At 38.0% G+C, this 72,089-nt stretch overlaps 1 long non-coding RNA gene across 2 annotated transcripts; it reads left to right on the forward strand.

The window, feature by feature from the left end:
• The first annotated feature begins 7,058 nt into the window (after positions 1-7,058).
• LOC103105697 (uncharacterized) lies at positions 7,059-36,590 on the forward strand. 2 transcript variants are annotated; one of them, XR_458490.3, is made up of 3 exons: positions 7,059-7,145; positions 7,580-7,706; positions 36,031-36,590. It is a non-coding gene; the product is annotated as an uncharacterized LOC103105697 (long non-coding RNA). The 2 variants fall into 2 exon arrangements; XR_001626972.2 differs by lacking the exon at positions 36,031-36,590 and adding an exon at positions 15,776-16,170.
• The last annotated feature ends 35,499 nt before the right edge of the window (positions 36,591-72,089 follow it).

Below are 72,089 nucleotides of genomic sequence, written 5' to 3' on the forward strand. Positions count from 1 at the left end.
TTGAAAAAAAATCCCATCTCTGTCAAGTATTAGCCATGTAGCCTTGAATAAGCAAGTCACTTGACTTTTCTGAGATTGTTTCCTATATGTAAAATGAAGATAACTCCTGTCAAATCTACTGAGGGTTGTTGTGAGAAATAAGTGAAATTCTGTATAAAGTGCTTTGAAATCTTTAAGTGTTACATAAATATCAGCTATTATTTCAATGTGATTCAGAAAATAGGTGCTAATAGGTAAATATAGCATGTATAACGCCCAAGGGCACTCCAAAATCACAGAGCAGACCAACCAATGAACAGTTAATTGCTTCAGGTTCAATGTTCTCTGTGGACTCATATCACATAAAATTAGTTCACAAGCCCCAATCAGTATGTTCGCCTTTGATAGTCAGCCAGAAGACATAATTAGTTTTAAGCAAAGGCTACTAATGAAATGGCAAAGTAAGAAAATAACAACAAAACATTTTTCCCACCAGCTTAGGGCACGCCCTCCCCTAAGGTCACAAAGTATCAGTAGGCAGAGTAAATGCACATAAGAGACACACACCAAGACATATGTGGAGAGGCAATCTACACCTTTGGTGATGCAACACTTCTAATGTCTTCTAAAGATGTCATCTCTTCTAATATAATTTTGTGGCTCCCAGTCTCATAGTATCTACTGGAAGATCCTACTCTCAGCAACCCATCATTACTCCTCATCTTCCCCCCTTCTATTGCTGGATGGTCCTGCTAATCTTTTCAAGATAGTACTCCAGGGAATTCTCCATTACCTCTAGCTTTAGGCTCAGCTGAAATACTTGGCTATCTTCTCCTCAGGGAAGAAGGAGTTCTACTGTATGTTCTTAGCTTAAAATCAATACGCTTTTCAAGAAAATGCAAGAAAACCCTTGCCCTAGGACTAGAAGAAAACTTCCTCTGTCTAGTTTCTTCATAGCCTTTGATCACTGAGCCTTTCATCCCTCTAGCTGAAGATTTCCAGCTTTAGGTGCCAGGTTCTTTAGGAAAAAAGAACAATGCCATCAGAGCTAAGTAGGGCCTAAAGCTTACTTTGTCTTTTCTTTGGATTCCTCTTCCTAGTCTAGGGCTTAGGTACCTCAGTCCAAGACCTCCTTTTGACTTACGTAGATTTTTCTATATACTTTTGTAGCTTACAAATAGCACCAAGGCTTCAGCATTCCCCAGGACTTCAAATTCTAAGTTTTGTTTTTTTTTTCTGATCTTCCCTGTAAGTGAGCATGAGGAGGAGTTATTTGAGAGATAATGCTAAGGGGGCAGGGAGGAAGGTCATTATCTATACCACCAGTTCATGTGTATTCTTTAACCCTTCATAGTGCAGATGCTACCAATCTAAGCCTAAAAAGGGCTCTGCCTCACATACTTATACATGTATACATGTTATCTTTTTGAAATTGGTATAAGTCTGTGGACACACAGCTTATAGTCTTCTCCCTTCATATCCCACAAAAATTTGACATAAGTTCCTGACTTCTTCCACCTTCCTTTTTACTTCTCCTAGCATCTTCTACAGTAGAAGCAGGGGCTGGAACTGGTTGAACAGTTTATCCTCCATTAGCAGGAAATTTTGCCCATGTCAGTGCTTTAGTCGATCTGGCAATTTTTTCACTCCATCTAGCAAGGATTTCATCTATTTTAGGGGCTATTAACTTCATTACAATAATTATTAACATGAAACCATCAGCAATATCCCAATATCAAATGCCACTATTTGCTTGATCAGTAATAATTACAGCAGTTCTCTAGTTTATTTGCTAGATATAATTTCAATAGGCATAGGGGCCTGCCTTGCTCAGTCATTCCACCATTCCCTGCTATATTTCCTAGATGCAACCTATAGAGTTAACAATTAGCTTCAGAGGATAGCTGTGTCTTATGCACTTTGGGAGGAGCAGAGATCAGAGTATCTTGGGAGTTAGAGCTGGAAAGGTCTAACTTTCTCATTTTACAGATAGAGAATAGAACATCCCCCCCCCCCCCCCAAATCAAAGACAGGGGAAAGGTCATATTTGTACAAAAATGTTTATAGCAATTCTTTTTATAGTGGCAAAGAACTGGAAACTAAGGAGATGTCACTCAATTGGAGAATGGTTGAACAAGTTGTGGTTTGTGGTTGTGATGGAATACTATTGCTCCATAAGAAGTGATGAACGAGTTCAGAAAAACCCGGAAAGATTTATATTAACTGACATGAAGTGAAGTGAGCAGAACCAGGAGAACAGTACATACAAGTAACAGAAGTATTATATGATGATCAACTGTGAATGACTAAACTGTTATCAGCATTGCAAGTTTCTAAAATAATCCCAAGGGACTCATGATCAAAAATGCTATCCATGGCCAAAGAAGGAACTGTTGGAGTCTGATTACAGACCAAAGCATTCCATGTTTTCAATTTATTTCCTTTATGAATTTTTTCTTGTATGTGCAATATATGTCTACTCTCATGGCATGAGAAATATGAAACTATGTATGGCATGACATCATTGGTATAGCCCATATCAGACTATTTACCACTTTGAGGAGGATAGGGGAAGAGAATTTGAATCTCACAATATCAGGTAACAACTGTTAAAAATTGTTTCAACATGTAATTGTTTTAAACCCCTACCTTCCGTCTTGGAATCAATACTGTGTATTGGTTCCAAGGCAGAAGAGTGGTAAGAACTAGGCAATGGGGGTTAAGTGACTTGCCCAGGGTCACACAGATGGGAAGTATCTGAGGTCAGATTTGAACTGTAAACCTTAAAATTTCTTAGACTTATAAATGTTGGAAATTTCACCATTGGGAAATTTCATACTTGGAAAATTTCTTACTGATAGTCTATTGGAATGTGAACCCCATTGACATGGGAGGTTCCTCCTCCTCCCTCCTTAAGATTACTTTAGGACAGAAACCTTTTGCTGAACAATGGAAAGGGCTTTGACCTATGCTTAAGCACAGAACAGGAATTTCTTTGAGTCATGATTGATTTTAGAATTGATACAATAGAGATACTTGGAATGACAGAATCAGGTCTTGGAAAATACAATTTCCACTCCACTCAGTCCTAACAGGATTTAGGAAGGGCTGCAGCATAGATCAAAATTTAATTATTTGAGAATATGACCTCCAACAGACATGTGCAAAGCCACAGACCTCTGGGCGGTCCTGGGTTAAGGTAGAGCCACCATTGGCACAGGGAAGACATGGACAGTGATTGGTAGATGTGAGAACTGAGGGGAGGGAACTTGGATGGTTTCCTTAAAGATAGAGGGGTCTGAGGACTGAGGGGGGTGGGAGAGTTTTGGCTCTGAGTGGTTGGAGAGGTGCTCTGAGAAGCTTGCTCTGAAGGAAGCTGAAGGTGGGGGCCTCTGAGACTTTTTCTCCATTTTGGTCACGTGAGTAATAGGGACTGATCTCTTTTCTTTGCCCCAGCTATCTAAGGGCTTGGGCCCTTTGGCCCAGCCTAAACAGAAGGGGTATTTAAGCCCTATTCCCTTCTCTCCCCTTTCTCTCTCCCTCTCTCTCTCTATTTCTAATTCCTTTCTTACTCCTGTCTGTAATTAAACTCTATAAAAGGTTGACGGCTGACTTAAGTTTTCATTTAGGAATTACATAGCTGAATTCCTTGGCGATCTTAAATTAATATATATCAGTCTTTTAAAAGTGATTTCCTTGTCACAGAACCTAGGACCTCCCATCTCTAGGCCTGGCTCTCCATCCACTGAGCTACCCAGCTGCTTCCTACATGTAAATTTTTTAAAAGTATAAAAAACTTTCCCAGAGAGGGGAAACAATTTGCTTAAAATCCCTAAACTACTAAGAAGAACTGGTTTCAAAACCACATTTTCTAATCCAGATTATGTGCCCCTTCTCAGGAGTACAGATAAAAGCATAATGGAAGGGAACAAGCATTTATTATGCACCTGCTGTGTTGAACACAGCTAAGCACTGTGAAATGCTAAGCAAAATGTGTTCCGGGATCTGACCTTGGCACTAGGGGGTATGACCCTCACCTTTACCAAAGGGCAGCAGAGCTCAAGTCACTGTCACAATCATTTGAAAATATCTATCTCTTCCCCTGGGTTCAAAACTTGCCTCTGATGCTAAAACCTATTGACCTTGGGTGCCATTTAGTAGCCCTTGGCCTCAGTTTCCAAAATTATAAAACACAGGAGAGTGGTCAGATAGCCTCTGAAATTCTTTCTAGCTCCAGCTCTATAATCTTAAAATTCCTCTCCTCTCTCCCTAAAACAACCCCACTCTACCAATGTTTGAATTTTCTGCAGAGATTTCTGTAGAGGGGTTGCTAAACCAGGCCTGCCTGTCATGGATAGACAGATTCCTTCCCCTTCGCAGACCTTCTCTGAGTAGGGGGAGGGGAAAAGAAAGGGAGAGGCCAGTCCTGCATAGTTCACATTCTTGAAATGTTCATCTGTGCCAGAACAGCTGGCATTTCTCATAGCGACTGCTCTTATTGTATGGGGGTGGGTGAGAAGCTGGCAAGGCCAGGGTGGGAGTAAGCCTACAGAAGCCAGAATCTGCCCTCGTCATGAAAAAGTCAGATCAAACTTTAGAGAAGAAGATAAACTGTGGGCATATTGGGGCATTTTTTTAAAAATCCTTTATAAATAAAAAATCTAATCTGAGACAGAAGCAACAGGTGCTGCTCTGGGTTGGCCTGAGGAAAGGTTTTGTGAGGAATCACATGTTTTTTATTTATTTTCCACTCAGATGAAAATAAAGGTGAAGCATGTATAAAGTCCTGCATAAATAACAGTAATTACTAGCATTTTCCCCTGAATTTTAAGATCTTTGACAACAGGGACCTATTTCCAAAGGTGCTTCACATCTTTCCATTTAAGTAGCAGTATACTGCACACAGCGATCACCCCTGAAAAGCTCACTGACTCAAATTGAATTATAGGGTACTAGCCAAGTTCTTAGGCTGGCTTCTACTCATTGGAGTAGGATAGGGAAGGAAATAGGAAGGAAGTACTATATGCCTTATTTGCTTTTCCAGACTAAATTATATTGTATAGATATATATTACCCAAGAATAGTAGGGGGGGGGGGACACAGAAAGACAGAGAGAAAGATAAAGAGAGAGATAAAAAGAGATATACAGAGAGAGAGAGAGACTCTAGTCACAGTAAGCACCTTGGCCAAAGTGGTTAAAGTGGAAGCCAAGGAAGGGAGAAGTCTCAAAGAGCAACATGCAGCTCAGAAAGTATTTGTGGAAGGAGAAAATGGAATGAGATAGACCTTGGTAACAAGATTTTTATAGGCTGACTGTTAGTCTCATGTCTCTTTCTGCTTTCCACATCTGGAGCTGCTACACAAATGTGGAAATCATGGCATCTGAGACAGAAACCACTTTGCTTCTGTTGGTTGCTGTGGTTGTTGCTGTCGGGGATGCTGATGTTGATGATAAGCAGCAGCCTCCCTGAGGTACCAGCCAGCCTCTGGTTCTATAAGCTTTCTTCCCTTCCTACATAGTGCCCAGGTTCACATACTTTCTCTCCCCACATCCAATGGGAAATCTGCTCTCAAGAGCATTGCATTTGCCCAGAGACATCAGTGACTAAGAGCTATGAGTAAGACCCAGAGGTCATAGAACATCAGAGTTGGAAAAGAAACTAGAGAAGTCCGACTCTATCATTATATAGAGGGAAAATTAAGGCAACATGAAGAGGAACACCAGATTTGGAGTCAGAAGACCTCTGTTCTAAACCAGCCTTCTGCATGGTATCTGTATGCCTTGGCAGGGAAAGGGGAAGACACAAGCACATACAATGTGCCAAGCACTTTACAAATATCTCATTTCCCCCCATACACACATACACACACACCCACAACCATCCTAAATTGCTACAGGTGCTCTTCTTATTACCATTGTACAACTGAGGAAACTGAAGGAGATAGAAGTTAAGGTACTGACTCAGGATCACATAGCTAGGAAGTGTCTGATGTTGGATTTGAACTCAGGGCTTCCTGGTTTCAGTCCCAGGACTCTATCCATTGTGCCACCTAGCTGTCTGGACATTGGATAAGCCTTAGCTAACTTTTCTGTGGTCTTTTTGTCCCACATCTATACAATCAAAGGTATTGGACTAGATGACTTCTAAGGTCTCTCACATACCACCTAGCTGCTCCAAAATCAGGAGTAAAGATTATTGACTCCTCCTCCTCCTCCTCCCTTTCTTTAATAGTCCTTACTTTCTATCTTATAATTGATAGCAACTAGAAGTGCTGTAAAGGCTAGCAAATGGAGTAAAGTGACTTGCCCAGGATCACACAATGAGTAAGCATCTGGGGTCACATTTGAACTCAGGACCTCCTATTTCCAGCCCTGGCTCTCTATCCACTAGGCTACCTGGCCTTCACCTAGCATTTTTTCCTTCAAGATTTCCTACAAATGTCTTGGATCAATGCATTGATTAGAATGACAAAGTCTGTCACGGTTGATTATCATTGCTTTCAATGTACATAATGATCTCCTAGTCCTTCTCACTCAACTTTGCCTCAGTTCATATAGGTCTTGCCATGTCAGAATATTTTTAAATATATAAAATAAAATTCACAAGATCATATAGAAAGTTAATTATGTTGAAATACATTTATCAAAATATTTTTACAAATAAGTTTACGGAGGCAGTTAGGAAACACAGTGGACAGACTGCCTGGCCTGGAGTTGGGAGGACCTGGGTTCAAATGTGACTTCAGACATTTCCTAGGTGTGTGACCCTGGACAAGTCACTTAACCCCAATTGCCTAGCCCTTGCCATTTTAAAAATAAAACAAAAATAATGATAATAAAACAAATAAATTCAAAGTCCCCAGGTTAAGAACTTCTACTATAAATGGTTCTCCAGTGGTAGAATTTCAGGCCCAGGGATATGCTGTGTCTGTAATCTTACAGGACTCCACCTTCTTTCTTCTTGAGGCAAGATAAGGGCTGCTTCATCAAGGCTATGAGTTGGCTGTGGCTGCAGTCGCCTGACAGCTGGTGTCATAAAGTATCATTGTGCATGGGCAACAAGTGCATCCATGTGTTTCTCTTGGGAAGATGAAGCTGTTTTTTCTTGTTACTCCCTTGCCTAGGATTTACAAAGATCTTATTTTTCCTAAACTGAAGCTGCCCTGTAAGTATTTAATCCTCAGAATTCCTTGCCCCCAGTACAAAGGAATCATCTAGTCAAATCTCACTTTCACAGCTGGTTGTTTCTAGATGTGAAACCCATAACCTGCTTTCTAGAAAGCCAGACTTCAGGGTCAGCCAGGAGAGAGGGTGGTGACCCTGCTTTCTAGAACTCAAGGAAACTGCTACTGCTCTTGGCATATTTAAAGCACAGGGCCTTACGAAGAAGAAAACGGAAAAGAGGAAGAAAAAAGAAGTAAGGACAGGCAGGGAAAGGAGAGAGAACCAAGCAGAAAAAGAAAGAGAAACATAAAGAAAAAATGAAGGAGGAGAGAAAATCAGCAAAAGAAAAAGAAAGGGGAAAGAGAAATGGAATAAGATATAAATATTGGGAAGCAGAGAGTAGAAGGATGTTAAAGAATTTTTTTTTTGTCCTAGGGTAAGTACTACAAACCACACCCAGGCGTGTGGCTGAAAGCATACTCAGTTTTGGAAGGCAGACCCCAGTATTCTGGCTTAAGGCAACTATTGGAAAGGCTGTTCCATTTAAGAGGCAAGGAAACAGGTAAGGATAGAGGAGAGGTCCACCCCAGCCTATTATCTGCCCTTTTAAAAAAACAATTAGTTCTTACTAACTACATTGTTGGGGGTTTTTTGTTTGTTTTGTTTTTTTAAACCCTTACCTTCTGTCTTAGAATAAATACTGTGTATTGGTTCCAAGGTAGAAGAGTGGTAAGAGCTAGGCAATGCCCTTAGTGACTTGTTCAGGGTCACACAGCTGGGAAGAGTCTGAGGTCAAATTTGAACCCAGGACTTCCCATCTCTGGGCCTGTCTCTCAATCTACTGAACCATCTAACTACCCCCCTACTAACTAGATTTTAAGCTGTGTTGTTTGCTCCTATGTATTAAACATCTGAGTTTTTATAATCACTCTCTAAATTCAGCAACATGAGGCAAAGTCCTGATCAACCCAACTTAGTTGCAGCTCTGGAGGAAAGATGTTAATGAAATGTAAAATTGGTAGGAAACTTACAGATTGTCTAGTCCAATCCCATTATTTTACAGATGAGGAAATTTGAATGTGAAAAAAGAATGACTTGCCCAAATGTATATCCATTCTGGGGAGCAAAGGGCAGCTAGGTGGTACTGTGGATTGAGTGCCAGACTTCAAGTAATAAAAACTCAGCTTCTGAGTTCAAATCTGGCCTCAGATACTTACTAGCTATGTGACCCTAGGCAAGCCACTCAACCCTATTTTCCTCAGTTTCCTCATCAGTAAAATGAACTGGAGAAGAAAATGACCAACCACACTAGTATCTCTGCCAAGAAAATCCCAAATGGAGTCACAAAGAATCAGACCTGACTGAAATTACTGAACAACAATTATCAGTCAAGATTTTAAACTTGGGTTCTCTAACTCTCAAACGCAGGCTAGTCTGCAGATGTGTGAAAATGCTCTTCAGTGTCCTGTGGGCAGGATAGTTTGCTCACCTTGGACTGGGATGATGGGTAGAAAAAACTAGAAGCAGTATGGTATCATTGAAAGAGTTGGAGGTAGGAAATCTTTAGCTACTACTTCATCACCACTTTTCCATTTAAATTTGGAAAATTCATTTCCCCCTTTCTGGATTGATATTGTTATTTATAAAATTAAGGGATAGAACTTGATCTTTAAGAATCTTTCTTTCTAGTTCTGAGATTCGGTGAGTCTGTAACTGATTTTAATTTGGAAAAGGAAACCCCAGGGCTGAGGCTGGGCCTGGACTCTGCTTTGGAGACAGACAGCACTTTCTATGCAGAGGGCAGTGGCCTCACCAGGAGTTGGCCCTCAAAGAGAAGTATGTTGGGCCCCTGCCAGGTAGACAGACAGCATGAATGAAACACCTGTTGGGGCTTTGTGAGAGTTGGGAAGCCATTTGATTACAGAAAGGTACAGACTGACCTTAAAGCTAATTGAATTCCCCGGTGTTGGGTAACACATACTGAGCTCTCTGGATAGGCATGGGGGTGGGGCAGCTTTTCATCCTCTGGATGAGTGGAGAAAGACAAAGATGATAAGCAATAGATGCATTTCCCCTTGAATTTCTGCAAAAATATAACCATCAAGGGTATCCGAATTCAGCCCTTCTCCTTTTATTAGATTATTTATACAGGAAGCCAGAATTTATTGGGGAAATTAAAGTGAGGTATCTTAAAAACAATCTTATAAAAAAAAAAAGGAGAAACAAACTGAACTTGGCTAGTTGGGTGAGCAAAAGCTCTGGACAGATCTCTGCTAAGAGAGGAGGCCCTATTGTTCTCCACTTGATCTTCCCTAGCACCAGCAGGCCTTCCCATCTCCAAACTGCCAAGCAAAGTATGACCTGGTTGGGAAGGTATGAGTTAAGAATGAGACCTACTCTATGCTAATGCTGCATAGCTGAGGTTAGTTGAAAGGCTCAAAGGCAGCTAGGTGGCATGGAATAGAGTGCCAAGTCTGGAAATGGGTTCAAATCTGATCTTAGAATAGGTATTAAGAAAAGAAAGAGAGAGAGAGTGAAAGGGGGAGGGGGGAGAGAAGGAAAGACAGAAAGAAAATAAGAGAAAGAAAGAAAGAAAGAAAGAAAGAAAGAAAGAAAGAAAGAAAGAAAGAAAGAAAGAAAGAAAGAAAGAAAGAAAGAAAGAAAGAAAGAAAGAAAGAAAGAAAGAAAGAAAGAAAGAAAGAAAGAAAGAAAGAAAGAAAGAAAGAAAGAAAGAAAGAAGAAAAATAAGGAAGTGGAGAGAGACAGAAAATAGTTTATAGTTTTAAAAAAAGACCTCTGGTTCTGAGGTCAGAAGATGAGTTTGAAGCTATTACTTAGTCATTGTGAAGTTCTTATCACCTGTGTGATATGTCAAGTCATGTTGCTTCTCTGTATTTCTAATTCTTCATTCATAAGGTAAGGAGATTGGATTAAGTGATCTCTGAATTCTATTATTTCTCTAGGGTAATGGGATATTTTCCTGTTGGCTAAGGGGGGTGGGGGTGGAAACAAGAAATGGAAGATGCTCTGTTCTACTTTTCCAAGAGAGAAGTTTTACCTCAACACTTGACTCAGTATTATAGTCTGGGGAAAGTGTCTCCTACCTAGCAGGCAGCCTTACAGCTGACTATAGCAGACTGACCTTGAAAAACTAGTTTTGAAATATTGGCTGGCTTGAAATACTGACTCCAAAAATCATCCCCAGATTACCAGGTTACTTCAGATGGTAGACAGGAGAGTCTGAACCAGCACTAATTGTTGTCAAAGAAGATTAATTACAAAGACAGTTAGGTTCTTGGAAAAGCAAATAGATCATCTTCCCTTTTCTGCCCTTACCCCTTATCCCCTAGCCAATACAGAAACCAAAGGATTATAGAATTTAGGAGATAGATGGGGCCATGGGCCTCACCTAGTCCAATCCCTTTATTTTATAGTGTCCAATTTCATAGTGTTATCCCAATTGAATTTCCTTCCTTGAATAAAATCAGTTCCACCTCCTCCCTCAGTAAGGACTATCATATTGACTTAATTTTCTAGGGTCCAAATTCCTCTACTAAAGTTGTCTTTTGGCATCTTATCATGTTGGAGATGATTCTAATATAATTGGGGCTTCTTAATCTGGGATTTATGAATTTCACTGGCAAAACCAACTTGTAGGATTTCTCTCCCTACAATCCTCATGTAAAGGAGAAGATTGGCTTCCTCCCAAACCCTCAAAAATTGGAAGAAGGAAATGCTAAGAGGAACAGAGAGATCGATATGTCTGATCACTGTTTCCTAGAAAGGCTATACGAGACCAATCTCCCATCTGTTAACCCAACCTAGTAAAGCAAACCAAAACTACATGCCATCAGAAAGCTAAATAACTGGATGAAAGTGATCCTAGAACTGGAGGAATGGAACAATAAGCTCAATCCATAGGCAGATTCTAAACCTGAGTATAATTCAAAGCAAGGCACCATTCTCATCTGGGGTCATAATGTCATAGACATATGGGAAAGAGTTAATCAAGATGGCCTCTCCAGACATAGGAGAATTTTAGGATTTATTTAGAAAGTTTAAGACCATCTGATCCATAGACTCATAATATAAGGTCTAGAAAGGAATCTTAAAAGTCCTCAAAGCCAATTCCCTCATTTTAACAATGAAAAAATGGAGGCTAAAAGAGGTTAAATGACTTGCTCAGGATTATGTAGCCATCTGAACCAGGATTTGAACTCAAGACTTCCTAGATCTAATAATAAGTAATTTTCCTTACTACACATTTCTCATTACCTTCCCTTACATCATTTCAGAATTTGCACAACCTCTTTCCCCTTGTAAATAAACTCCAGAAAACATGCTTTTATGGTAGAATGTGTGAAGACAGGGTAGAGGAGGGAGTCAGGTGTAAGTAATGATACTAAGTGACACCTAAAGATAATGAGGGGAAAAGGAGGGCAGAGAATTGTAGAATCAAAGAATCTCAGAGATGTAAGGAGCCCCAGAAGCCATCTAGTTAAATCCACATTTATATATGAATCTTTTTCTCTTCAATGTAATCAATAAGTAGCTATCTAACCATGATATTCAACTTTAGTGAAGAATAATCAGGGATTTGTGGGCAAATGTTTAGCAACCAGCCCTCAAAGAGAAAAAATATTATATGCTCATATACTTTTAAGTTTAATTTGCATTTAACATTTTCTTCATCACTTTCTGAAGTCCATGAAATCAGTAAAACCAGTCAATCAAGCCTTGAATTGTAGCATTTCCCAATTTTCAAGGTGTAAATATTTACACAAAAAATTTAACAATTTACTCTCAGAGATCTGATATGAGCTGGTTCCAACACAACCCTGGGAGTAACCCAAGGCAAGCTTTTCTACTCTGGATAATTCTAATAGGAAGTTTCCCCTCTATATTGAGGTATTTTTATTTGAAATAGTTTAATTTACTTTCTCTTTAAAATATTTTGTTTTTTCAGTTATCACATTTTTTTATTATTCTGTCCCTCATCTCCTCTCTCAAGTGAGCAAATAATAAAAAAAGGAATCAAACCTTCAATTCATAGCTACATAATCCAGCAAAATAAATTCCCACATTATCCATATTTGAAAATAAATATCTCTTTCCATACGTCGAGTTTGCCATCTCTCTTTGTCATAAGCTGAGTGGTGTGTTTTATCTTCATTCTTTTGGACTCATGGTTTAACATTGTATGGTCAGAATTCTGAAATCTATCAACGTTGTTTTTCTTTAAAATGCTGTTATTGTATAAATTGTTCTATTTCTGCTAACTTCATTCTGTATTAGTTTATACACGTCTTCCCAATTTCCTCCAAAATTGCCTTCATAATTTCTTATGCCAGAATAGTGCTCTATTTTATTCATAAGTCATAACTGATTTAGCTATTCTCTAATGGAAGGATACCTTCACCCTTTGTTTCCAACTTTTTAGCTTCCATGAAAAAAGCTACTATAAATGTTTTTGTATTTATGAATCCTTTCCTCTTTCTTTGATCCCTTTGGAGGCATAGACCTAATAGAGCTGAATGATAAAGTTTAAGTTTAAATCTGAATGAAATGTTTATCCTTTGCTCCTTGTTTTGATGAACAGACCAAGTCTAATTCCACCTGGAACTCTCTCAAATCCTTGAAGATGGTTTTCCTGTTCCCCTCTTCCTTGAGATATTTTCTTCTCCTTGTTTTCCACCCTCAATCCTTCGATTATTCCTCATATGACATGAATTTGAAGTCCTCCACTGTCCTTTTTGTCTACCCCTAGTCTTCCAAACATTTGGTGGTCATAACTGAACATGGTATTCCAGATGTGATCTGACCTAGGCAGAGTACAATGAGACTCACACCAACATGGTCCTGGATGCAGGCATCTCTAAATGCAATCTGAGATCACATTATTGGTTTGGGCTGCTATTTTCCCAACATTTCTTCTTGTTGAGCTCATAATGTCTTAAACCCCCCCCCCCATTTCTTTTCCATCTTGTACATGTGAAATTGATTTTAACTCACGCTAAATTTCATCTTATTAGGTTTTGTCCATTGCTCTAGCCTGTAAAGACCATTTTAGATTTTGAACCTGTCATCCAATGTGTTTGACTGTCCCCCTTAGCTTTGCACCATCTGCTAATTTAATAGGCATGCTGTCCGTCTGTGTCTGTCCAAAATATCAATAAAAACATACTGCATGGAATCTACAAACACTTGAAACACTGTTTTTGCCTACAGTATATTTCAGACAATGAAACATACATTTTGATACATTCTTCCTGATTTTTAGATAGGAAAGATAACATTACTTTGTATTTTCTCTTGTTGCTATTTATTTTTCTGGTGAAGTTACCAATGGAATATTGCAGGACCCCCATCATTGGAATCAAATAAATACTAACACTCCTCTACCACTTATTCCCATACTGGGGAGATTCTCCTGTCCTTTGGTCTTTCAAGGATGGTGAGTCAGAGTCTATTTTTTTTTATTTTAAATTTTATTTTTATTGTCATTCAAAACATATTTCCACATTGGTCATTGTTGTAAGAGCAAACTCATACATAACCAAAATCCTAAAATAAAGCCATAAATGCACTGATGTGAAAGACAGTGTGCTTTGATCCACATCCAGGATCATCCCAGATCATTACATTGCTGAGAGTACCCAAGTTTTCACAGATAATCATCATACAATATTGCTGCTTCTGTGTACAATGTTGTCAGTCTTTTCTTAAGGCTTTTGGTAGGAAACAAATTTAAAACTATAGAGCTAGAAGAGACCTTTTAAGCTACTTTGTCATACATTTTCAAGTGAGGAAACTAAGACCTACAGATGAGAGAGAAGTTCTTTCAATTGACACTGTAGCTATTTTGGAGCAGGAGTGGAACTAAAACTCAAATATCCTGCCCCTCTGTCCAATGGCACTTCCATCAGGGTACTGCACCTGTGCAGACTCCTTTCATCCCTGATGTCTGGGGTGTAATGGATAAAGCAAAAAATGATTTTAGAGTCAGGAAGATCTAGATTCTAGTAGAAATGAATCATCCTGCCTTTGCTACTCATTATAAATGTATATGTGTGGCATCTGTATGATACATAATTCTAAAAAAAATAACCCTTTCTGGCTTGGTAAAAACTTTAAAACAGAGGGGCAAGGTCTAGGTAAATAGGGTTAAGTGACTTGCCCAGGTTCACACAGCTAGGATGTATCTAAGGTCAAATTTCAACATAGGATCTTCAATCTCTAGTACTGGCTCTCTATCCACAGAGCTACTTCTTAGCTGCCCCTCATTACATAACCTTTGGGGCCTTAGTTTTCATTTATAAATAAGGGAGTTATAGTAGATGACCTCTAAGTTCCCTTCTAGCTAGAAAACTAAGATTATTCTGAACTTGAGGGCTGAGCCCTTTAACATTGATATAGAAGTAGAAATAATCTGATCTTGGGGCTTTAATCCCTTTTCTCAGAATTTCCAAGAAAGATTTACTATTAATTCCTAGGAGAAGCAACTTCTCAGGGCTTCAGTTTTCTCATCTGCAAAATAAGGATAAGGTGTAAAGGAGAAGGGGGGTGAGGAATAGAAAATCCTATGCAGTTGTGATAGTCTAGAATCTTAATTTGATTCTGTAATGAATCAGAATACTGGTGGAACTAGGAGAATTGAGGTAATCTCACATTTTCCCACAATAACATTGTTAACAAGGAAGTTGTGGGGCAGAACTGGGACAGTTTGGGTTAACCTTGTCCCAAGGTAGATTCATCTTCCACCTTCGGGTAAGAAAAATATAACAGCAGTTTTGATGACTGTGGCAGCCAACTCCCTTCTGTTCTGGAAAGCATTTCTTTCAACTAAAGTTCCTAAAATATAGTTGAGCACCTTGGCTATGTGATATTTAAAATTAGATTTGACAAATATAACAATTTTTAAAAGAGTTGTTAAGGTTGCCCTTTATAAAAAATAATTAACTTTTTTTAAAAACCCATACCTTCCATCTTGGAATCAATACTAGGTATTGGTTCCAAGGCAGAAGAGTGGTAAGGGCTAGGCAATAGGGGTTAAGTGACTTGCCCAGCAGCTAGGGAGTGTCTGAGACCAGATTTGAACCCAGGACCTCCCGCCTCTGTGCCTGGTTCTCAATCCACTGAGCCACCCAGCTGACCCCCAAATTAATTTCTTAAGTAAAAAAAAAAAAACTGTTGGTAGTTCTTAATAATTTAATATAATATAAATACAGCAAAAGAGAGAAATGTAAGAGGGAAGTAGAAAATATTTCCTAGCTAAATACCCTATAATTGCCAATCCAAAGAAATTTATCTCATCTCCAACAAAAACTCCCTCAGGTCCCAATAGTCCAATAATCTCTTCAATAAGGGTCCCACTTCATTGCAACCAATCGCAGCTTCCAAATTGCCTAGCACTGCCCAGGAGGCTGTGTCTGTGGGATCCACCTCCTGTCCTCTGAGGGTATGAACTCTTGTCAAAAGGATTCACAGGTTCCTGACTGATTGAGTTTAAAAGGTGTGAACTCTTATCAAAAGGATTCACAGGTTCCTCCTGACTGATTGAGTTAAAAGGGTAGGGCACTCCAAAGTACTTGGTTAAGTTAAGATAAAGAAATTCCCTTTCTTCTTCAATAGACTTCAATAGACTGGCTTCAATAAACTGAAGGAGAACTTCTCATCTAGTTTCAATACAACCGATTCAGAGAGATCAAGGCTCAGAGTACCCAAGATGAAAAATAAAGCCAATGGAGAGTCCACAAATGTTGCAGAGGAAAGAAGTTTGGGGAATAAGCCAGGAGACATAACCTCCAAAGACCCCTGGGAGCCTCACTGTGCTATCTGCTTTTTAACCTTCATGCCAAAAATTTTTATCTATTTTTATCTTCCTCAACTGCCTTCAATCACCTTGGAAATTCTTCACCCTGTAGGTATTGAAATATGTTTTTAGTAAAAAGACTGTTTATTTCCACCCTTGGGCTCTGAGTGATCTGTGGCCCCAAAGTTTGATTCCTTCCTACAGTAGACTCCCTGCCTCAAGTCCAATCCATCTTCCACTCAGCTCCCAAAATGATTTTCCTAAGACACAGGCTTGACCATGTCTCCCATACACAACATCACAACATTTCAGTGGTTCCCTATTGCCTCATGATCAAGAACAAAATCTTTTTTTGGCATTTGAAACCTTTTATTCTTTGGTTACATTTCTACCTTTTGGGTATTTGACACTTCCATGACTCTTATAAAAAATACATCTACATTGGCCTACTTGTTACTTTCATATACCACGCTCCGTTTCCTGAAATGTGCCTTTGTACTGAATTTCCCAATGTCTAGAATGCTATTCCCTCTTTATCTTCCCCCTTCTAGCTTGCCATGCTTCTTTCAACAAGATTCAGTTCAAATCTCAACTTTTGTAGCCAGTACTCCACACCCACCCTCCAGCCCATCATCTTCTCTCTGAGATTACCACCTATCTGGCCTGCATATATCTTATATGAACGTTGTTGTTTGATTATTCTCTTCCCTTTCAAAAGTGTTCCCCTTAAAGGCAGGAACAATTCTGATGACTTTTTTATAGCTTGTTAATGCTTGACTGACTGGTTGTATCAATGTTGTCTAGCCATTTGTATGTCTGATAAAGGAGAAGAAAGGCTTATACCACCAGGACAAACATATCCATTGCAAAATAATGACTTGGCTTCTACGGGTCATTTTTCTTACAAATTTACCAAGGTGGGAAATGCTCGATAAATAGCCAGAGAATCTGGCAAGCCCAGAAAAGATCTGAACTGTCAGCATTTGCATCAGTACAATCAAGAAAGTCATTTAAGACTTGCTTTTCCCTCCCATTTGAGAATGAAAGTTTGCCCTGAGAATTGACTAGGGAAATGAGTTAATTGAATGTTGACTCTCATTTTCTCTGGAGTCTAAAGGGAGGTGAAGCGGAAACTTCTATGCATCAGCTGGTAATTAACTAATGGCTTAAAGTAAGTAAACTGAATATAGTGTTTCCCCTAGGGGGTTCAAAGATGTGAATCTTGCCTGGTTTTGTTTTGTTTTGTTTTTTCACTGCTCATGAAAAACACTCCATTGGGGAGAAATGCTGCTCCTAACTGGGTCCAATGTTGAATTCTTTCTCAGGAACCCCAAAGTATACAGGTGTAAGGTTTTAAGATAAAGTTCAACAGCTCAGTACAGTGGAACAGAGTGTGGTGAGATTAGTAAGAGATTTGTTGTCAGGGGACTGGCATTTGAATACTCGTCCCTTAGCTTATTACTAGTACAACTTGGGGCAAGTCTCAGGGCCTGGGTTCTTTCATCTATTAAATGAAGGAGTTGGATTAGATGGTCTCTGAAGTCTCTTCTATTACCTGGAGTTGGGGGATTTGGTTTCCAGTTTTGTTTTTTTTTTTGTCATTTGCTAAACAATCAACAAACATTTATTAAGCTTTATGGCCTCGGACAAGACACACACAGGTTAATACTTATTGTTCTGAACTGTGGTTTCCTTGTTTGTGAGATGGAATTAATAAAATTTGTCCTATCTCTAGCACTACTGTTAGAATCTAGACAGAAAATTTAAAGTATATAAAATACTTTGTAAAGCAGAAAACCTATACCAATGGCATCTGTTATTTTTATTCTATGTTAAATGAGAAAGTGTCCAAAAGAAAATAGTATGGGAGAGATAAGGTCTGGATCAACATCTCACACCCTACAGCAAGATAAACTCAGAATAGGTGAATGACTGGAATATAAAGAAGGAAACTATAAGTAAATTAGGTGAACACAGAATAGTATACATGTCAGACCTTTGGGAAAAAGACTTTAAGGCTAAGCAAGAGTTAGAAAAAAAATTATAAAATGTAAAATAAATCATTTTGATTACATTAAATTAAAAAGGTTTTGTACAAACAAAACCAATGGAATCAAAATGAGAAGGGAAGCAACAAATTGAGAAGCAATCTTTATAACAAAAACTTCTGACAAAGGTCTAATTACTCAAATTTATAAGGATTTAAATCAATTGTACAAAAAATCAAGCCATTCCCCAATTGATAAATGGGCAAAAGAAATGAATAGGCAATTTTCAGATAAAGAAATCAAAACTATCAATAAGCACATGAAAAGGTGTTCTACATCTCTTATAATCAGAGAGATGCAAATCAAATCAAATCAATTCTGAGGTATCACCTCACACCTAGTAGATTGGCTGATATGACAGCAAAGGAAAGTAATGAGTATTGGAGGAGATGTGGCAAAATTGGGACATTAATACATTGCTGGTAGAGTTGGAAATTGATTCAACCATTCTGGAGGGCAATTTGGAACTATGCCCAAAGGGGACTAAAATACTGTCTGCCCTTTGACCCATCCATAGCACTGCTGGGTTTGTACCCCAAAGAGATAATAAGGAAAAAGACTTGTACAAAAATATTTATAGCCGAGCTCTTTGTGGTAGCAAAAACTTGGAAAATGAGGGGGTGCCCTTCAATTGGGGAATGGCTGAACAAATTGTGGTATCTGTTGGTGATGGAATACTATTGTGCTCAAAGGAATAATGAACTGGGGGAATTCCATACGAATTGGAATGACCTCTAGGAATTGATGTAGAGCGAAAGGAGCAGAACCAGAACATTGTACACAGAGACTGATACACTGTGGCATAGTCGAATGTAATGGACTTCTCTACTAGCAACAATGCAATAATCCAGGACAATTCTGAGAGACTTATGAGAAAAAACACTATCCACATCCAGAGAAAGAACTGTGAGAGTAGAAACACAGAAGAAAAATAATTGCTTGATCACATGGGTAGATGGGGATATGGTTATGGATGTAGATTCTAAATGATCACCCTAGTAAAAATGTCAATAATATAGAAATAGGTCTTGATCAATGGCACATGTAAAACCCAGTGGAATTGCCCAGAGTTCCTTACTAGAAAGGCAAAGAGACTCAGGCAGGGCTGCTCCCCTCCCCCCCTCCACTGTGCTTGATGACATTTTTTCTCATCCCCCACCCCTCTGCCCAACAGCCCAAAGGGAAAGCTTTCTCCCAGGGCACATGGCACTTGATGGGAGAGGCATGGCATGCAGTCACTGAGTGGATGGGTACAACATTTGGTTTGGGGAGGGGTAGGACCTGGCACTTTGTCTCTAAAAGTTTTGCCATCACTGTTCTAAGACCATTTCCTGAGACTTTTTCATATTGGTTGATAGAGAAAGCTAAGTCTTTTGATCTTCTTCTCGGCATACTTTCCCTAAAAGTTTCCCTTCTGCTTTTCCCCAATCTCATATCCAGGTGGATCTGTGATTAATACAAATATCTCTACCATCAGAGGATGAGAGTACAAAGTGTTCATCCAGGGAAAATGACTGGCTGACTAGGACATAGAAGGATAGACCCTTGATGGAGGAGCTAACCTCCAACAATCTTTAAAAATGAATTGACACAGGGCAGCTGGGTGGCTCAGTGGATTGAGAGCCAGGCCTAGAGATGGGAGATCCTGAGTTCAAATATGTCTTCAGATACTTCCCAGCTGTGTGACCCTGGGCAAGTCACTTAACCCCCATTGCCTAGCCCTTACCACTCTTCTGCCTTGGAACCAATACACAGTATTGATCCCAAGACAGAAGGTAAGGGTTTTGTTTTTTTTTTAATTACTGAGAGACCTACTGCTTCCCTTCTCTCCCCTCCCCCACTTTTAACATCTTCTTCACCTTCTCCCCAATTAGAAGACAGACTAGAATTTAGCAGAGTGGATCTATGTCCTGATTGGGTAGCGGAAACCTATATGTATATACAGCCTCCTCCCATCTGGGAAATGAAAATGGTTGCCTTTTGGTAGAAACATCTGGGAATAAAAAGCACCTTCATAAAATGTTGGTACTCATGTAGCATATGAGTAGAATTTCTGATAATGAATTTTTCCAGTCCAAGAGATGGCAGCAAATGATAAGTGTTCTTACAGAATCACATAGCAGAAGCAAATTTATATTTGCCCACTTTGCCCCAAAAGGGATATTTATGAATAATATTACTAAACCCCACCTTCTGTATAGAGGAAATAGATTTCAATTTTCTGAATATCATGATTCTAAACTTTGTACTTGTAGTCAAACAAGGGAGAATTTGGGAACAGTCAGCATTAGAAAATACCTTCTGAGTAGCCCCAAATTTGAAAGAACTAGAATATGGCCTAGCCGTGGAAAGGGGATTTCCTAGGTATCTTGATCTCCTTTTAGCTAAAGGAGAGACATTTCTTTAGTGCCAGCCTTAAGGGTTGCCTCTTCTGTTACCTCCAAATTTAAGATTTCAATGACCCGACGTTCTAGGAAGATGGGAAATTCCTGAACAGTGTCCCTCTAGAGAAATAAGAGGCTAACTAATACAGGCCCTATAGTTGAAGGAACAGTCATGCTGTGGCAGAAGGGAAATGGCAGACCAAGACAATGGAGGCTTTACACAAAGAGGCATTACCTGTCCCAAAAGCCCTAAGATGTTTTTGACTTCTAGAAGGGGAGCCCAAACTGTTATGTTCAAATTTAGGGTTTGAAACTGAGTATAATAATTATAGGTTGCCAAGGATTTTACTTACAAAATCCTAAAATGAAACACTCAAGTCAGAATGGAGTTTTATGGTGATTTAATTACAACAAGAGGAAGAAATTATTAGAGGGAGAGAAGGAAAAGGAGGTTAACTCAAAAACTGCTCTAGCTCAGGCTGAGCCAAGGCTCTTTTCTTGGACTTGGCTAAGTCTAAGGCCTTGGAGAGCCAAGGCAGAGAAGGGAGTCAGTCCTTATCACTCACTTGACCAATCTGAAGAGAAGCTGTCTGCGGGGCTCCTCCAAGCTTGAGCTCCAGAATTGAACTGGCCTCTAGCCCTCTCCACAGGAAGTCATGAGAACATCAGAGGCTGTTCTCTACCTCACTTTCTGTGTTTCACATGTGCCAATGGTGGTTCAAGCTTGACTTAGGATAGCCCAGGGGGGGCAGCTAGTTGTTTCTGATTTGTCATTAGCTAGCACATGCCCATGTAGTGTGGATGTGCACATTCCTGGGTGCCAGACCAAGCAATATGGAGGAAATTTAAAATTCACAATCCCCCCTAATGATGATTGGGGGACTAGTCTCCCCAATTGATCACTAAACATAAGCGTCCTGCACCTCAAAAATTTCTAACTGCAGGTGTATACAAAATTTTACCCTCTAAGAGGAAAACTACAATAGTTATAGATAAAGGGGAAATAGAGGAGAGAGAGACAGCAAAACCAATGTTTTTGCTGGGCGCATTGACAAAAGCCAATTAGGGGGCAGTCCCCTTTGGCATAAGAGTGTATATTCAAAATAAATGTTCAATCAACCTTCAGTTCAATCAACCTCACCCCAAGGTTCATTCTGGATCTTCCTGTAGTGTAAGGGTTTAGGTATCTTTCTGCAAACAGTTCATTCTCTGGATTCAGTTAGTTAGCAAGTCTCTTCTCTGAACATCTCTCAAACAAAAATTTAAATCTTGGATTTTATGAAAATACTATCCCCCCTGAAGAAGGTGTTGAAAAAACACCCAGTTCAGCTGAGGATGCAAGGTTTAGTTATGGGGGTTTGTGAGTCAATTAAAAAAATGAGTTATGTGAAGGGGAATAACATGCAATAAAGTTAGAAAGGTAGATTACAACCGGGTTGTAGACTAGCTTAAACCCCAGACTGAGAAATTTATGTTTTATTGTAGGGGAAAACAGGAAGCAACGGAAGGTTGCTTTTTAATTTTTTTTTTTTTTAGACATCAGGGATTCTAAGGCATGTATGATACAGATCCTGCTCTCAAGAGGTTTACAATCTAAAAGGAAGAAGGAATGCTCACAAACAACTATGATACATGAAATATCAATCAATCAACAACCTTTTTTAAATTTAAAAAAAATTCTTACCTCCTGTCTTAGACCTAATATTGAATATCAGTTCCAAGGCAGAAGAGCTTTAAGGGCTAGGCAGATGGGGGTTAAGTGACTTACACAGGGTCACACACCTAGGAAGTGTCTGAGGCCACATTTGAACTTGGGATCTCCCATCTCCAGGCCTGGCTCTCAAACCACTGAATCACTTAGCTGCCCCTCAAGAGCATTTATTAAGCACCTACTATGAACAAGGTACTAATCTTGACACTGGAGATACAAAGAAAAAGGGAAATAGCCCCTGCCCTCAAGGAGTTTGCATTCTATCAGGGAAGATAGCACTTAAATACACACATATATATTTTGGAGCCCTTCTGATAGTTACTCCTCTACTGGTTACTTTTGCTCAAAGGTTAGATCTAGGGATAATATTGAGAAGCTGGCATAAAACTGGTATTTATGCATCCCCTTCAGTGTTCTCCCTTTTAAGGATCTTGCCATCTAGACTTCCTTAGCCTATACAAAAGATGTTTACTGAGCAGGCATGGCACAAACAGTTAGTATAAAAGATTCCCACCAGATCCTGAATGCACACTCTGACACATGTATGCAAAGTTCAAGGCAGGAATGGGCACTAATTTAAAGTATAATAGTCATGAAACACATATGTAAAGAACATTTGTGGCAAAGAGGAGCCTTTATAGTCCTGGAAATTCTTTTTTCCTTTGTAGAATCCTCATGAAGTTCACTGTGGGGTGTGATACAATGATTGATTGTATGGTGGTAGCCGGAATGAGAACTTGACCTATGACTCCACAGAGAATGTAAACTACCTTGAGTAAATGTAAATAACAAAAGAAGCTCCAACTATCCCATGGGAAAACTTGCACATGACCCTGGGTCAGCCCTGGCAATATGCCTTTTTTGTTCTGTTTCTATATGATATCTGCCCTGGCCTGGGGTTGGTGCTGGGACCCACTATGTTACTTTGCTCTGCCGATGCCAAGGACTAGCCTCTTGTCAGTAAACTCCAGCAATTAACCTAATTAAACCAAACAAAACCTATTAATAGCCAAACTGTCATGGGCCCCTCTTTCCTTGGTATCCCAGTATTCTCTGAAAGCTATTCCACCCTACAATTGGCACAATCAGTGCAAAACAGATTGCCCCCTTACATTTGATATAGTTAGCAGGATAGTCTGCTCCCCTACAAATCTTGTGTGCTTCCAGTGATGGATGCATCCTATCTGCTGAGCTGGATACTCAGAGGGTGAGATGTCTCCAGCATGAGTCTATTTGCTGCTAATCCAGATAGTTCAGTTTCTACTTTGCCTCCTCTTCCAACCTCCTCATGCTTGTAAACATACTTCCTGGGCAAATCCATCTCAAAGTTGTTGCTCAATCACCACACAACTCCTGCTGACATTACTGTTGGCTCTGGTGAACTCTGCTACTAGATCTGGTCACCTACTGAACCACTGTATCTCCCAGACTTACAGGGTTGCTGCCTGGACACATCCACATTGGAATGCCCATGTACTTAAGACCAAAGAAGAATAAACATCAGAGACAGATGCAGCCATATGCTCACAGTCACCACAATTGTATAGGAAATAGGGCAGCTGTCTTTCCCTCTGTCTCACAGCTCAAAATAGCCCTGTCTATTTGCAATGGTGAAGGAAAGAGAACGAGATGGGCAGGTCATTCCTTCTCTGTTTTCAGTTAGTTTGAGTTCAGCATCTCTTTGGTCATCAGTTCCTCTCACTTTATAGACAAAGAGAAGAATTTCTAATAACACAGTATTAATGTCATCATGGCTAGAAACAGGTACCCCTAAATGTTCCACATGGTCACATTGACTGAAACTAGGTGAGGAATACCTGCACATGCTTTAAAGACTGAAATCAGGCAAGGAAAATCTGTGCATACTTCAAGAACTGAAATTGGGCAGGGAATATTTGCATTTGCTTCAAGGACTGGCTTTCAACAGGCCAGTCTAACACAATTACTCAACACTAATTACACAATCCATACTTGTGTATACATAAAATAATTTTGGAGGCAGAGAAGGTATGAGCAATGGAGAGAATCAGAAAAATCCTCATAAGGAAGAAAGGCACTTGAGCTGACTTTTGAAGAAAATTAGGGACGACAAGAAACAGAAGTGATACAAGAGAACATTTTGGGCATGTGGGACTGCTTATGCCAGTTATGGGCAACCTTTTGAGCTTGGTGCATCAAAATTCACCAAAAAACTGAGCTTAACTCAGGTGGTGTGTCACTTTGAGAAAAAAACCCCACAATTTTGTGATATTTATAGTTTAAATAACAAAAATTTATAATTGTAATATATAACTATTTAATAAACCAAAAACTAATTATTTAACTTACCTGCTTAGTGACTTCTTTGTTTATCTGTCATGTCAGTCAGTTGTTTTTGTTTTTGTCGGTCTTGATATTATTTAACTTGTGTGGGGTGCCATGAACTAAGAAAATGAGGGGGAGGGGGAATTCTTTAACTCACCTGCCTATTAGTGACTTTTTTGTTGTTAAATTTCATTGGTTGGTATTTTGTACATTTCAAACCCAAGCAAGCACTACTAACTTCATCTGTCAATCTGTTTCTTTTGTTGGTTTTGATATTATTTAATGCTGAGAATAAGGTCTCACAAAGTATGTAGAGGGAAAAATTGTGAGTAAAGCCATTGCTATAATTTTCAGGGTGCTAAAAGTGTCTGGTAATTGGTTCCAGGCATTCCTCTGTTGTTTGTGGGTCAGAGCCCCACCCCATCTTCTGCCCACTGGCTCTGCCCCACCATGCCCCTCCCCACCTGGCTGGCCCAGAGGTACTAGAACAACAGCTGCCATCCACCAGCCAACCTGCCTGCTGGCGCACGCTCCTTCTGAGTGCACATGCTCCTCCTCCCCACTCCCATGGGAATCCCTCCCCCATTGGCCTAATGCATGCCACCCACTGCTAGACACCCCTTCCCCCTCTCCCTGCCAGCATGTAGAGCATCCCTCCTCCGCTCCTTACACTTCACACTCCACCAGGCCATAGCCACAGGTACACAGCTCCCCAGGCAGCTCCTGGGCCCTGAGGCACACTGAGCCCACATGTGGCCCTGTGTCATTGAATATGGCTACATGTGTCAGTGCTGACACATGTGTCATAGGTTTGCCATTACAGTCATAGGTTTGCCATTATAGACTTACGCAAAGGCACAGAGTTCAGACATGGAATGTTGTATGTAACAAATAGAAAAAAAATCCACTTCGGCAGGACTATAGAGTTCTTGAAGGGGAGGGATGTAGTGGGCTGGAAAGGTAGATTAGGAAGGCCAGGTTATAAATAGCTCTCAATGCCAATAAGTGGAGTTTATATAAGTGAGATAAATGCAAAGGAGAGGTCTAGTCAAAATATTACGAACATTTCAGGAAAATAATCACTAATCAGAAGAAATCCAAATGTAAACAGCTCTGGTGACTTACCTCATATCCATTAGAATGGCAAAAATGTCAAAAAAGAAAAGAAAATTATATATGTTGGAGGATCTGTGAGAAGAGCTACGAGTTGGTCCAATTGCAGAAAATAATTTGGAAATAGTCAAAGCACCATTAAATTATATACACCCTGTGATCCAACATTATATCAAACTGGTATATACCCTAAGGATATCAAGGAAATGGGGAAAGGTCCATATATATAAGTCTGCCCATAGTGGTCTTTTGGTAGTTACAAAGAAGGAAGAAAGATGATCATCATTTGTTCTGAACAAATTGTGGCATATGAATGCCATGGAATATTACTCCAAGAAATCATGAATTTTAAGAAAGAGAAAATTGGGCTAACATGTAGGGACTAACACAGAATAAAAAAATAAAACTAGGAGAATAATTTATACAGTGACCTCAATAATATAATTGAAAACAACCATGAAAAACTTTAGAACTCTCATCAAACAGCAACCAGTCATGAATGATTATGAAGCTTGCCTCCTGGCTTTCTGCTCAAATGAGATACTTATTTTTTAGATGATCGATTTACTTGCTTGCCACAGAAAGGATTTGATTCAGTCATATGTAGATAGTTATAGAGAGGAGAAGATAACTGGCAAATGAGGAGATCAGGAAAGGCCTCCTGAAAAAAGTGATGCTTAATCTGAGTCTTCAAGAAGAGATGCAAGTGAAAAGGAAGTGTATGCATTCCAAGCATGGGGGCAGTAAAAAGTTGCCAAGACAAGAAATGGAGTGCCCTGTATGAGCAAAGGTGAAAAATTCCAGTTTGGCAAGGCTGTTGATTTAAAAAAAAAAGACTAATGTATTTAAAAAAAATACTTGAAAGGTGTATCAGAGCCAAGTTGTGAAGACTATGAAATGCCAAGTTAAGGAGTTTATGTTTGATCCTAAAAGATATAGGGAGCCCTTGGGGTTTATTGTGAAGAGTATTAATATAATCAGACATGGACTTTAGGAAAATTACTTTAGCAACTCTGTGGAGGATAAATTGGAGTGGGTAGAGACCTGAGGGGAAGGGATAAATTAGAAGCCTACTTCAATGGTCCAAGCCAGAGATGATAAGGACCTGAGTTAGGGTGGTGGCTCTGTTAGAAAGAAGAGGGCAGAAATTACAAGATTGGAAGCCTGATTGAGTGGAGATGAAGGGTGAGTGAAGTTGAAGAGTCAAGGGTAACCTAGACATTCCAAACATAAGCAAACCAGAATTATAGTAGTGAGATAATAGTGCCCTGGACAGAAACAGATAAGGTTATAAGAGGGGTGTGAAAGTAAGGTTTACTTTGGCCTTGAGTTTGAAATGCCTATAAGCTCTTCCATTTGAAATATCTAGTAAGCAGTTGATGATAGGAGACCACATCTAGGGTCTGGATGGAAGAAACAAAAAGAGGATCAATTTTTTTAAAAGAAAAAAGTATTTGAAGAAGGTGATCACTTTTATGGATGGATGAATGTATATAAACTTTATAGAGGAAAGAGCATCTGGATTGAGCTATGAAAGAAGGGACAGACTTCAGTATTTGTTTGGTCCTCATTCGGATATGAAAGGGGAGGAGGCAGACAATTTCATTCCAGGAATAAAGAATGGCATAAACATGAGCAAAAGTACATTTCTATTTATATTGCATAATTTCAAGATTCTCATCGATCTTCCACTATCCAGCACTTTTGCTCCTATTCACATGCTGCTGAATGGAGCTAGAGAAAGTCACAAAGCAATGCTGACTGAGTTCAGAGCAAATTAATGTTACATAATATCTACTACAGGATCTTCACTGAAGCAAGGCAATATGTCTTTTACACTTCCTGATCAATTCATTCCCCTACTCACATAGTATCTATTGAAAACCTTTTCATCCATTGTCAGGCTTCCTCTGGCACCTCCTCCAACTACCCTCTCAGCTGAGAACCTTACCTCATACTTTATTTTCTTTTTTAAGTTTTATTTAATTAAACAATTTAGAACATTATTCCTTGGTTACAGGAATCATATTTTTCACTCCCCTCACCCCACCCCTTCCCATAATTGACACACAATTCCATTGGGTTTTACATGTGTCTTTTGTCAAAAACTGTTTTCATGTTGTTGATGTTTACACTAGGATGATCATTTGGAGTCTACATCCCCATTGACCCACGTAATCAAGCAGTTGTTTTTCTTCTGTGTTTCTGTTCCCACAGTTATTCCTCTGAATGTGGATAGTGCTCTTTCTCATAAATCCCTGTGAGTTGTTCAGGATCACTGCATTGCCAATAATGGAGAAGTCCATTACATTCGATTGTACCACAGTATATCAGTTTCTGTGTACAATGTTCTCCTGGTTCTGCTCCTTTCACTCTGCATCAATTCCTGGAGGTTGTTCCAGTTCACATGGAATTCTTTCAGTTTATTATTCCTTTGAGCACAATGGTGATGGAATCATCACCAACATATACCACAATTTTTTCAGCCATTGCCCAATTGGAGGGCATCCCCTTATTTTCCAATTTTTTTTTGCCACCACAAAGAATGCAGCAATGAATATTCTTGTACAGATCTTTTCCCTTATTATCTCTTTGGGTATAAACCCAGCAGTGCTTTGGCTGAATCAAAGGAACACAGTCTTTTAGCACCCTTTAGGCATAGTTCCAAATTGCCCTCCAGAATGGTTGGATCAATTCACAACTCCAGCAGCAATGCATTAATGTCCCCACTTTGTCACATCCCCTCCAGCATTCATTACTTTCCTTTGCTGTCATGTTAGCCAATCTGCTAGGTGTGAGGTAATACCTCAGAGTTGTTTTGATTTTAATTTCTCTAATTATAAGAGATTTAGAAAACTTTTTCATGTGCTTATTAATAGTTTTGATTTCTTTATCTGAAAATTGCCTATTCATGTCCCTTGCCCATTTATCATTTGGGGAATGGTTTGGTTTTTTGTACAATTGATTTAGCTCTTTGTAAATTTGAGTAATTAGACCTTTGTCAGAGATTTTTATGAAGATTTTCCCCAATTTGTTGCTTCCCTTCTAATTTTGGTTGCATTGGTTTTGTTTGTACAAAACCATTTTAATTTAATGTAATCAAAATTATTGATTTTACATTTTGTGATTTTTTTCCTAAGTCTTGCTTTGTCTTAAAATCTTTCTTTTCCCAAAGATCTAATATGTATTCTATTCTGTGTTCATCTAATTTACTTATAGTTTCCGTTTTTATATTCAAGTCATTCACCCATTCTGGGCTTATCTTGCTGTAGAGTGTAAGATGTTGATCCAAACCCAATCTCTCCCATACTGTCTAACAATTTTCCTAGCAGTTTTTATCAAATAGTGGATTTTTGTCCCCAAAACTGAGATCTTTGGGCTTATCATATACTATCTTGCTGAGGTCACTTACCCCAAATCTATTCCACTGATCCTTCTTTCTGTCTCTTAGCCAGTACAATATTGTTTTGATGACCACTGCTTTATAGTATAGTTTGAGATCTGGTACTGAGAGGCCAACTTCCTTCGCATTCTTTTCATTATTTTCCTGGATAGCCTTGATCTTTTGTTCTTCCAAATGAACTCTGTTATAGTTTTTTCTAATTCAGTAAAAAAGTTTTTTGGTAGTTCAATGGGTATGGCACTAAATAAGTAAATTAATTTGGGTAGGATTGTCATTTTGATTGTGTTAGCTCATCCTACCAATGAGCAATCAATGTTTTTCCAATTATTTAGGTCTAGGTTTATTTGTGTGAAGAGTGTTTTGTAGCTGTGTTCATATAGTTCCGGTGTTTGTCTTGGCAGATAGATTCCTAAGTATTTTATATTGTCTAGGGTGATTTTAAATGGAATTTCTCTTTCTAATTCTTGCTGCTGAGATGTGTTGGAAATATATAGAAATGCTGATGACTTATGTGGGTTTATTTTGTATACTGCAACTTTGCTAAAGTTGTTTATTATTTCTGCTAGCTTTTTAGTTGATTCTCTAGGATTCTTTAAGTAGACCATCATATCATCTGCAAAGAGTGATAGCTTGGTCTCCTCATTGCCTATGTTAATACTTTCAATTTCTTTTTCTTCTCTAATTGCTATTGCTAGTATTTCTAGTACAATGTTAAATAATAGAGGTGATAATGGGCATCCTTGTTTCACTCCTGATCTTATTGGGAAGGCTTCTAGTTTATCCCCACTGCAGATAATGTTTGCTGATGGTTTTAGATATATGCTGTTTATTATTTTTAGGAAAGGCCCTTCTATTCCTGTGATTTCTAGTGTTTTCAATAGGAATGGGTGTTATATTTTGTCAAAGGCTTTTTCTGCATCTATTGAGATAATTATGTGATTTTTGTTGGTTTGCTTGTTAATGTGGTCAATTATGTGGATGGTTTCCCTAATATTGAACCATTCTTGCATTCCTGGTATAAATCCCACCTGATCATAGTGAGTAACCCTCATGATCAATTGCTGGAGTCTTTTTGCTAGTATTCTATTTAAGATTTTTGCATCTATGTTCATTAAGGAGATTGGTCTGTAATTTTCTTTCTCTGTTTTTGACCTGCATGGCTTTGGAATCAGTGCCATATTTGCATCATAAAAGAAATTTGGTAGAACTCCTTCTTTGCTTATTCTGTCAAATAGTTTATACAATATTTGGATTAGTTGTTCTTTGAATATTTGATAGAATTCATTTGTGAATCCATCTGGTCCTGGGGATTTTTTTCTTAGGGAGTTCTTTGATGGCTTGTTCAATTTCTTTTTCTGATATGGGTTTTTTTAGGTATTCTATTTCTTTTGTTAATCTATGCAATTTATATTTTTGTAAATCTTCATCCATGTCACCTAGATTGCCATATTTATTACTATATAAGTGGGCATAATAGTTTTTAATGAAGGCCTTAATTTTCTTTTCATTAGAGGTGAATTCTCTTTTTTCATCTTTGGTACTGTTAATTTGGTTTTCTTTTTCCTTTTTTCAATTGGATTGACCAGTACTTTATCTATATTGTTTGTTTTTTTCAAAGTACCAGCTTCTAGTCTTATTTATTAAATCAATAGTTCTTTGACTTTCAATTTTATTGATTTCTCCTTTAATTTTTAGGAGCTCTAATTTAGTTTTCATCTGAGGATTTCTAATTAGTTCACTTTCTAGTTTTTTTTTAATTTGCATGCCCAATTCATTGACCTCTTTCCTCCCTAATTTGTTAATATATGAACTTAAAGATATAAATTTCTCCCTAAGTACTGCTTTGGATGCATCCCATAGATTTTGAAAAGATGACTCATCATTATCATTTTCTTCAATGAAATTATTATTGTTTCTATGACTTGTTCTTTAACCAATTTTGGAGAATCATTATTTAATTTCCAATTAACTTTTGATTTACCTCTCCATGTACCCTTACTAGTTATTATTTTCATTGCATTGTGATCTGAAAAGGTTGAATTTATTATTTCTGATCTTTTGCACTTGTTGGTAATGTTTTTATGCCCTAGTACATGATCAATCTTTGTGAATGTACCATACGTTGCTGAAAAGAAGGTGTATTCCTTTTTGTCCCTATTTATTTTTCTCTACATATCTACTAACTCTAATTTTTCTAAGATTTCATTCACTACTCTTACCTCTTTCTTATTTATTTTTTTTGGTTTGATTCATCTAGTTATGATATAGGATGATATGATATAGGTTCAGGTCTCCCACTAGTATAGTTTTTTAAAATCTATTTCATCCTTGAGCTCCATTAGCATCTCTTTTAGAAATTTAGATGGTATGTCATTTGGTGCATACATGTTGAGTACTGATACTTCCTCATTGTCTATACTGACTTTTGTCAGAATGTAATTACCTTCCCTATCTCTATTGACTAGATCTATTTTTACTTTGGCTTTGTCAGATATCATGATTGTGACTCCTGACTTCTTTTTATTAGTTGATTCCCAATAGATTTTTCTCCAGCCTCTTACCTTTACCATATGTGTGTCTACCTTCCTCATGTGTGTTTCTTGTAAACAACATATGGTAGAGTTTTGGTTTCTAATCCACGCTGCTATTTGCTTGTATTTTATGGGTTAGTTCATTCCATTCACATTCAGAGTTATGATTACCAGCTGTGTATTTCTCAACATTTTGATTTCCACTCCTAGCCCTACCCTTTCTTCTTTTCCTATTTCCTTCAACACCAGTGTTTTGTTTTAATCAGTCCCCCTAATTCCCACCCTTATTTTATTTCCATTTCTTTCCCCCTCCCTTCTTATTCCCCTCTTATTTTCTTTACAGTCTTTTTAAACTACCCTCCCACCCTCTCCCTCCCTTATATTGCTTCCCTCCCCAAAAGTCTTCTGCTTCTCTATAGGGCACAAATTGCTTGTCTGTCCCAATGAATTTCATTGTTCTTCCCTCTTTGAGTCAGTTTCAATGCATGTAAGAATGAAGTATTTCCTATCTCCAACCTCTTTGGTGTTCTCCCCACTCCCTCCATATGCTTCTTTATGACATATAAATTTATCCCATTTTGTATCTTTTCCATTTATCTTAGTATTAACCTCTTTTTTTAACCTCTAGTTTTATATATATATGTCTGTATATTTATTTATGCATACATATATATCTATATACATATTTATGTCTTGGCATTTCATTTTATACAGTTGTCTCTGTTCCCTCTAAGTATAGTTCTTCTAGCTACCCAAGTGATAATAACAGTTTTTAAGAGTTACCAATATCTTCTTTTCTTGTAGGGATGCCAATTATTTTAACTTATTTGGTCCCTTAAAAAAGGGTTTTTTTGTTTATTTTCCCCTTCCTTAATTTACCTTTTGGTGATTCTTTTGAGTTCTGTGTTTGGGCATCAAATTTTCTATTCAAGTCTGGTTTTTTCTTTATGAATGCTTAGAATTCTTCTATTTTATTAAATGACCATACTTTCCTCTGCAAGAATATAATCAGTTTTGCTGGGTAGTTGATTCTTGGTTGTAAACCTAGTTCCCTTGCTTTCTGGAATATCATATCCCATGCCTTTCAGTCCTTCAGTGTAGATGTAGCCAGATCCTATGTTATCCTAACTGTAGTTCCATTGTATCTGAATGACTTCTTAGCAGCTTGTAATATTTTTTCCTTGGTCTGGTAGTTCTTGAATTTAGCTATAACATTCCTGGGTGTTGTCAGTTGGGGATTAAGTACAGGAGGTGATGTGTGGATTCTTTCAATCTCCACTTTTCCCTCTTGCTCTAGAATGTTGGGACATTTTTCTTGGATAATTTCCTATAGAATGATGTCCAGGCTTTTTCTTTTGTCATGGTCTTCCAGTAGACCAATGATTCTTAAGTTGTCTCTCCTGGACCTGTTTTCTAAATCTTCTGTTTTGTGGTGTTTCATATTTTCCTCAATTTTTTCATTCTTTTGATTTTGCTTTATAGTTTCCTGCTGCCTTGTGAAGTCGCTTGCTTCTAGTTGTTTTATTCTAGTTTTTAAAGACTGAATTTCATCCCTGGCTTTTTTAGTCATCCTTCTTCTGGTCTGATTTTCTTTGGAGTTCATCTTTTACCTTCTTTGTCTCATCTTTCATATCCTTTGCCTCATTTTCAAGCTGATTAATTTTGGCTTTCAAGACACAATTTTCTGTTTCCAGATGATTTTTTGCTTTTAAGTTCTTTTCCCAGTTGTCTTCAGCCTCTCTTTATTGTTTTTTTTATTGTATTTTGAGTTCTTCCAAAGCCTGTGCCCATTCACTTGAGTTTCCGTGTTTTTGTTTGGTGTTCCTTGATCTTCCTCTGTTTTGTTTGCTCTTTTTTCATTACCTGGATAGAAGCTGCCTGTTGTAATTTTGGTTTTTTTTTTCTGTTGTTTACTCATATTTCCCCCTTTTTACCCTCTGTAGTTGCCTATAGTCTTGCTTCTCTCATTTTGTGCTTGATCTGTGAGTTTGGGCTGTTCTGCTGTTTGGTCAGGTAGTCTGATCTTCCCCAACTGACAGCAGAAACTGAGAAGGAGCTGGGCTTCTCACCCTGTGGTCAAGGTTGTTGCCTGTAGTTTATTGCTGCTTTTCCCCCTTGGAGCTCAGTCATTGAGGCTTCCAGATGAGTCTATGGAGAGGTGTTGGAGCTTGAGCTTCTCTGCCCTCTGAAGGCTTATCTGCCCTTATTGATGAGATCCATCCAGAGCAGAGGAGTTGATCTGCAAATCTGGATGTGCCCTGAGGCCAAAATCTCCAGAAAGTGTGTGTATGGGGTGGGGGGCCTGCAAGATGAAGCATTTCAGCTGAGATTGGGCTTCCTGCTCTGTGCTTCTCTTTCAGCTGCCTCTGTTTCCTGTGTTCTACTCCCTGAGCCTGGCACAGCTTTGCCGGTAAGGTTCTCCCTCTGGACTAGCACCCTTGCCAGCCCCAGAGATTCCAGCCACTGCTGGAGGCTCAGGGCTGTAGGTGGTGGGGGGGAGGGGTGTCCTGGGATCTTCCTTCTTCCTTCCCCTTAAACCAGCATGTTCTAGTGTTCAGGCTTTGGGGGCGGGCATGCCTTTTAAGATGGGTCGAAGAGGAGGATTCCCTAGCTCTGTCCTGTTGTTAGATTTGGTTTTCAGTCCCCTAGAAGCGCTGTGTTTTTTATTGGTAAGGAAGGGTTTACAGAGGTCTGAATTTTTGCTACCTCTAAGCCGCCATCTTGACCAGAAGCTCTACTTCATACTTAAATGAAAAATTTGAGGCCATGTACCAAGTTTTCCCTCTTGTCTCTTCCTTCTCATATCTTACTATTCAGATGTCTCCCCACATGATCTCCTCTTTCACTCATGCCTCACAAAAAGTGACTCTTCCTCTTTTGAAGGCAAAACTCTCTACATGTACCTTGATCCCAATTCTATCATATCTTTTCAACATGCTTCAACATATTCATCTCTACTCTCTGGCTAATAATCTTCATTCTCTCCTTTATGCACTGGCTACTTCTTTGCTGTCTATGAACATGTCTACATTTCCCTAGTCCTTTAAAAAAGAAACCTTCACTTGAAATTAACATCCCTGTCAGTGTTTATCCTGTCTTTCCTCTATTCCATAGCCAGACTCCTTGAGAAAACTCTATAATTGATGTATCTAGTTCCTCTCCTCTCATTCTCTACTAAATGTTCTGTAGTCTTCATCATTCAATTAAAATTCCTCTCTCCAAAGTTATCAATGATCTCTTTGTTGCCAAATCTTATGGTCTCTTCTTGATCCTCATCCTCTCCTCTGTAGCCTCTGATACTGATGATAATCCTCTTCTGCATACTTTCTCTTCAATAGTTTTTTGAGATACCATTCTCTTTTGGCTCACCTCCTATCTGTCTGACTACTTCTCAATCACTTTAATCAACTCTTTCTATAGGTACTGTCCATCTTTCCTAGGTCCTCTTTCCTCCTCCTTCCATATAATCCCAACCAATATTTTTATCAGCCATATTAGATTCAATTATCATCTCCATGCCCATAACTCTTAGATTTATCTAAATCTAATTTCTCTCCTGATGAGTCTTTTTTTTTTTATCAATTGCCCATTATATGTCTAGAATGGGATTTTCCATATGCATTTCACACTCAACATTCCAAAACAGAAATCATAATTTCTCCTGCTCCCAACATTCCCCCAACAAACTTCCCTATTACTGTTAATAACATAACAGTAATAATAGTTTCCTATTATTGTTCCTTATGACCACCTTTATTTCAGTTACCTAGCTTCTCAATCTAGGTCTTGACTCCTTACTGGAACACCCATCCCCCAATACACACACACGTATCAAATCCATGTGAAATCTTTGTCATTTCCATCTTCAAAATATCTCTCCTATATCTCTTTCTCTCCAAACACAATTATCACCTCATCACTGAACAATTTCAATAGCCTGCTGATTGGTCGCCCCATTTCAGTCAGCTCCACTCAGCTGCCTATGTATTTCACTTTCCTACATTCATAGTCATCTTACACTTTAGTCCTTTCCACACACTCCTTGATCTAGTAATATTGGCCTTTGAGTTGTTTCTTATAAAAGATAATCCATCTCCTGACTCCTCGAGTCTTTTCACTGACTCCCTCTATGAAAAAACTGTGCAGGGATTAGAACAGTAAGTGGTTAGTTGTGGAAACTGAGTGAACCACACTAACTCCATCTCATGTCTCAATTTTGCAACTAGTTTAGTTTTATGGGCCTATTCCAAATTTGTCCTGTGAGAAAACTTTGTTCAGTTGTGGAAATTTAGAGAAAACTTTTTTGCATTATTTAAACCTAGCTTTCTGTGGCTGAGAAAAGTGGACTAACTGAGTCTGCTATTTAGAGACCCTTGACCAAAGACCTAGGTTATGTAACTCAATATTCCCCTTCTCTTTCCTCTTGCACCTCTGGCTTTTTGTAGACATATTGATATAAGCCAATCAGAGAAGTCATAACTCAATTTCAACCTAGGTTTTCAGAGAAACTGTGAAAGCACACACACGTCTATTACTCACTATTAAACACTGTTCAGTATCATCTCATTGTTTCTTTACAGGCACTTCAGTAGGACTTCCAGAGCCAAGATGGTGAAATGAGAAAGAAAATCACTGAGCTCACCCAAATTCACCTCCAAACAACTACTAAAAAATGCTTCAAAATGAATTCTGGAGCTGCAGAACCAACAAAAATATGAGGTGAATAATTCTTTCACCCAACATAATGTCAGCAGGAAAGATCCATTTCACTGAAATAAGAGGAAGACTGTGTGATTCAATATGGGCCCACAAGGTAGCCAGGCCATTCTCACATACCACAGCAAGCCCCAGCACAAGAAGCTTGAGATGGTGGCTCTTATACTTCAGGAGAAGACTAGAAAAATTAGCAAAAGACAAAAATATCTGACCATGGAAAACAACTTTGGTGACAGGGAAGATCAAAACACAGACCCAGAAGAGGACAACAATGGCAAAGTAGATACATGTGAGGCCTCAGTGGAAAATGTGAAATAATGGCAGGTCCAAAAACAATGCATGGAAAATCTCAAAAGTGATTTAAAAAAAATCAAATGGGAGGAGTAGAAAAATTGGGAAAATAAATAAAAGTGATGCAAAAGAATCATGAAAAAGAGTCAAATGTGTGATAGAGAAAGCACAAAAAATTGGGGAAATATATACAAAAACTCACTGAAGGAAACAATCTCCTAAAAAGTAGAATTGTTTGATAAACTCAAAGATACAATCTTTTGGAATAAGAACTCATTGTTTGAGGCAAATTTCTAGGAAAACTGGAAAACAGTATAGCAGAAACTAAGTATAGACCAATATCTCACACCCTATGCCAAGGTAAGATAAAAATGTATATATAATTTAGACATAAAGATGCCATAAACAAATTAGGAGAATATGGAATAGTTTACCTGAGAGATGTATGGAAAGGCAAGAATTTATAATAAAACAAAACAAACAAAAAAAAACAGATGGAATACTCCATGAGATGTATAATAAATAAATTATATTATATTAACTTTTAAAGTTTTGTATAAACAAAACCAATGTAACCAAGGTTAGAAGGGAAACAACAAACTAGGGGGAAATTTTTGTAACTAATTTCTCCGACCAAAGTCTCATTTCTCAAATATAGAGAGAATTCAGTCAAATCTATAAGAATATAAGCCATTCCTCAAGTGATAAATGGTTAAAGGATATGAACAAGTAGTTTTTCAGATAAAGAAATCAAAGCTATCAATAATCATATGAAAAAATGTTCTAAATCATTCTTGATTAGTTAAATACACATTAAAACAATCCTGAGGTCTCACTTCACACCAATCAAATTGGCCAATATGACATTAAAGGAAAATAATGTATGTTGGAGAGGATGTGGCAAAATTAGGACACTAATGCACTGTTGAATTTGTGAACTGATCTAACCATTTTGGAGGACAATTTGGAACTATGCCCAAAGGTTTATAAAACTGTGCATACATTTTGATCCTATAATACCACCTGTATACTAAAGAGATTTAAAAAGGGGGGGGGGGCGAGTGGGGAGGACCTATTTGTACAAAAATATTTATACCAGATCTAGACAGAAGGCAAGGATTTATAAACAAACAACAATTTAAAAAACACTATGAGATATAAAATAAATAATTTAGATTATGTTAAATTTAAAAGTTTTTGTAAAAACAAAATCAAAGAATTGGAAATTGAAGGGATATCCATCAAATGGGGAATGCCTGAACAAATTGTGGTATATGATGGTGATGGAATATTATAATTGCTATAAGAAATGATGAACAAGGTGATTTCAAAAAAAGCTGGAAATACCTACGTGAACTGATGCAAAGTGAGATAAGTAGAACCAGGAGAACATTGTATACAATAACAACAGTGCAGGATGAAACTGTGAAAGATTTAGCTACTCTCAGCAATACAATGACAAAGGACAATTTTAAGAGACTTATGGCAAAGAATATTATACACCTCCAGAAAAAGAACTTTTGGAGTTGAAGTACAGATTAAAGCATACTATATTTCACTTTTGTTTATTAGTGTTTTTTTTATTTGGGATTTTAGTTTTAAATGAATATTCTCTTACAACAATGATCAATATGGAAATAAGTTTTGCATGATGATATATGTATAAACCAAATCAAATTGTTTAACATTGCCCTGAGAGTAGAGAGAGAACAATTTGGATATTGAAATTTAGGAAAATGTATGTTGAAAATAATTAATACATGTAATTGGGAAAATTAAAAAAATTTAAATGACTCTAGACAATACGAAATACCTGGAAGTCTACCTGCCATAACAAAGTTAGGAACTACTTGAATACAATTATACTTTTCACACCAATAAAATCAGATCTAACAATCAGAAAAACATTCATTGCTCTTGGGTAAGCTGAGTTAATATAATAAAAATAACAATTCTACCTAAAATAATTTACCTATTCAGTGCCTTAGCAATCAAACTACCAAAGAATTATTTCATAGAACTAGAAAAAATAATAACAAAATTCATCTGGAAGAACAAAAGATCAAGAAAATTATGAGAATTATAAAAAATGAAAGGTGGTCTGAAGGCTCAGCACCAGAGTTATAACCCAGGGTTCTAACCATTTATTAGTGAAGAGAGAGAGGGAGATTGATTTCAGCTTTACTAATTAAGATAAGATCAAGTCCCAGATTTCAGCCTGGCTCAGTCCCTTCCATGTTGCACTGCCACTTGCCAAGTGCCAACCCAGGAGTCAATCTCATCCTGTAGGAAAAAGATAGCTTTAGAAGCTCAGGAGATGGCTTGAATTGTATCTTGAGTCAATCTTTCAACCTCAACAGAGATATTTCTAATATAATCTATTACTGTCATCATTCAAAAATTGGACAAAACCACCCAGAAAACTTCTGTACTGCTGAGGAGATTCCTGAATTTGACCTTGACCTCATGGCTCTTGAATGCCCCCAAGTACCCAGATTCGAGCTATGGACTTGTATACCCTGCCAATAAAGTGGTCATGCACCAATACTGGTGGGGGAATGTAGGCCAAATCAGAAGTACCATACCATCCTTGGGGAATAGAGTAAGCTGAAGAGTTACAGACATAGAATTGTCCAGGGGTCACCATAGGAAATCTAACCCCAGCTGAGATGAGGAAGTCACAGTTATAAGAGACATGTATTTATGTCACTCATCCTTTGTGTTTTCTAGCTTTGCCTTAGCACAAATAAATGTTGTGGTAGGGAATGGAATAGTGAGAATACATTTTACATTGTCACCCAATGGACCATTACCTCTCTTCACACACAAGTCAAAGGTAGTGTAAAGATGATTTTAGCTTTGTGACTTGAAAAATCTAAATTAATTTGGTCACCAGGGAAAATTCCCAAATAATAAAATACCCAAGTCAGCTGGAAATGATGGTGATTTTTAATATAGAGAGAAGGAATTAAGGAAAAGAGAGAGAGAGAGATAGAAAAGAGTTAATTTAAACTGCTCCAGCTCAGGCTGAGCCAGGTAGTAGTTAAAGGCCTTGGCCAAAGTGGCCTCCCTGAGCCCAAGGGAAAGGGAGTCAGTCTTATCACTCACCATGAGACTGTCTCCAGGAAGCTGTCTGAGGGAGATTCTCCAGGATGAGTTTTAGTCCTGAATTGAACTCAACTCTCGAATTCAATTTCCTGAACTGACTTTTCTAGCCTCCTTTTAAAGGAGGCTTACGTCTTACGTCACCTCCCCTAAATTTTCATGTCTACCAATCACAGTAGATGCTTTTCTCCAGGACTACCCATTCTTTAGTTCTCACCTTCTTTGATTAGATTTTCTCCAGAACTTTCCACTCTTTAGTTCTCACCTTCTCTGGTTAGATTATATTTTTTGAGTACTTCACACTTCTTTGTTTAGTTCACCTTTTGTTAGTTACTTGATCTTTTATGTGATTAATTTAACCTTTTATAGGTACTTAACACCCTTTTGTATTAGATCTAAAAATAGACTTAGCTTAAAATTCTAGCTTCACTCTAAGGTATGAGTTAAGTACCTTCATTGTTCGATCAGAAGTTTACAACTTTATCTTCCCTAAAGTATGTCTAATTAGGGTGGAGTAATTTTAAAATTCACAGTAGGTGCATGATCAGTCAGAGGTAGTGGGGCTCCCAAATCTCTGAAAATCACTTCAGAAGACCTGTTAAAAACCACCGAGATTTTCAACTCTTTAGATTTCTCCAAGACCAATGATACAGATTCAACATCCATAAAGACCAATGGCATTGCCTTGGGAAAGAGTATGTCCTATTTGACTATGAACTTTTAGCATTATCCCTAGTCCAGTCAAGGGAAGAGGGTACAAACGAAGACAGTGTAACAGAACTCATAGCTAATAACCAAAACAAACTTCTTGAAGGTAACATTTTGTAACAGGACACCCTATATTAGATTAATTTATAAATTTAAAGCAAAATCAAATCCAAAAACAAATAAACAACAAAATGCAATGTGTGTGACAGGATACAATTACTCAGTGTCAGTAGATGGTACCTGTTTTACATGAAAACAATTAATTCAGGAGTCTTTTTCTCCAATTTTGATAGCAGTTGAAGTAGTTAGCAATACTTCAAAAGGGCCTTCCCTAGCAGGCTGAGTTCTTCCAGTGTGCTGGAAATTTTCTATTCCTGGATGTAGATCTACATTTAGGATTGGGTTACATTGTGTTCTTTACTAGGGGAAGAGGAGCAGACTGAAATAATTAGCATCAACAAGACATTGGGGTCTAAAAAGGAGTAAACCACCTCCATACTCCTTGAGGCTCCTTCCCCTCCCTCCTGCCAAAATAAGAAATCCTGATTCCTTTGGCCATACCCCTGGCCATTCCTCTGGTCATTCTGGCCATTCCTATATGTTCCCCCACAGGGTCTACAGCATTTACCTTATTGGAATTATGAGACATGCTAGAGGTTCTATTACCATTATCCCTGCTATATCTTTTCCTACTTTCCTGATTCTTCCATCTATAATTCACAGCTACATGGCCTTACTTACCACAGAAACAGCATTGTATTGACCCTCTGTCTTCTTGAGTCCTTACCACTTCCCTCAAAGGGACTGTGATTTTCTCAATTATATTTGTTAAGACAGGAGCTAAAGTAACTGCCTTGTTTTCCTTGTTCTATCTTTTCTTTTCTAATTCCTCTTTTTTTAGCTTTCTCCTTTCATTGTCTTTAAAAACATATACTGCTATTCTCTTCAGTTTTTCTATGTCCATGCTAGGCCAGTTTGGACAACTTCTGAAAATACTCTCTAATTTCTGGGGAAGAATGATTTACAAAATGATTTCTCATAATTCTAGAGTCTGTCTGTTTTGATACATCTAGCCCAAGATATCTAGCTCCTAATTCTACTATACTATCATGAAATCTATATCACCTTTCATCTTTTTCCTGGTAAATATATTCAAATTTTACTCAGTTCTCTGGCCTTGAGGAGTAATCCTCCATACTCTTTAACATCTCTCTGGCTTCTCATAATTGTATATAGTCTTCAGCTGCATTTGGGTCCTATTTGGGGTCTTTTAAAGGCCATTTTTTGCATGCTCATCCTGAGAATTATTCATGGCTGAAAAAAATTGTCTGTCTGTCCTTCAGTTAACAAAGCATAGAGGAGATCCATAACGTCAGTCCAAATTGGATTATAGATCCTAAATATATTCTCAAACCTCCTAATTACAAGCAAAGGTTCAGCAGCAAAGGAAGGTGTCTTATCTATCCATCTCCATCAATTAAGATCACTGGGAGGAAAAGGGATATAAATGTTTTTTTTTTTTAATTTTTACTAAATTCCTTCTTAGATCCTGGGTAGAGACTTCTCTTGAGGTGTTGGGGGGGTGATTTTATTTGAGTTTTTTTAGTATCCACTACCCAGTCTGAAGTTTCAGAAGAAATGGAACATATTACACATGCAATGAAGGGGGAAAAGGAAGAGGAGAAGAGAGGGGACAAAGGAGTAAAGGCACTTTATAGGGGAGGAGCTGGAGGAAGAGGAAGAGAAGGGGAATCAGGATGTAGGGGAGATAAGACCCCAGAATTATGGCAAAAGGGACTGAAGGGAGCCAGGGAAACATTTTGGCCTCCTTCTGAACAAGATAAAACAGAGGGAAGTTCTTAATATCAACTCAGGAGTAACCAGGGGGTTCAACTAAAATTTTGGGAGCACAGTTAGGTGTAGAGATTGGCTTTGGAGCTTGATCTACAAAGTGACTCCAAATAAATGTAAGGAGATAAATTAAGGGTTTGACTAAAATATATAAGAATTCTAAAATAATATGGTAGCTGATTCCAAATTATTATAGCTCAAGTCAAAACGACTTTTAATAGTCTTTATTTCCAAAGATGTAGAAAGAATGAAAATAGAAAAATGCAAAAAAGAGGGTAGAGAAGATGTCTAGTCTATCACACTAAATATTGCTCCAATGCTTGGCTCAGCCTGGCAAGGCTTGTTAACCCTCAACCAAAAGACCTGGAGTTCTACCCACACAGTACTACTCCAAGAAGGGAAGGCCTCTCTAAAACTAATCTCTCTCCAGAAACCAGGAAGAGAAGGCTACCTACTCACCTAAGAAACAGTCCAAGAACCAAGGTCCCAAGTTGAAGCTGAGGTCCAAGTCCAAAGTCTTAGCTCCAAGCTGTAGTCCCAGTCCAAAATCCTCCAAGCTCCAAGTTTAAGACAAAGAGGACTTCAGGCTGGAGCCTTTCAGGACTTTTTATAGTCACTTCTTGTTCCTTCCCCTCTTCACAGGGGCCAATCACAGTTTCCAAATTGATTAGCACTGCCTGGGGAGGGGATGGGGAAACAGTGTCTGTGGGATCCACTTCTCACCCTTAGAATGTGTTAACTCTTATCAAAGGATTCACAGTTTCTGATTGATTGGGTTAAAAAGGTGGAGCTCTCCAAGTAACTTGTGAATTCTCTTACTTGATGGCTTACAAAGTGTTAAGTAGGAGTGTTTTAGGTTTTGGTTGATCAATTTAAAAGTTGCTGATGCTAGACAAAGAAAGTCTGATTCACACTTCACATAAACCATTAAAAAAGGCTCTTTGGGATTATCTGCTCCTATTACCATATTTAATTCTTTTAATGTCTTAAAAATAAAAGGAGCCATACCTACTCCTTGAGAAAACCTGTTTTGACCAACTTTTACAGAAATAAATTGTTTCCTTCCTCATCATCCATAGTTCAATAGGGACACTCATCATCCCATGAAATCAATACCTTAATACAATGGATTTTCAGGCTACCTGTAGTATTACCTATTGTCTAAGCTTTATAAAATTCCTCAAAAAGAAAAAATAAGGAACAGAAAGAAAAACTGAATTTTAAGTTCTTACTACAAGACTCTCCTTCTCAAGCTTTAACTGCTTAATGTTTCATTCATTTCTAAAATAGGCCCATTTTAAAAGTTATCTGAAGCTTTCTTCTCCAATGACCACAGGGCAGGGGTCTGAGGGGGAGGGGGGAGCCAAGATGGCAGTGTAGTAACAGGAAAATATTGGAGCCACTCTGAATTTCCTTCCAAACCAATCTTTACAAAGCATTTCAGAAAGACAGAAGTCAAAACCAAACAAGTAAAGAAACTCTCCCACCCACTGGACACAGCATGAAACGTAGGTAGTGAGAAGGGATTCCTATGCTATAAGGGAGCAAAACTGTATAAGGAAAAATACAGACTGACTAATCCTCCTCCCCTGTCTACCTCACCAGAGTCAGAGCCTGGGCCAAAGAAATCTCCAAATTCTTAGGGGCTAGCTGAAAGCACCACAGACTTACCCCTGATGACTACACCAGGTCTTGGCAAAGAGACTTGAGGCTTAATATCAAGGAGCTCAGTCCCAGCAGTGGGGGCAGCAGGGGTTGGAAAGATAGTGTCAGAACAAAACATGGTGCAGTAGACCCACCTTTGAAAATTCCAGTCACTGGAATGGGTTTCAGAGTTCTAGCAGCAGCAGGAGCAGCAATAGCAATAGCAGCAGCAGCAGCAACTGAGGAAGATAGCCTCAGGGAAAAATGCTTTGAAGCATGCTACACAAAAAACACCACAGATATACTTGCCCTCACTTAGGCCTCTGACAGGGAAGAGAAGATAGTCCCAAGGCAAAGGCCTGCAAGACAGAAGCAAAGATAACAATGACCCCCAACATGTAAGAATCCCAATTCTCCAACAGGAAAAGGATAAAACAATAGCAAAAAAAAAGCTCTTGACACTGGAAAATTTCTATAGAGAAAAAAAAAAGAGCAAAATACAGAAGCAACAGAAGAGAATGAGAAACAAGCAAACATATACAAACTCTCCCCAAAATAGAGATTGGTCACAATCTCTGGAGGAACTCAAAAAGGAGCTCAAGAACCAGGTAAGAAAGATAGAAGAAAAGTGTGTGTGTGTGGGGGGGGGGGGGGGAATGAAAAAAATACAAAAAGAAAATAATAGTTTAAAAGACAAAGTAGCCCAAGTAGAAATAGAGGCACAGAAATCAAATGAAGTAATAGGCAAATTGGAGACCAGAATTGGCCTGCTGGAAGCCATGAAAAGCAGGAAAGACCAAACAAAAAAAGGAAAATCAATAGATCAGAGTTGAAAATCAGTCTTTAAAGACTAGAATTGGGCAATTAAAAACTAATGATTTCACAAGACAGCAAGAAATAATAAAATCAAATCAAAAGAATGAAAAAATAGAAGGAAACATGAAATATCTCATTGAAAAAATAACTGACCTATTAAACAAATCCAGGGGAGACAGTTTGAGAATTATTGAAGTACCTGAAAGCCATGACCCAAAAAATGCCTAGACATCATATTACAAGAAATTATCCAAGAAAACTGTTCCAATATTCTTGAACAAGAGGGCAAAATAGGCTCTGAAAGAATCCACACATCACCCCTTTTAATCCCCAAATGACAACTCCCAAGAATATTATAGCTGTAAGAGTTAAAAGAGTGTGGTCACCAATTGTAATAATTACAAATTAAACTATGAGGCTGTTAGTAGCCTTAACAATTTAGTTTAATTAAAATAGAAATGGTAAAGAGAGGGAAATGTAGGAAGGAGAGAGAGAATTGTCTAGCTAAATACCCTAATTGCTGATCTGATGGAATCCAGCTCACCAACAACAAAAAGCTCAGTCTCCATTCAGAAGAACATGGGAGTCTCTTCAGCAAGAGTCCTCAGGCCGAGTCCCCATGTAAGAATCCAAATCTGAGTATAGTAAGTGATCCTAGTAATCTAGTGTTTGATAAATCCCAAAATCTAAACTTTTGATATGTAAACTCACTATTGGGGGGGGCGGCGGCAGAATACTGTAGAGAAAACAGAATGGCAGAAACTAGGTTTAGACTAACAATCACATTATATAACAAGGTGAGGTCAAAATGAATACATGGTTTAGACATAAAGGGTGCTAACATAAGCAAATTAAGGAAGCATAGAATAATTTACCTGTCAGATCCACGAATAAGGGGAGAATTTATGAACAAATGAGAGGAGTACAAGATGCAAAATGGATAGTTTTATTACGTTAAATTTAAAAGGGTTTTCACAAAAAAATTAGAAAAAATGCAACCAATATTAGAAGGAAAACAGAAAACTGGGAGGAGGGGTGGCATAAATTTTCAGCAAATATATCTGACAAAGGGCAAACTGAGTGAAATTTATACAAGTTATTCCCTAATTGATACATGATCAAAGGATATGAACAGGCAAATTAGCCAACACCTTTCAGATGGGTAGTATGACAGAAAAGGAAAATGTAAGTGTTGGAGTGGATGTGAGAAAATTGGAACATTAACGCACTATTGGTGGAGTTGTGAACTGATCCAGCATTTCTGGAGAGCAATTTGGAACTACACCCAATGGGCTATATATACTATTATGCTATAAGAAATGATGAGCAGGATGATTTCAGAAGAACCTGGAAAAATTTCCATGAATTGATGCAAAGTGAAGTGAGTAGAACCAGGAGAACATTGTACACAGCACACACATATGATGATCAATTGCAAATGATTTCACTATTATCAGTAATGCAAGGATCCAAGACAATTCCAAAAGATTCATGATGAAAAATTCTATTCACCACCAAAGAAATAAATGATGAAATCTGAATGCAGATTGAAATATAGCATTTTCCACTTTTTCTTCATGGTGAATGTGTGTGTGTGTGAGATGTCTTCTTTCACAATATGTCAAAAGTAGTTGTATGTTTTGCATGACAGCACATGAATAACCTATATCAAATTGCATACTGTAAACCTTAAAATTTCTTAGACTTATAAATGTTGGAAATTTCACCATTGGGAAATTTCATACTTGAAAAATTTCTTACTGATAGTCTATTGGAATGTGAACCCCATTGGCATGGGAGGTTCCTCCTTCTCCCTTCTTTTTTTAAAACCCTTACCTTCCGTCTTGGAGTCAATACTATGTATTGGCTCCAAGGCAGAAGAGTGGTAAGGGCTAGGCAATGGGGGTCAAGTGACTTGCCCAGGGTCACACAGCTAGGAAGTGGCTGAGGCCGGATTTGAACCTAGGACCCCCGTCTCTAGGCCTGGCTCTCAATCCACTGAGCTACCCAGCTGCCCCCCTCCTTCTCCCTTCTTAAGATTACTTTAGGACAGAAACCTTTTGCTGAACAATGGAAAGGGCTTTGACCTATGCTTAAGCATAGAACAGGAATTTCTTTGAGTCATGATTGATTTTAGAATTGATACAATGGAGATACTTGGAATGACAGAACCAGGTCTTGGAAATTACAATCTCCACCCCACTCAGTCCTAACAGGATTTAGGAAGGGCTGCAGCATAGATCAAAATTTAATTATTTGAGAATATGACCTTCAACAGACATGTGCAAAGTCACAGACCTCTGGGCAGTCCTGGGTTAAGGTAGAGCCACCATTGGCACAGGGAAGACATGGACAGTGATTGGTAGATGTGAGAACTGAGGGGAGGGAACTTGGATGGTTTCCTTAAAGATAGAGGGGTCTGAGGACCAGGGGGGTTGGTTGGAGAGGTTTTGGCTCTGAGAGGTTGTGCTGGCTCTGAAGGAAGCTGGAGGTGGAGGCCCCTGAGACTGTTTCTCCATTTTGGTCACGTGAGTAATAGGGACTGATCTCCTTTCTTTGCCCCAGCTATCTAAGGGCTTGGGCCTTTTGGCCCAGCCTAAACAGAAGGGGTATTTAAGCCCTATTCCCTTCTCTCCCCTTTCTCTCTCCCTCTCTCTCTCTCTCTCTATCTCTAATACCTTTCTTCATCCTGTTTGTAATTAAACTCCATAAAAGGTTGACTGCTAACTTGAGTTTTCTTTTAGGAATTACATAGCTGAATTCCTTGGCGACCTTAAATTAATATATATCAGTCTTTTAAAGTGATTTCCTTGTCACAATACTATCTCAGGGAAAGAAAATTTGGAACTTGGGATGTCATATAACAAGTGTTTAAAAATTGTGGGTAATTGGGAAAAATAAAATATTACTGAACAAAAAGTTTAATTTAAGAAAATTTTTTAACTTTGGTCAAAATTATATTGCCATTTTTACGAATGAAAAGTTTTTGGTATATGAAAAAATGCTTGAAGGAAAAATAACTCACGCACAATAGAGAGAAATTAAGTATGTATGCATGCATGAAGAGATCGTTGGATTGATGAATGAATGGTGCCAGAATGAGGTAGTGTCAACTTGAATAAACAAAACTACAAAAGTAGTAATAATAAAGGTTCTTTAAGCAAAGCAAGAAGATTATAATTTAGAGTCCCATGCACAGGCACACCATGAAGAACTAGGGGTACAGGCTTAAATATATTTGTAAGGCACAGTTATAGGAAGTGACTTAAATCGTTTTATATAACAACCAAAATATAGCTTAATGTGAGAACAGAATAGCACCACATAAAGGTAGCATTTTAAATGGAGTAAACTAAATCAGGCTTATCTATAAATCCCTAATCACAAAAGGATAAAAATTAAAATTAAAAAGCAATAATGTACAATGAAAACTACAGTGTCATTAGATGATACCAGTTTTACATGAAAGCAAGGAATCCCCAGTTTGATGGCAGTTGGAATAATCTGCAACATTTGGAAGGGATCTTCCCAAGCAGTTTGAGTCTCACTCACTAGTTTGCTGAAAGTTCTTTATACAAATCTTGTCTTCTGGGAATAAATCATGGAATGAGAAGTCCAAGGTGTAAAGGGTAAAATTATGGTTGGACTGAATATATAAGAGTGTGGTTGCCAAAATTAATTACTCAACTCAGAATTACTTTTATGGTAGTTTATTTACAAATAGAGTGAAAGTAAGGAAAATGAGAGAGAGAAAGAGAATTACTCTGGCCTGGTTTGAACTAGGCAGGATTTCAGAGGCCCCAGCAAAGGTGGGGCCCAGAGATAAATTAAACATAGGTTCTAGCCCCCCTCTTTCCCCTCCCCTTAAGGCTTAAGAGAGAGTGTATATGTTCCTGGAGGCTAAAATCTAAAGAATAAATAGGGGAAGAGTTAATCCCATCTTCACAAAGGGTTCTGTCTATACTGCTACCCCATTTATGAAGTTCATGTAATCTGGACTATAATTCTTATATATAGAATCAATAAGAAATACCCCTTCCCTGCTGCGCCCCTCCCCCCCCCCATAACAATGTATATACAGAGAGAAAAGACTTGACCTGAATAGGGGGAATTCCAAAAAACATTTTAAATGGTGAGATATAGATCTCTGCTAGGTCTGCTGTGCAAGTAGAATAGGGCTAAGGGAAGAACTTGGGCCACTTCAAATGAGTCTCAGTATATAGTTTGCCAATTATTATTTAAAATTCTCTATTCATGCATTAATTTTGGCCTGAGATTTGGGGATAGTAGGGTATATGGAATTTGGGAGCATTTCCCAAACAGGAATAAACCTATGTTAAAACAGAATCAGTAGAATGAGGGCCTTCATCTGAATCAATGCATGCAGGTGAGGCAAATCAGGGATCCGGCTCCCTCGATAACCTTTTAACAACAAAAGCTGTTGTAGCACAAGTACCAGAAAAGGCTTCTATCCATCTAGTGAGTTGGTCCACTATAACAAGACCAACTTTATAATGTTCAGCTTTAAGCATACTGATTAAATCAATCTAAAAATATTCAAAAGGTGTGTAAGCCAGGGCTCACCCATCAAAAGTCTTGGCTTGAAAAGCCAATTATATACCTGGCAGGTAGGGCAAGAGGTACGCACACCGATTGCTATAGAGGGATATTCATTATCTTCTTGAGTAACATATTCCAATTTATTGATGCCAAATCTCTGAAGGAATAAACCAGCCTTCATTCCTTTTAAGCAAAGCTTCCCTAGAATGTAACTTCACATGGTCCTTAGGATTCTTTGGGTCCCTTTATAGGTCCTTTAGTGGCCATTGTTTCCCTTTCTCATTCTGAGAATTATTGGTGGCCTCAAAAATTGCCTTTTTCCCCTCAGAGAATAAGGTGTGGCTCAAATCCATTACATCAACCCAGCTTGGATTGAAACTTCTAAAAATAGCTTAAAATTGAGCTATGGCAGCCCCCAAATTGAGCTCTATGGTGGACTTAGCCCTATTCAAAGTGCTGAAATGAGTGGGACTGAAAAGGATGTGTGGTCTTCATGTTACCACATGGCCCCTTAGGTTGTGCAGCTTCTCTCAGAGTAAATATACCTCACTCACAACTATTGAGTCTAAAGTCTGAGAGCAGATAAACAAGAGGAGAATGAGTATAGGGAGTGGGTGGGGAGGCCTGAATCAAGGACTGAGGATAAAGGAGGGGTCACAGGGGCTGACCAGGAATAGAGAGAGAAATGGAAATGGAAAGGGCTTGGGTCAGTGGAATGGGTAATAAAATGGGAGGGCCCAGGACAGTAAAAGGAAATAGAAAATAGGTTTGGGTATAGGTGAAAAGAATGTGTGGGGGAGGGAGCAGCAAAGGAAGTTGGAAGCAATGGGGAAGGGGCGGTGCCATAAAGGAAGAAGGGGCTGTAGGGAGAGCATGAAAAAAAAATACAAAAGAAGACTGGTTAGAGATTAGGCTACTTGATTGAACCTTTGTAGCTTCATCAAGGAGCACAGTCCAGAGATACCAAAAATCTAACTCTTTGGGTTTTTTTATTTCCAATACCTAATTTTAACTTAATGTCTTAAAGTCAAAAGACCCAAAACAAGGCTAAAGGAGGGTCCCCGGCTGGTATAGTGGTTATTTTAAACCATTTCTTCCAGAGCCTAATGGCTTTCTTTTTTGTCATTCCTGGCTCTCTATTGGCAGTAATCTTTATTCCCATGATATGAGCAACCTATGTAAAGGAGATCCTTGTGGGACAGAGTTCTTACTGCCTGGATTTCCCATTTCTGAAAAAATAAAAATAAAAACAAACCATTTGTTATGTCTCCAGGATTCCTCTCTTCTAAAGGGTTTTTAAATCTCCTCCCTAGGTCTCTCCTGAGAGGCCATGTGGTTTGGATGAACCATCTCTGGACAGCTTAGTTTTCATATTGTTCTTTTAAATGAGGATTGGAGAAAAAACTAAAACTCATGTCTCTCTTCCTCCTAAATTCTTAAAGCTAAACTAATGCAGTTGCATTCCTTTCACCTTGCTAACTTCTTTCCTCTCCAACCAAAAAGAAAACAACATTATTAATGGCAAAAACATGTAAACAGAGAGGAGGCCTATTCACAAAAAAATAGACACTCAAGAAGCACAAGGAACATTCATCTTATCCAAAGTTTCTCCTTGACAATCTAGAACTTCTCAGGAACCTAGAACTTTAGAAAGTTCTACTCGAGTAAGTCACTCCTTGTGACCAAAACTTCCTCCAAAAAAAAAAACATAGAAAAAAGGGGGAAAAAAGAGGAATGCAGATTCAAGCATCATGGTGGCCATTGGAGACAAGCTCTTTGTTTCTCTTGGGTACTGAAGCAACTAAGTCTGATAAAGCAGAGCTGTAGAAAAAGGTGGACATGTGCACTAGATTAAAATTCTCTAAAGACTGTATCTTAATTTATAATTATTTATTAAATAATAAAAAGGATAGAGAAATAAAAGGCACCAACCACGTGTAGCTGGAAACTACCTTAGATATCTCCCCTGACTCCCTACCCCAAGCCATCCCTGTGACCAACAGCACACCTACTCAGTCAAGGATTCAAAGGGAAAAGTCCTGACTTCTCCAATTTATGATCTTTACAATGTTCCTTTCCCAAACCTTTTTGATTGGAGGCCTCCAACCTCAATCTGGACAAGAGGCAGGTCTTCCAGATGCCAGGAGTCACACCACATTTAGAATGGCTACACAGTGCACATGTCCACCTTTTTCTACAGCTCTGCTTTATCAGACTTAGTTGCTTCAGTACCCAAGAGAAACAAAGAGCTTGTCTCCAACCTACTTCAGGAAGAAGCACATTGTAGCTTTAATTTTTAGGTTTAATTTTTTACCCTTTAAAATCCAAAGATTATCTTAGGATGACCAAAAAGATTAATATTGAATTTGCATAATACAGACTTACCAGAGCTGTTTTCAAGTATTTCAGTATTAGGGTAGCAGGTGCCTCATTAAGTTTGGATCACACTTAATATGAACATTGAGTTTACCTTAAAAAACCATAATAGTGACATAATTAGGACAATATTTAGGGGGCCCCTAGGTGACTCAGTGAATAGAGAGCCAGGCCTAGAGATAGGAAGTCTCAGATTCAAATCTGGCCTCAGACACTTCCTAGCTGTGAGACCCTACACAAGACACTTAACCCCCATTGCCTAGTCCTTGTTGCTCTCCTGCCTTAGAACCAATACATAGTATTGAATCTCAAATGAAAGGTAAGGGTGTTGTTTTTTATAAAGGCAACATTTAATGAGTACGTATCAGAATCTTCCTATACACCGTAACCATGAAAATGTGGTTTGCCAAGACTGTGAATTGCCAAAACTGTAAAGGTTTTGGCCGAACTGTAAAAATAATTTTTTAGTGTCTTGATTTAAAAATCTAAAATTAAGTGGTCGCCATGGGAAAATTCCCAAATATGAAAATACCCAAGTCAGCTGGGTTTTATGGAGATTTTAATTAATACAAATGAAGGAATTAAGGGAATGAGAGAGAGAGAGAAAGAGAAAATAGTAGAAAGGGCCTAGGCCATTCCTGAGTCTAAGGGAGAACAAGTCAGTCTTTATCATTCACAAGATCGTCTTCAAGCAAGCTCCAGTCCTCACTGAACTCCTGAACTGAGTTCAGAGTCCCAACTGAATTCAATTGACCTCCTTTTAAAGAGAAGTTTCTCTTATGTCACCTCCCCTAAATTTTCACATCTACCAATCATAGTAGATGCTTTTTCCCAGGACTGCCCATTCTTAGTTTTCACCACCCTTTAGTTCTCACCTTCTCTGAGTAGATTATATCTTCTGAGTACTTCACACCTCTTTTGTTAAGCTTGCCTTTTGTAAATTGCTTGACCTTTTAGTGATTAATTTAACCTTTATAGGTACTTAGCACCTTTTTTGTATTAGATTTAAAAATAGACCACCTAGCTTAAGGTTTTGGCTTTACTATAAAGTGTGAGTTGGGGACTTTCCTTGTTCAATTAGGAGTTTATAACTTTATCTTCTCCTAAGGCACTGTCTGAGTTGGGTGGAGTAATTTTAAAAGTTCTCAATACATTCCTGATCAAGTACCTCCATTGTTAAAAATGGGGAATAGCTTAATCAAATCTTCTGAAGCAGTCTTAAGTCTGAGCAGTTTTAAGATTCACAACACACACTTTTCTGTCACACGTTGCTAGCAATCTTCCCATTACACACCTCTTCCCCCTGGATTCCTGGGGAAAAAAACACCCCTCCTTATTCCTAGTACTCCAATTTATGTTCTTTTTGATGTCCCTTTCCCAAGCCTCTCTGAATGCAGGGTTCCAATCTCACTCTGGATAAGAGATGGGTCTTCTGGATGCCAGGAATCACTCAGGGCAAGAGACATGGGTCTTCTTCAGAAGTTACAAGACTGTTAGAATGGCTGCCCAGTGCACATGTCCACTTTTTTTTCCCTGCTACACTATCTTAAGAGGCTTGTCTACAGATAAACCAAGAGTTTTGACTCTTTATTCAGAAAGGAGGGTGGGAGAAGAAGCATGTTGTTCCTTCAATCTTAAGATTAAACATTTTTTTCCTTTAAAATCCAGAAGTTGTCTTAGGGTATAAAAAGGGGGGGACAGGCTAATGTCAATTTTCCACATAAAATCTTTCACATTTCCTTTAAACCTTTGTGCAATTTGTTTGTATTTCAGAACATGTGCTCTATATAAGAGTTAATCACATATTGAATAACAAATCCAAGTACAACTAGATGTCTCTTTGAGGTAAAACAATATGGACCATAAGTCATTCCTAAGATAACTAATTTAATCTCACTAACCTCACTATCAAGTTTTTGCAAACTACTGTAACATTGTCCAATTATTCTTATAGCAATCTTAGAAATTTCAAGGACCTTTCCTTACATATAAGTTTATAATTAGAAATAGGCAAATGATAAGCCCAAATAATCACCTACTTGGTTGTTTGAATAGTTAAAAATCTTAAACACTGGTTTCTTATAGTAGCTCATATGTGTTCCAGAATTAGTCTATTACATAAAGATTGCTCACCCATCATAATTATAGAAATTTACTACAAAAGGAAAAAGAGGGACTTACAGCTATAGTAAAGGAGAAATATTCTCCTAGTTTAATGTATCATTTCCAGGTGGGGGGGCAGAATCATGATTAGAATCAACCAGGTGGGAAATTTTTCATTTAAGGGAAAATTTTGTCATACTAGAGGAATCAATTCATGAAAGTCCTACCTCAGCTAATGTCAATAGACTCTCTCCCAGCTTTCCCTTGAGACAAAATTCTACCTGCACTTCACAGATGTCACTCCCATAAGACTATTGATATTGTGGATCATTAGCTTAATAGCATTTCTTGAATAATGTAAAGGTTAAAATTATGGTTGAGACGGAAAAATCTAAATTTAAGTGATCACTAGGGGAAATCCCAAATAATAAAATACCCAAGACAGCTGGAATTTTTATGGTGATTTAATTGATAGTGGAGGAGAGTAAGGAGAAGGGAGAAGGAGAGGGTAAAGGATTTCTCCCCCCACCTGGCTTGTACCGGGCGGGAAGATTAGAAGATCTAGAAAGAGTTTGGAGTGTGAAAGAGGAAGGAATCAACCTCAACTCCAAAAGGGGCTCAGCTGAGATGCCTGAACCTGAATCAGGTCAAAGACAAAACTCACCACCAAAACCCAGACAAATAACTGCCACTACTCCCAAGATGTTGGAACACCTAGCATGCTGCCAGCCAGAGTCACCTCTCCAAGGAAAGAGGAAGAGACAGGAAGTGACGTGCCTTATATAGACAGTTTTACCTCATTTTCCTGTGTCTCATCTGTACCAATGATGAATTAGCTTGACTTAGGACAGCCCAGAGGTCTGTTTTGCACATGTCTGTTGATGGCCATTTCCTCAAATAATTAAATCTTGAGTTTGATGCAGACCCTCCTAATCTTGTTAAACTAAGAAGGGTGGAGAATGTAGAGTTTCCAAGACCTGATTCTGTTATTCCAAGTATCTCCATTGTTATTAATCGGGAAATAGCTAAATCAGATCTTCTAAAGAATGGTCTGATTAGGGTGGAATAGTTTTAAAATTCACAATAATATCATTTAAAATTCCATGAAATTTAACCTTGAACAGCAAATTTAACTAATCTTGCTTTGACTGGATATAAACTACTCTCATGCTGTTAAAACAATATCTGTTTATCAATAATTAAGAATCAGGACTCAATATTCTTTTGCTATAGCCTAAGCTTATCCTGGTATAGACATCTAACAGAAATTAAGAAAATAATAACATTTTGGAATTCCAGATAGATAATGAATACAAGATAGTTTATGAGAGTTTAAGAGAAACAACATTGGCCAAATACTGAAAATGTTAAAGTATACCACAACGAAATAAAATGTAGGCTGATGTCACAAATTTTCCCATTTTAATTAGGTTCTCTTTTTCACGTCTGAATGTCTTGGGTCTCTGGTTTAAGTATTAGTCATCCTTGAGAGGGAAGATCATACACAAGATTCTCTACCCACATATGGTGAATTTGGGGAGTCTCCTATTGCTTTCTTGTGCTTCTTTTTCTGGGTCAGATGGATCTTCAAATCACCAGTAGAGGGCTGAGCCACCCACTCAGAGTTTGTGGACCTTTTTAGATGAGACATGTATCAGCTTGTTGATTCCCTTCAGCTTTTTAGTGGAAGAGTTAAAGTCCAAAGGTTTTGAGTCTCCTGCAGTGTAAAGATTAAAATTTGGGGAAACTGAGGCAGGCAGAAATTAGTTTCTCTCTGCAAGGAGTATTATATTTTTAGAGGTTTATTGAAGATTAAAATACAAAGAAAATACAAGTAAGAGAGGCACGTGTCTAGGCCCAAAGAGCCTATTCACGACCACTCACATCTTGCCTGCTAGGTGGAGAGCCGTGTATGCTCCCAAGCGGAAGTAGGAAAAAAGTTGCAGAGTCTTTTTACAACCAGGTTAAATACCCCATCTCACTCTCGGCCCAGGTGAAGTTACAAGGTATTCTGGGGAAGTGGAGCAAGGACTTCTGGGGACTGAAGTCCTGGATTCAAGTCTCCATTTTTAGAGCAGTAGGACAAAAAGGTAATGACACCATTGACACCTCTACCAGACCTGAAAATCGGAGTTGGTAAATGCAGTGTAGACCTAGACAAGGAGCTGCCAGACTTGAAAAAGGGGTTCAGAAAGAATGAATACTCCAAGGCAGATCAACTCAGCTCATCTTGACAGACCAAACTAAAGAGTTCCTCAGGGGCCCAGTTACAATAAATTCTCAACCAAATAAAATTTCTCAGGACTTGATCACAAAAAAGATTTCATTTAACATTCCTCTCTACTACTATTTTCTCCTTCTCAAATACAGCTTAAAGTCAATCCCAATGCAAAAAAGGCAGTCATTTGGATTTAATGAAGTACTAATCCCATTAAAACAAAAATATTTCTAAGTCTAATATAATTATAGAAGTGCCTAGGGATATTCTTCCCATCAATTCTTTACTTTTTAACCCCTTACATTCTGTCTTGGAATCAATACTAAGAATTGGCTCCAAGACAGAAAAGCAATAAAGGTTAGGCAATTGGGATGAAATAATTTGCCCAGGGTCACACAGCTAGGAGATTTCTGAGGCCAGATTTGAACCTAGGATCTCCCATTGTTAGAAATATCTCTCTATCTGCTGAGCCACTTAGCTACTTCCTTCCTCTCAATTCTTAAAATGGACTCCATTAAAGCCAGGGTAGCAGAGGGATAGTGTCACAGGGCACATTTTAAATTCACATAATAGTTGCATTCCAAACATCCAAAACAGCATTTGGATTAGAAGCTTTGCTACTAAGCTAATATATGACTTTACTACAGCTAAAACTCTCCCATTCTAGTTGGGTATGGGGCTGAATCTTCCACCTTTGAATTTTGAAGCAGTACAAAACCCTGTACTGCATTATCAACAAAAACAATGCAAACCTGAAACCATGCCCAAATAGCAAGCCCCAAACATCTCATCAGTTATAAAGACAGGTTCGAAAGATTTAGGCCAATCTTCATAGAATGTGATCTTCCTATCTTCTTTTTTCAGGGAAGAATCCTTGAGAATTCTCACAGAACACACAGGTTACTAGAATGATTCACAATTTGTATAATATAAGGGAAAACTCAAGATCACATATAAAAGCAGAATAGAGCATTGAAAATTACAGTAGTCGACATTTATATTGCTAAGGAGAGTAGGTAAAATGGTCAGTTGTCTATATAACTTCATTTGTAACAAGCTAAGCAATTAAAAGTAATTTCAATTACAATTCCAAAGGAACAACTTCAAACAACTTGCAGCATTCTTTTTAAGTCTATAAACCAAAAGGATCCAAATTTTAAAGAATTTGCTATTTTAACAATAGATATCATATTCATGTTGGGCATTTCTATCCCCACAATACAAACTGGTAAACTGAAGACAGTTTTATAACTCAAAGGAGTGTATGTTAGACACCAAGGTGCCCCATAATATCATCATACAGAATTTCAGTTATTCAGCATTATTCTTTACAAGGTTCAATTATTTCAAGCACTTTATAGGGCCTAGGATCTTCAACTAATCTAAAATTAAAAATTCTCTCAAAACAACCTTTAAAATAATACCTCAAAATGATTACTGGAGTGAAAAAACAAACAAAGGGATGGAGTGAAGCAACTCAAGGGCAGAAAACAACTTGAAAGTAGGCAGAGAAGGTCTATTTCGGGGGTCAAAGAGAAGAATAGCTGGCAGCAAAGCCATACATCCACCCCCCACCTACTGCTCTAGGTTCTGAACCTGGACCCAAGCCAACTTCAAGACCCCAACATTCTGCCTAAGTCAATAGTAGAGCAACCCATGTCCAGCCCTTGAAGTTCTAAGTCATAGCACAAGCCGGCTATGAGACCCTCAAGCCCTAACATGAGGCAGAAAATGGTGCCTTGCCCATTCAAGTCTAAAGAGAGGCCAGATTCCCTGCCCAAGCCTGCAGTGAGGCCCCAAGCTCCATTCCCAGGCAGTCCACAGTGCACTGGTCTGATATAAGCACAGAGTGAAGCTCTGAGCCTTCACTGAAGAACTGAATCCCAGAGAAACCCCAACATGAGGCAGTCCTTTCTTGTTGGTGCTAGCCTAAGCAAAGGCCCAGAACCCCAGACCAAACTGGCAGTGAGGCCCCAAAGCCCAGTGCAAGGCAGTCTGCAGTGCACCTGGCCTGTGTAAGCCCAGAATGAGACCCAGAGCCCTTGCCCAAGCTTCAGGTGAGGCCCTGAGCCCCAGCAAAAAGTAGTTCATAAGGCTCTGAGTCCTGCAAATCATCAATAATCCCTAGAAGAGACCAAACCAGCAGTGATAGTGGCTTTCACAGCTCACAGTCCACAGGCTTTCATTCTACCTTGGAAGAACTGATACTAACAAAAATTCAGGTCTATAGCTGAGCAGAGCATCAGGAAAAATAAATTGAAGTTTAGGAGTGTGCTTCCTCTGCCCTGAGAACAGAGCCCACCTTTACAGTAAAAGTAAAAGTTAAAAAAAAGATCTGGGAAAATGAGCAAAAAGAAAAAAACAACCGTAACCACTATAATAAGGGTGAAATTATGAAACTGGCCACAAATATAATAATTTTATTTAATCAGAAAGGAGAAGGGGGGAAGAATAGGAAAATGAGATAAAAACTACTTTCCTTGCTATTCCATTTAGCTTGCTATTCTGTAGCCACCAAATGGATCCCCTAACCACTCTCACACAGAAATCCAGCCAGCATCAAACAAAGAAGACACTGAAATCCACTCTTGCCTCAGTTTATCAAACTTTTTCTCTATCCATTGACTCTCACACATCAGGTCTCAGAAGCCAACTGTGGCTTTCTATTTTGCCTGGGCCTCCTAAAGAGGCAGTCCAGGGACATCCAACTTTTCCCCTGCTCCCTGTCTCCTGATCTCTTATCTCCTTTCTCTATTGCTTCCTTTTTCTGACTGACTGCAGGGGGCACTAAAGCTACCATTTTATCCTTGTGACACAAATCCCCTCAACAATTTTCTTCACATACCACATAAAAGTATTATGGAGACAAAGAAGGACAAAGCAGACTCACAAGGGGACAATGAGATCAAAACAGTCACACACAAAACCAAAAAAAAAAGGGGGGGGAATTGGTCTCAGACTCTGGAAGAGCTCAAAAAGGCATTCAATAATCAAATAAAAGAGGTGGAAGAAAAGTGAGGAAGAGAAAAGAAAGTAAAGGAAAATAATAATAATAATAGCTTAAAGAGTAGAATTGGCCAAATGGAAAAAGAAGCACAAAAATCCAATGAAGAAAAAAAAAATAGGTTCAAAATCCCATAGAAGAACATAATTTCCTAAAAATTAGGGGCAAATAGGAGCTAATAACTTCATGAGACACCAAAAAACAATAAAACAGGAGCAAAAGGATTTTTAAAAAAAGAAGATATGAAATATCCCGCATTGAAAAACAACTGACCTGGAAAACAGATCCAGTAGAGGCAATCTAATTTTTGGACTACATGAAAGTCATGTTAAAAAAAAAAAGGCTAGACATCATATTACAAGAAATTATCAAAGAAAACTTCCCCATATTCTTAAGCAAGTGGGTAAAATAGAAATGGAAAAAATACATAGATCACCTCCCAAAATAAATCATCAAATGACAACTCACAGGTATATTATAGCCAAACTCAAGAATTCCAAAGCCAAAGAGAAAATACTGCAATCAACCAGAAACAAACAATCATGGAGTCACAGTCAGGATTACACAGAATTTAGTAGGTTCCACATTAAAGGACTGGAAAGCTTAGAATATGATATTCTGGAAGGCAAAGGAATTAGGTTTACAACCAAAAATCACCTACTCAGAAAAACTGGGCATATTCTTTATTTGGGGGGTGGGGGGAAGGGGACAGGGGAAATGATCATTTAACAAAATAGAAGATATCCAAGCATTACTGATGAGAAAACCAGACCTAAACAGAAATTTTGATGTCCAAATACAAGTCATGGAGACTCATATAAAGGTAAATAAGAAAGAACTATAAGGGATTTTATGGAAATATGATATTTCTTACTTTTAAATTTTTTATCAGAATCAACACAGTTAGAAAGAATATACTGTAAAGAATTAAATTAAGGTTTTGACTAATATATGTGAGAATTCTAAAATAATATGGTGGTTGCCAATTTAAAAATATTATAGCCCAAGCCAAAATGACTTTTAGTACTTTTATTTCCAAAAGGGTAGAAAGAGTGAAAGTAGAGAAATACAAAAAGAGAATAGAGAACATGTCTACCCTATCAGGCAGGGCTTGTTAACCCTCAACAGGAAGACCCAGAGACCCACCCACATGGCCTTCCCCAAGAAGGGAAGGCCTCTACAAAACATCTCTCTCTAGGAAGCCAGGAAAGGCTACTCACTCACCAAAGACACAGTCCAAGAGCCAAGTCCCAAGTTGAAGCTAAGGTCCAAGTCCAGAGCCACCTCCAAAAAGCAGATCACCAGCAGAAGTTCTAAGCTGAAGATGACCTCCAGAAGATTGATTGAAGAAGACTCTCTAGCCAAAGAAGATCAGGACTTTTATAGTCTTTTTTGTCCCTTCCCTTCTTCACAGGAGCCAATCACAGGTTCCAAATTGCCTAGCATTGTCCAGGGTGACAGTGTCTGTGGGATTCACACCTCTCATCCTCTGAAGGTATAAACTCTTATCAAAAGGATTCACAAGTTCCTGACTGATTTGCATTTCTAAGGGTGTGAACTCTTTAAGTAAGCGACTTGTGAATCTTCTTACTTGTTGGCTAACAAAGTGTTAAGTAGGGATGTTTTCAGTTGAGTAAATTAAAAGTTGCTGATTGATAGGCAAAGAAAGTTTGATTCACACTTCACAATACCTAAATAGAGAGTTTGGGAGTAAGTTGTTTAGAATGACATGATATGCAAAAAAGAAAAAAGAAAAAAAATCAGGGGATAAAAAGTGGATTGCCCTGAGAGAAAAGGGAAGAGAGGTAAAATGTAGTAAATTATATCAACTAAAGAGGCATGGAAAATGCTATTATAGTGGAGGGGAGGACGAGGGTGGTGGCAATGCTTAAACCTTACTCTCATAGGAACTGATTCAGAAAGGGAACAAAGACTATATTCACTGCTGTCTTGAATCCTATCTTACCCTGTAGAGAAGTAGGACAGGAATAAGATGGAGATGGGTTGGGAGGGTAGCAATATAAGGGAGGGCAAAATGGGTGGGAGTGAATAAAAGCAAAACATTTCTGAGGAGGGATAGAGTGAAAGGAGAGAGAAAGGGCAGGATCAAATGGTAATCAAAACTGTGAATGTAAATGTGATGAACTCACTATAAAAGAGAGAATTTGCAAGGCAAGCATGCAACACAAAGCTAAGGAAATCATCTGTCAATCAAAAGGTAACATTCCATTTGGAATGTTATCAGGAAAAACTGTTGGAGCCAAGCCAGGTTGAACTGGGGAGAATCTTCTTTTTCTGAGCCAGGCTGAGAGACCTTGTGGCTTCTGGAGCTGGGGGAAAGGCTTTTGAACTAACTTTTGACTTGTGTGGCTGATGGTGGCGGCTGAACCTGAAGAACTAATTGTATATCTGAGATTTGAGTTTGAAGAAGAAGAAAGAAGAAAAATATTTGTTCTCTAATCTCTCTCTGACTGTCTCTGATAGTGACTGATTGCCATTTCTCAAATATCATCCAAACCTGCTAGACTAGGGAAACCCCCATCCCTCTTACCTCATCCTCTATCCTTGTCCTGTCTTCCCCAATAAACCTCCTTTCTTGAGAAAGGAAGAGAAAGGTGTTTTTCCTCATAAATCTCATAGTTCACCTTGAGTTACTTAGAAGGTGGCTGACTTCTAGGGGGGGAGGGGAAGGGAGGCAGGAGGGAGAGGGTGGAAAAAGGGTGGCATTTTGTCGGAGGAGGGTAGGCAAAATCTTGATCCCATAAGCCATCTAGTATTAGATCAATAGACACGCTCTGGTAGTATCTCTCTATCTCCAGTATCTTTTATTACAACTGGCACCTCTAAGACTGACTGAACCCCACAGTCCTTAGAAAGGTAGAGTAGAAAAGAGTAAAGATATTTAAATAAGTTATTTGTGGAGTTGTAGTGATGGCTATCATTGCTTGTTTCTGGGTCTACAACATACTATACAGCAGAATGACCCACATGATCATTGACTCTATTGACTACATAGGCAATATGACCATGTCTATATTGCAGATACCTTTTCAAACTGAACTGATACTCTGGCAGTTCAAGTATACACTCTTGTTATGGCAACCCTACAGATTCTAACCTATGAAAAGATGATCTTTATATTTGTGATTCCCCTAAAAGCAGAAAAGATACTGGCTATTGATAACAACCTGGAAAGCATGATTAAGACCTTGTTTGAGGAACTGATAAAAGAAAGGGGGCTAGATCAGGTTATAGGCAAGGATAATGGACAGGCAGACAGGGTATCTGAAGAAAAGACAGCTAAAATCACTGATAAGGGAAATGAAGGTGACAAGGACATTGTGTCTGCTAGTGAACTAGAGAAAATCTGTCCATTAAAAGAAGTCATCAAGCTATCCAATACTGCTAATATGCTACCGTCCAAGGTTCACAGACAACTCACCTCACAGGAACTTGAATCTCTAAAAAGACGTTTCCCCAAATACATAGAACAACCATTCAAATATCAAAAGGAACTGAAACATACTTTTAGGATTTTTGATCCTGATTTTGAGTTTCTCCTCTCAGAATTGTTTAGCCCACATGAGCAAAGACAATTCCTGGAGAAGACAAGTAGTAACCTAACTAGCTGGCCAACTGTGGAGCAAAGGGTAAATCTGGACTTTGCTAACCCCACTAGCATGTCTTACCTAAGAAAATGCAGGGAAGATTTGCTTCAGGCAATGAAACAGTGCTACTCAAAACCAAATGCATGGTCTAGGTTTGATAAGATTGTACAGAACAAAGGGGAACATCCTGCCACATACATTGACCATTTATCAGAGATGGCAGAATCAATCTTAGGTCTAGAAACAAATAGTGAAGAATCTTCAAGCCATGTCCATAGGCAATTTTTGAGGGGTTGCACACCTAATTTAAAAAATTTCTTCAAGCACTATTTCCCTAAGTATGACTCAGTTAGCCTGATAGAACTGCATGACACAGCAAGTTACTTGTTTGATAATCAGTCAGAAAAAAACAAACAAGTCCAAGACCTAAAAGATAAATTGGAAATGACAGAGAAAAATCTAAAGGAAAAGAAGATAGAAGAAATCAAGAACCTAAACACGGTTAAGATGTACACAAGATCTAATTACACAAAACCTAATTACAAAGCAAAACCAGTACAGAGAGAAATTAGGAAATGTTTCTTTTGCCACAAAAAAAGGCCACTTGATTAAAAATTGTTTTTTGAAGAAGAAACATGAGATTAACAATAAGAACACACAAAATTCACAAACTAGGTACAAAGAGTCCTCTTGCTGTTCTCATTGCACATTAAAGTCCTCAAAGCAAGCAAATGATTTGCATAAGATGCAAAAAACCATAAACTTTGGAGCCAAACCTAAGTACTCAGATATGGTTAGGAAAGAGTTATGAAGTGTGAATTTTAAAATCTCCATCTTGCTTGGTCTAGCACCCAAAATGGTGCACACCCACACTACACGGGCATGTGCTAGTCAATGACAAATCAGAAATAACTAACTGCCCACCTGGGCTGTCCTAAGGGCCACCATTGGCTCTTGTGAGCTGGAGCAAAGAGGAGGCCCGCAGACAGCTTTCCTTCAGATCGGTCATGTGAGTCAAGGACTGATTCTCCCTTCTATGTTGGCCTTAGGGCCTAATCTCCCTCTGGCTCGGCCAGAAGGTTGAGTTAACCCTTTTCCCTTTCCTTCTCTCTCCTTCACTCCCAGTCCTTTTCCTTACTCCCATTGTGATTAAACCACCATAAACTCCATTCTGACTTGAGTGTTTCATTTTAGGGATTTCATAAGTAAATTCCTTGGCGATCGTAAATTAATATTATAACAATCTTTAAAGGTGATTTTTTTCACCACAACAGAAGCCAGGCCTGTAAGATATATAGTGTGACTAATGGAGATGGAAGAAATAGTGAGAATGGGACTGCAGTTTAAAATAGTAGAAAAAAATTGAGAAATAATGTAAAATTTGTGCAAGAAAGTAAATCTGTGAATGATAGTACATGCAACGAAGCAAGAGAAAGGCAGAGACTAGTAACAGAGACAGATATAGAAATTAAGGAAATTTCTAAAATAGCAACTGAGATAAGAGACTTTGAAAAGAGCTGAATAGTAACCACACAGGAAAAAAAAGTTTAAATGAAATCAAATCTTTCTTAGAGAACTTTCTTCAGTGCAGAGTGGGCAATGGGATTGAATTATGCAAAAGAGAAAGAAAGAAAGAAAGAAAGAAAGAAAGAAAGAAAGAAAGAAAGAAAGAAAGAAAGAAAGAAAGAAAGAAAGAAAGAAAGAAAGAAAGAAAGAAAGAAAGAAAGAAAGAAAGAAAGAAAGAAAGAAAGAAAGAAAGAAAGAAAGAAAGAAAGAAAGAAAGAAAGAAAGAAAGAAAGAAAGAAAGAAAGAAAGAAAGAAAGAAAGAAAGAAAGAAAGAAAGAAAGAAAGAAAGAAAGAAAGAAAGAAAGAGTCACAGGAACTCAAGCAGGATTTTGTGACTGATACAGAGACACATAATTTCAATTCCCTAAAGGTTACTGTTGCTAAAGAAGAAAATACTTTCAAACCATTCACAGAGTTGCAGAAAACTCCACCAAACTCAGTTATTTTGTCCAATAGCTACATGGCAAAGGTACCGTTGCCTAGGTTGAGCCAAGGGCCAAAGCAAAATACTTAGTGCATAAGCTAGATATCTTACCCTATCCTCTTTCTGATTTCTTGCTTCACTCTTTCTATATTTTATAAATAAATTGTTAAATAAATCTCTTTGGAATTTCATAAAATTCCTGGCAATCCTACTCTTGAATAATCCAGACCAATCTTTTATAAATAACCTCTCACATTTCTTCCCCTTACATTCTCTTTACTAATAAATGCTTTTAATTCTTGTGCTGAGCATCCAGGCCACCTTTTATTTGTTATAAAGGAAAGAAGATGAAATTACCAGTATCTAAAATGAAAAGAGTGAATTCACCACCAATAAAGAAGAAATTAAAGCAATCATTAGGAGCTATTTTGCCCAATTATATGACAATAAATCTGATAATCTAGGTGAAATGAATGAATATTTTTAAAAATATAAATTTCCCAGATTAACAAAAGAGGAAATCTCAGAAAAAGTAATTGAACAAACCAGCAAAGAACTGTCTAAGAAAAAAATCCCCAAAGCAAGATGGATACTGTGAAGATTGGATTTAGCTATCTCCTGATTGTGACAATGAAGACACTTAGCTCTTCCTTTATTGTGAAGATAAAATTGTAATCTGATTGTAACAATGAAAATACTTAGTTCTTCCTTTATAGTGAAGCTAGAATTATAATCCACAATCTATTTTTAGATTTTAATCCACAAAAAGGTGATAACTCAGTATTTTAAGTACATCTATCCATTTTAACCATAAAAAGGTGTTAAGTAACTAGAAAAGGTGAACTTACAAAAAAAAAAGGTGTTAAGTAACGCAAAAAGATATAATCTAACCAAAGAAGGTGAGAACTAAATAGTGAACAGTCCTGGAGAAAAGCATCTGCTATGATTGAAAATTTAGAGAAAAAGATCTTTAAGTTTAACAATACACAAGGAATTCCATCAAACATTTAAAGAATAATTAATCCCAATACAATATAAACTATTTGGCAAAATAGCAAAAAAAAAAGGAGTCCTAACAAATTCTTTTTATGACCCAAATATGGTGCTAATACTTAAGCCAGGAAGAGGAAAAACAGAGAAAGAAAATTACTGATCAGTTTCTTTAATGAACATTGATGCAAAAATACTAACAAGGAAATTACAACAATATTACAACAATATATCACAAGGATCATTCACTATGATCGAGTGGGGTTTGTACCAGGAATGCAAGGCTAGTTTAATATTAGGGAAACTATCAGCATAGATGACTGTATCAATAACCAAAATAACAGAAGTCACATGACAAAATACAACTGATTCCTATTTTTAAAAAACACACTAGAAATCATAGGAACAAATGGGCCTTTCCTTAAAATGATAACTAGTACCTATCTAGAATTAAAAGCAAGTATCATCTGCAATGGGGATAAGTTAGAAGCCTTCCCAATAATATCAGGGGTAAAGCAAGGATGGTCATTATCACCCCTATTATTTAATACTGTATTAGAATTCCTAGCTTCAGCTGTGAGAGAAGAAAAAAAAATTGATGGAGTTAAAATAAGCAATGAAGAAACTAAACAATCATTCAATCATGTCACTTGCTGATATGATGGTATATTTAGAGAATTCTAGACAAATTAATTCAAAAACTAGTTGAAATAATTAATAACTTTAGCAAAGTTGCAGGAAATAATATAAACCCACATAAATCATCAGCATTTCTTTATTTTACTGTGTAAAGTAAATTAATGTTAAATAAATGTTAAATTAAAAAAAACCATAAGAATCACAAAATTATGTGGAGTTTCAGAGGACTGGATCCATGGGCTCCCCCATCCTGTGCAGGGCCAGTACAATGTGGCCATGGAAGGAGGAGCATGCTGAGTTTTTTTTTTTAAACAATATTTTATTTGGTCATTTCAAAACATTATTCATTGGAGACAAAGATTGTTTTCTTTTCCTCCAACCCTCCCCCCCCCCCCCCGCCATAGCTGGCATGCGATTCCACTGGGTTTCACATGTGTTCTTGATCTGAACCCATTTCCATGTTGTTGGTATTTGCCTTAGAGTGTTCATTTAGAGTCTCTCCTCAGACATGTCCCCTTAACCCCTGTAGTCAAGCAGTTGCTTTTCCTCGGTGTTTTTACTCCCACAGTTTGTCCTTTGCTTGTGGATAGTATTTTTTCTCCTAGATCCCTGCAGATTATTCAGAGACATTGCATTGACACTAATGGAGAAGCCCACTACATTCGATTGTACCACAGTGTATCAGTCTCTGTGTACAATGTTTTCCTGGTTCTACTCCTTTCGCTCTGCATCATATCCTGGAGGTTGTTCCAGTCTCCATGGAATTCCTCCACTTTATTATTCCTTTTAATTTTTTTTAATTTTTATTTGGTCATTTCCAAACATTATTCATTGAAAACAAAGATCATTTTCTTTTCTTCCCTCCCCGCCCCCTCTCACCACCTCTCCCATAGCCCACATGCGATTCCACTGGGTATCACATGTGTTCTTGATTCAAACCCATTTCCATGTTGTTGGTATTTGCATTAGAGTGTTCATTTAGAGTCTCTCCTCAGTCATATCCCCTCCACCCCTGTAGTCAAGCAGTTGCTTTTCCTCAGTGTTTTTACTCCCATAGATTATCTTCTGCTTGTGGATAGTGTTTTTTAGATCCCTGCAGATTGTTCAGGGACATTGCATTGCCACTAATGGAGAAGTCCATTACCTTCGATTGTACCACAATGTATCAGTCTCTGTGTACAATGTTTTCCTGATTCTGCTCCTTTTGCTCTGCATCACTTCCTGGAGGTTGTCCCAATCTCCATGGAATTCCTCCACTTTATTATTCCTTTGAGCACAATAGTATTCCATCACCAACGTATACCAAAATTTGTCCAGCCATTCTCCAATTGAAGGGCATCCCCTCATTTTCCAATTTTTGGCCACCACAAAGAGCGCAGCTATGAATATTCCTGTACAAGTCTTTTTCCTTATTATCTCTTTGGGGTACAAACCCAGCAGTGCTATGGCTGGATCAAAGGGCAGACAGTCTTTTATTGCCCTTTGGGCATAGTTCCAAATTGCCCTCCAGAATGGCTGGATCAATTCACAATCCCACCAGCAATGAATTAATGACCCTACTTTGCCACATCCCCTCCAGCATTCACTACTTTCCTTTGCTGTTATGTTAGCCAATCTGCTAGGTGTGAGGTGATACCTCAGAGTTGTTTTGATTTGCATCTCTCTGATTATAAGAGATTTAGAACACTTTTTCATGTGCTTATTAATAATTTTGATTTCTTTATCTGAAAACTGCCTATTCATGTCCCTTGCCCATTTATCAATTGGAGAATGGCTTGATTTTTTGTATAATTGATTTAGCTCTTTGTAACTTTGAGTAATTAAACCTTTGTCAGAGGTTTTTATGAAGATTGTTTCCCAATTTGTTGCTTCCCTTCTGATTTTAGTTACATTGGTTTTGTTTGTACAAAAGCTTTTTAATTTGATGTAGTCAAAATTATTTATTTTACATTTTGTGACTCTTTCTAAGTCTTGCTTGGTTTTAAAGTCTTTCCCTTCCCAAAGGTCTGACATGTATACTATTCTGTGTTTGCCTAATTTACTTATAGTTTCCTTCTTTATGTTCAAGTCATTCACCCATTTTGAATTTATCTTGGTGTAGGGTGTGAGGTGTTGAACCAAACCTAATCTTTCTCACACTGCCTTCCAATTTTCCCAGCAGTTTTTATTGAATAGTGGATTTTTGTCCCCAAAGCTGGGATCTTTGGGTTTATCATATACTGTCTTGCTGAGGTCATTTGCCCCATGTCTATTCCACTGATCCTTCTTTCTGTCTCTTAGCCAGTACCAAATTGTTTTGATGACTGCTGCTTTGTAATATAGTTTGAGATCTGGGACTGCAAGGCCCCCTTCCTTTGTATTTTTTTTTTTCATTATTTCCCTGGATATCCTTCATCCTTTGTTCTTCCAAATGAACTTTGTTATGTTTTTTTCTAAATCAGTAAAAAAAAATTTGGAAGTTCAATGGGTATGGCACTAAATAGATAAATAAGCTTGGGTAGGATGTTCATTTTTATTATATTGGCTCGTTCCTACCCATGAGCAGTTAATGTTTTTCCAATTGCCCAAATCTAGTTTTAGTTGTGTGGAAAGTATTTTGTAGTTGTGTTCATATAGTTCCTCTGTTTGTCTCGGGAGATAGATTCCTAGGTATTTTATTTTGTCTAAGGTGATTTTGAATGGGATTTCTCTTTCCAGTTTTTGCTGCAGAGCTGTGTTGGAAATATATAGAAATGCTGATGACTTATGTGGGTTTATTTTGTATCATGCAACTTTGCTAAAGTTGTTGGTTATTTCAATTAGCTTTTTGGTTGAATCTCTAGGATTCTTTAAATAGACCATCATGTCATCCGCAAAGAGTGATAACTTGGTCTCCTCCTTGCCTATTTTAATGCCTTCAATTTCTTTTTCTTCTTAATTGCTACTGCTAGTGTTTCTAGTACAATGTCAAATAATAGAGGAGATAATGGGCATCCTTGTTTCCTGATCTTATTGGGAATGCATCTAGTTTATCCCCATTGCAGATGATATTAATTGATGGTTTTAGATATATACTGTTTATTATTTTTAGGAACAACTCTTCTATTCTTATGCTTTCTAATGTTTTTAATAGGAATGGGTGTTGTATTTTATCAAAGGCTTTTCCTGCATCTATTGAGATAATCATGTGGTTTTTGTTGGTTTGCTTGTTGATATGGTCAATTATGTGGATAATTTTCCTAATATTGAACCAGCCCTGCATCCCTGGTATAAATCCTACTTGGATCATGGTGGATGACCCTTCTGACCACTTGCTGGAGTCTTTTTGCTAGTATCTTATTTAAGATTTTTGCATCTATATTCATTAAGGAGATTGGTCTATAGTTTTCTTTCTCTCTTTTTGACCTGCCTGGTTTTGGAATCAGTACCATGTTTGTGTCATAAAAGGAGTTTTGTAGAACTCCCTCTTTGCTTATTATGTCAAATAGTTTGTATAGTATTGGGATTAACTGTTCTTTGAATGTTTGATAGAATTCACTTGTGAATCTGTCAGGCCCTGGGGATTTTTTCTTAGGGAGTTCTTTGATGGCCTGTTGGATTTCATTTTCTGATATGGGATTATTTAAGAATTCTATTTCTTGGGGGTAGCTGGGTAGCTCAGTGGATTGAGAACCAGCCCTAGAGACGGGAGGTCTTAGGCTCAAATCTGGCCTCAGACACTTCCCAGCTGTGTGACCCAAGGCAAGTCACTTGACCCCCATTGCCTAGCCCTTACCACTCTTCTGCCTTGGAGCCAATACACAGTATTGATTTCAAGACAGAAGGTAAGGGTTTTAAAAAAAAAAGAATTCTATTTCTTCTTCTGTTAGTATAGGCAGTTTGTATTTTTGTATATATTTGTCCATATCACCTAGATTGGTATATTTATTGCCATATAATTGGACAAAGTAATTTTTAATGATTGCCTTAATTTCCTCTTCATTGGAGGTGATATCCCCCTTTTCATCTTTGATGCTGTTAATTTGCTTTTCTTCTTTCCTTTTTTTAATTAGATTGATTTGTACTTTGTCTATTTTGTTTGTTTTTTCAAAGTACCAGCTTCTAGTCTTATTTATTAGTTTAATAGTTCTATCACCTTCAATTTTATTAATTTCTCCCTTAATTTTTAGGATCTCTAGTTTGGTTTTCTTCTGGGGGGTTTTAATTTGTTTGCTTTCAAGTTTTTTTTATTTGCATTTCCAATTCATTGATCTCTGCCCTCCCTAGTTTGTTAATATATGTATTCAGGGATATGAATTTACCTCTGATTACTACTTTGGCTGAATCCCAAAAGGCTTGAAAGGATGTCTCACCATTGTCATTTTCCTCAATGAAATTATTAATTGTTTCTATGATTTCTTCTCTAACTAACCGAATTTGGAGTATCATATTTAATTTCCAATTAATTTTTTATTTGGTTCTCCATGTACCATTACTGATCATTATTTTTATTGCCTTGTTATCTGAAAAGGCTACATTTATTATTTCTGCCTTTCTGCATTTGTATGCCATGTTTCTGTGACCTAGTGTATGGTCAATCTTTGTGAATGTGCCATGTGGTGCTGAGAAGAAGGTGTATTCCTTTTTGTCCCTATTTATTTTTTTCCATATGTCTATTAACTCTAATTTTTCTAAGATTTCATTCACCTCTTTTACCTCTTTCTTATGTATTTTTTGATTTGATTTATCTAAACTTGTTAGTGGTTGGTTCAAATCTCCCACTAATATGGTTTTACTGTCTATTTCTTCCTTCAATTCTCCTAGTTTCTCCATTAGAAATTTGGGTGCTATACTTTTTGGTGCATACATGTTGATTAGTAATATTTCCTCATTATCTAAAGTCCCTTTTAACAAAACATAATTACCTTCCCTATCCCTTTTAATCAGGTCTATTTTTGCTTTGGCTTTGTCAGATAATAATACCACAACTCCTGCCTTATTTCTATCAGTTGAGGCCCAGAAGGTCTTACTCCATCCTTTAATTCTGACCTTGTGAGTGTCTACCCATCTCATGTGTGTTTCTTAAAGACAACATATGGTAGGGTTTTGGATTCTAATCCATTCTGCTATTCATCTACGTTTTATGGGTGAGTTCATCCCATTCACATTCAAAGTTATGATTGTCACTTGTGGATTTCCTGGCATTTTTATATCCTCCCCTAATTCTGACCTTTCTTATTTAGCTATAACCTTTTAAGCCAGTGATTTACTTTAAATCAGTCCCCCTAGTCCCCTCCCTTGATATGTTTCCCTTTCTAGCCCCTCCGTTTTTGTTCCCTCCCCTCCCCCCCTCTCCTTCCCTCCCTTTTTGTGTTCCCTCCCCCTCTCCCCCCTTGTTTCCCTTCTCCCTTTCCCTGTCGGATAAGATAGATTTCAAGATCCCAATGGATCTGGATGCTCTTCCCTCTCAGAATTGATTTCACTGAGAGTAAGGTTTAAGTAAAAACTCTCTTCCTCTCCTTCTTATAGGAGTTTTCTTCCCCTCCCCTTCCCATGTGTATCTTTGTGTGAGAAAGATTATTCTATTTAGTTTTTCACCCCCTATTTCTTGGAGTATACCTTAGTACCATCAATGATTCCCCCCTCCCTTTTCCTTTCTATCCCCCCCTTTCTCCATATCATCTTGATGCCCCAAACATTCCCTATGTGTGATTCTTCTTACTACTCTAATGATGCATATAATTTTTGAGAGTTACACATTACATTTTCCCCACATATTAATATGTATAAATTGATATAAGTGTAGTCCTTTTATAGAAGAGAGTTTGAATAAAAGAAAAAGATAACATTTTTCTCTTTTTCCCTTTCCTTCATATTTACCTTTTCAGGTATTCCATGCTCTTTGTTTTTCAATATCAAACTTTCCACAGAGCTCTGGTCTTTTCTTTGCAAAAACTTGGAAATCTTCTATTTTGTTGAATGCCCATACTTTCCCCTGGAAGTATATAGTCAGTTTTGATGGATAGCTGATTCTTGGTTGAAGACCCAGCTCTTTTGCCTTT

Source organism: Monodelphis domestica, chromosome 1 (genome assembly GCF_027887165.1).
Source record: "Monodelphis domestica isolate mMonDom1 chromosome 1, mMonDom1.pri, whole genome shotgun sequence".
Taxonomy (NCBI): domain Eukaryota; kingdom Metazoa; phylum Chordata; class Mammalia; order Didelphimorphia; family Didelphidae; genus Monodelphis; species Monodelphis domestica.